The 72,089-nt window shown below is 35.4% G+C and overlaps 3 protein-coding genes and 1 pseudogene across 6 annotated transcripts; 2 read left to right on the top strand and 2 right to left on the bottom strand.

Annotated features, from left to right (window-relative positions):
- Nucleotides 1-20,063: 20,063 nt before the first annotated feature.
- On the top strand, nucleotides 20,064-21,778 carry POLD4 (polymerase delta 4). The gene is made up of 2 exons (XM_039019400.2): nucleotides 20,064-20,408; nucleotides 21,431-21,778. The coding sequence occupies exons 1-2, from the start codon at nucleotides 20,219-20,221 to the stop codon at nucleotides 21,622-21,624; spliced, it is 384 nt and encodes a 127-aa protein (XP_038875328.1). The 5' UTR covers nucleotides 20,064-20,218; the 3' UTR covers nucleotides 21,625-21,778.
- Nucleotides 21,779-25,612: 3,834 nt separating this feature from the next.
- On the top strand, nucleotides 25,613-26,339 carry LOC120068426 (olee1-like protein). The gene is made up of 2 exons (XM_039020192.2): nucleotides 25,613-25,854; nucleotides 25,929-26,339. The coding sequence occupies exons 1-2, from the start codon at nucleotides 25,698-25,700 to the stop codon at nucleotides 26,270-26,272; spliced, it is 501 nt and encodes a 166-aa protein (XP_038876120.1). The 5' UTR covers nucleotides 25,613-25,697; the 3' UTR covers nucleotides 26,273-26,339.
- A 1,778-nt stretch (nucleotides 26,340-28,117) lies between these two features.
- On the bottom strand, nucleotides 28,118-55,014 carry YAK1 (YAK1-like protein 1). Of its 4 annotated transcripts, none has more exons than XM_039051009.2 (18): nucleotides 54,112-55,014; nucleotides 45,472-45,671; nucleotides 44,104-44,257; nucleotides 39,065-39,174; nucleotides 38,911-38,980; nucleotides 38,732-38,814; nucleotides 38,549-38,627; nucleotides 38,433-38,473; nucleotides 34,927-35,049; nucleotides 33,591-33,738; nucleotides 33,212-33,326; nucleotides 33,054-33,136; nucleotides 32,866-32,940; nucleotides 32,237-32,314; nucleotides 31,326-32,122; nucleotides 29,420-29,569; nucleotides 28,466-28,767; nucleotides 28,118-28,359 (listed from the first exon to the last, which is right to left on the bottom strand). In XM_039051009.2, the coding sequence occupies exons 1-18, from the start codon at nucleotides 54,316-54,318 to the stop codon at nucleotides 28,286-28,288; spliced, it is 2,889 nt and encodes a 962-aa protein (XP_038906937.1). In that variant the 5' UTR covers nucleotides 54,319-55,014; the 3' UTR covers nucleotides 28,118-28,285. The 4 variants fall into 4 exon arrangements, with proteins under 4 accessions (XP_038906937.1, XP_038906936.1, XP_090164342.1 ...); XM_039051008.2 differs by having other exon boundaries at nucleotides 38,549-38,630; nucleotides 54,112-54,950; XM_090308216.1 differs by lacking the exon at nucleotides 45,472-45,671 and having other exon boundaries at nucleotides 54,112-54,928.
- LOC120092805 (large ribosomal subunit protein mL43-like) lies at nucleotides 41,574-42,195 on the bottom strand (annotated as a pseudogene).
- Nucleotides 55,015-72,089: the final 17,075 nt, after the last annotated feature.

Raw genomic sequence — 72,089 nt, forward strand, 5'->3', positions numbered from 1 at the left:
AAGACCATCATACTTGTCAACCATTTATGAACTGATCGAATTAACCAACCAAAGTTAGCTTCCATCATTATATATTAAACAGAAGCAAAATCCTTAGTTAGACTGCGAGATACTTGGGGGGTCGGAGGATTTACCAATCACAGGCAATTGTAGAACCAACGAACATCCCGACAACTTAACTCAGGCCACGACTAGAATGGCTTTTCACTCGCTACAAATAATTATTCTAAAAGTTCGGGTTAGTCCAAGAAGTTGTCAATTGTAGCAGATAAATTATAAGACTGCAATCTATGTGCTCGAGTGCCCGTCCAGAGAAAAAATCTCTAGAAAAGTTCGACAATGCCTGACATAGACAAATACGATGGAATTGGTTGTCCTAAAACTCATATGCTATTGTTTTTTCTCAAATGTAGGTTATATGAGGCTCACTCAGAAGCAGATGGCCAAAATCTTTCCTAGAATTCTTAGTGAGGTTACTGAGTGATAGTTCATTTATTGTCTTGAGTCATTTGTGAGTTTTCTAATGACGTTTTGGAGAAAACGAGGTCGAAATCAAAGCAAAATAGAAGGAATTCACGACTGTACAATAACGTTGCAATGTTGTGCCCTAGCGTTGCAATGTTGCGAAAGGACAAAAGAAATTTTTTTTCGTAGCATTGCAACGCTTCGAGACGAAAAATGCACGGTTCGTGAAGCTTGGGCGATTCATTTCACTTGGTTAGAGCGGTTCTTGGTTGGTTCGAGCTATTAGGTCTAGTTTAATAGCCCTTTTGTTGTAATAATTAGTTTTTTTAATTAACTAAATTAATATAAATGTTATATTAATTTAATTAATTTTTTAAAAGTCAAATCCTGGTCCATATATTGTTCTTTAAATTATGCATTTGATGTATGGTTTAATTTTATTAATATATGTCATAATGTATGTCATATAGTAAATCCCACCATATGTTATGCATTTAATCATGGATCATGAATATTATAAATGTTATAACATAATTGCATGATTTATTTTATAGCATACTCACATGTTATAATATATGTTTGCATGCATTAATGACATTATCAGGCATCATTATATTATGATTGTTACAATATATAGTTAGAATGTAAGGATGAATGTCATTATGAATTTCATTACGTTAGTATATAACTGTTATGTATGTTAAGTAATGAAATGAGAATTGCATAAAACATGTTATTACTTTAGGTAACTTTATAATGGTTATAATTTTTCCAAAGTATGATATCAAATGCAATGTATGGTTTTAATTTGTTTCATTTGTTTTATAATCGTTATAATTAAATTAAATTAGAAATTAAAATCAATAATTCATAATTGCATGCAAGCTTAGGTTAAAATCTTTTTTAAAATAGTTTAAAATATGGTTCACGTAGACCTAAGATCACAATATTTCTAATATGATTAGAAATTAGTTTAATAGGATTAAATTGGTTTTAATAAAAGATTAGCAAATGTATTTTTCTAAGTTTAATTAACCGGGAGGACAATGGTGTATATGATACTTCATTTTTTCTTTTCACGTTTATCCCTCATAGTTCACGCCGTGAGACCTATACTCGGCCTCAAGGCACCTTTGTTTGTGTCCCCCTACAGGTAGTGTTTGTACAGGTCAATACCAAGGTGAATGAAAAGAGTGCTTATAGTGAATGGGAGCGGGACGTGTGTCAACATATCCCACAGTCTCTCTCATTAGTTTGTAGTAATTTTCATGCTCAACCTCGAGGCACCTTTGCTTGTGTCCCCCTACGGATGACATTTGCACGACTCTTTACTCAAACTCTAGAAATAGATAGGGTTGCTTTAATTTTTTCCCCAATCGATTTTTCTCTATGGTTGGCTCATTGAGACGAAACTCTAGAATCTAAAATGAAGGGTCACAATTACAAGAAAATGTTATGCTAGTTAACAATCTCTGGATCGAACAATGGTGACTAATATTTGCAGAAACAAGGAGTTTTTTTGTATATTAGTTAAGATGGTCTCATTTCAGTGAAAGGGTACTTGATCACCCTACGATGGTTTTTATCCTGCCTCATTGAAATATTATTGCAAAATAGATGTTACATATGGTGCATTAAATTATTTTGCTAAACTTGATCAATTTTTCCAAAATGATTAATGCATGTAATACTAATATAAATAAATTGTATATTTCAACAATTTTCAATATGACTTTTGCAATGTTAAATATGCTCGCCGCCGACAAATTAATTGACGATAATTACATCAAATGAAAAAATACAATCAATACAGTTCTAATCATTGATGATTTGAGATTTTTCCTAGTAGAGGAATGTCTTATAGTCCCAGCTCAAAATGCCACTCAAAACGTTCGAGAGGCATACGAGCATTGGGTATGGGCAAATGAAAAGGCCCGAGCTTATATCTTGGCAAGCCTTTCTGAAGTCTTGGCCAAGAAGCATGAGCTCATGCCCACTGCCCATGAGATCATGGACTCCCTGTGGGGAATTTTCAGACAATTGTTCGCTCAACTCAGGCATGACGTTCTTAAGCTCATCTTCAATGCTTATATGTGAGAGGGGCCATCAATTCGAGAATACATTCTCAACATGATGGTCCACTTTAATATGGCTGTGATGAATGGATCTGTCAATGATGAGGCTAGTCAGGTTAGCTTCATCCTTGAAACTTTACCTGAAAGTTTCCTACAGTTCCATAGATATGCTGTTATGAACAAGATTGACTACAACTTGATCACCTTGCTCAACAAGTTGCAGACTTTCTATCTTGATGAAAGTCAAGGAAAAGAAGGGTGAGACAAGTGTTACCTCATACTCTAAAAAGTTCTTCAGAGGTTCGATCTCTGGAACTAAATTTGTGCCTTCCTCTTCTGGCACCATAAAGTGGAAGAAGAAAAAAGGTGGAAAGGGGAAAGCTAAACCCACCAGCTACTGCCCAAAAGGGAAAGAAGACCAAGACAGCAAAAGAAAGTTGTTTCCATTGCAACCAGGAGGGACATTGGAAGAGAAATTGTCCTAAGTAGTTGGCAGAAAAGAAGAAGGGCAAGAAAGGTAAATGCAATTTACTTGTGTTGGAGACTTCTTCAGTGGAGAATGATGATCCAGCCTAGATAATAGATTCAGGCGCCACTAACCACGTTTGTTCTTCATTTCAGGGAATTATGTTCCTGGTGGCAACTAGAGGCTGGGGAGATGACAATGCGTGTATGAATTGGCATGTTGTCTGTGCGATGGTATTGGGAGGACTCCAACTTACTTTACAGAAAAATTATGTTTTATTGGAATCTGTATACGTAGTTTTTGAATTAAAGAGGAACTTAATTTCTGTAAAGTGTTTACTTGAAAAAAAATTATACTTCATCGTTTAATGTAAATAAAATATTTATTTACAAAAATGGTATCAATATTTGTTCTGCTAAGCTAGAAGATAATCTTTATGTGCTAAGACGGTTAGCAACAAAATCTCTCCTTAATACTAAACTATTTAAAATTGTGATAACTCAAAATAAAAGATAAAAAATTGTCCTAAACAAAATGCTCATCTTTGGCACCTAAGATTAGGACATATAATTCTCAATAGGATTAAGAGACGGGTCAAGAATGAACTTCTAAGGGAGTTAGAGGAAAATTCTTTACCTTTATGTGAGTCATGTCTTGAAGGCAAAATGACTAAAAGATTTTTTTTATTGGAAAAGATCATAGTGCCAAAGAACCCTTAGAACTTGTGCATTTAGACCTCTGTGGTTCGATGAATGTTAAGGCAAAAGAAGGGTTTGAATATTTCATCCCTTTTACTGATGATTATTCTAAATATGGGTATATTTATTTAAAGCAACATAAGTCTGAAGCCCGTAAGAATTTCAAGGAGTACAAGGAAGAAGTTGAAAATGCATTAAATAAAACAATTAAAACATTTCAATCTGATCAAGGTGGAGAGTATATGGATCTGAAATTCTAAGACTATTTGATAGAGCATGGAATTGTATCCCAACTCTTGATACTTGGTACACCTCAACAGAATGATGTATCAGAAAGAGAAATCGAACCCTATTGGACATGGTTTGGTCTTTGATGAGTTATGCTTCTTTACCTGACTCATTTTGGGATAACTGCGCTCCATGCAAAAGTGTTACTGGAAGCCCTTTAAAACTATGAAATGGTCATAAAGTTAGTTTACACCATTTCAAGTTATGGGGTTGATCAGTGTTTGAGGGAAATCCTAAGAAATTGGAACCTCGTTCAAAATTGTGCCTATTTCTAGGTTACCCTAAAGGAACTAGAGGTGGTTACTTCTACGATCCTAAAGATAATAAAGTGTTTTTGTCGACAAATACTACCTTTATAGAAGAGTACCACATAAGGGAGCATAAGTCCCAGTAAGATAGTGGTAAATGAACTTTCTAGTGAAACTACGGAACCTTCAACAAGAGTTGTTAAAAAACTCAATATCTCAACAAGAGTTATTGAAGTTGGTTGATCTAGTAGGTCGCATCTACCTCAAACGTTGAGGGAGCCTTGATGTAGTAGGAGGTTTGCGAATCCATCTATTCGTTACATAGGTTTAACAGAAACTTTAGCTATCGTAGCTGGAGGAGATGTCGAGAATCCATTTTCTTACAATAAGGTAATGGAGAACGCTGACAAGGATGAATAGATCAAAGCTATGGATCTCGATATGGAGCCTATGTACTTCAATTAAGTTTGAGATCTTGTAGATCAACCTGATGGGGTTAAACCTATAGGATGCAAATGGATCTACAAGAGAAAATGGGGTGCTGATGGAAAGGTACAAAGCTTCAAGGCTAGACTTGTGGCAAAGGGTTATACCCAAGTTGAGGAAGTTGACTATGAGGAGACTTTCTCACATGTTACCATGTTGAAGTCTATCTGAATACTTCTGTCCATTGCCTCATATTATGACTATGAGATTTGACAAATGGATGTCAAGACTGCTTTTCTGAATGGCAATCTTAAGGAGACCATTTATATTGAGTAACCTGAGAGATTCATAACCCAAGGTCAAGAGCAAAAAAGTTTTCAGGCTTAATCAATCCATTTATGAATTGAAACAAGCTTCTCGATCTTGGAATATAAGATTTGATACTACGATCAAATCTTATGACTTTGATAAGAATGTTGAACCTTGTATTTACAAGAGAAACATCAACAGTTCAATAGCTTTTCTTGTATTGTATGTGGACGATATCTTAGTCATTGGGAATGATGTAGGTCTACTGATTGAAATTAAAAATTGGCTAGCAACCCAATTTTAAATGAAATATTTGGGAGAGGTGCAGTTTGTTTTGGACATTTAGATCTTTAGAAATCGAAAGAACAAAACATTGGCTCTGTCTCAGGCATCGTACATTGACAATATTCTTGTCAAGTTTTCGATGTAGAACTCCAAGAGATGTTTGCTCCCTTTCAGGCATAGAGTTATTTTGTCTAAGGAACAATGTCCTAAGAACCCTACTTAAACTATTGATTTCAGTTTTTGCAATGATACTTAAGAGGTTTTGAGCAACAACCACCAAAGGATGATAAGCTATTCCTTCTCTGAATTGAGACAATTTCAGCCAATTACTAATACTAGAATAACTTTTATTGCTATAGTTTTTAGCTACCGTTATTTCGGCCAAGGATTCATTAACTAACTTAATTTATCTCGTAAGTATGACTCTCTAATTTTCGAATCCCAAAGGTACACTTCGACATGCTATTAAAGTGAAAGACAATTGTTGAAGATTAACCTAAGAAATCCTATCCATTGCTGGAGTTTGCATTGTTTCGACCTCTATGATGAAGCCCTCCGATGGGATGGTCACTCTAGGATGAGCCACAGGAGGACCATAAATATCTCATGATGCAAGCTAAATAAAGAGACCGTGGGATACATTGACATGCATCCCTCTCCCACTTACTATGAATACTTTCCTCATTCACCTTGTTATTGACCTTATGTAAACACTCTCCAAAGGGAGGCCGCTCCCAAGGCAACTGAAATCGAGCATGAATCTCACGATGTAAACTCTTGGGGATGTGAGAGCTGAAAATTGATATATCATCTATACTAACTTCCTCCCACTAAAGTATTTTAATATTTTATTAGGATTTTATTATACTTAGTTAAAACCTCGACTAATGAATTTTTCTAAGTTCTTTAAAACTGCTAAATATAACATTTATATTGAATAATTTAACAATACTTGATTTCATTTATTAAACTCTTTTAATAAAATCAATCATTTATTGCATGTTTATAAAATATTTGCCCAATTGACTATCCAGGTCGGTTCCTAGGTGGAGGTGTTCCGTTTCCGTCAGCTTAAATACCTCTTTGTAGACAAAACCTTCCTTAGACAAAGGTCCCTTATGGGCAATTATTTTATAAATTTAGTCTTTTATTCAAATTCATTTTAATCTTCTTAAAACAAATTAAAAAGATTAACCTATTCCTAATTCCATTAGAAATAACATAAGCCAATTTTAAACAATTTAAAAAATTTGGATCTATATTTGCATGTAATCTAGATTATAGATTTTAATCAATTTCATTAATACTACAACTTTTTATAAATTAATGAACTATTAAATCTATAAACACATCAAGCATTCACACACATCATTCCACAATGTATTAGAATAAATTTAATTCATAGTATGATGCATGAACATGCTTGGGTTAATCATACATCACTAACATTACTCTTATATTATGATGCATGAACATGCTAATTCAATCATGTATCTATAAAATATAACTCTTTATATTTAACTATGATGCATGTACATATTTATCCTAAAGTGAGTATTTTTTAACCTATATGACATACAATATGTAATAATAATTCAAAAATAAATAATTTAAAACATACATCCAATGCATAATTAAATTAAATAGCAAAAACTTGACCTATTATGGCGCCCTAATGCAAAATTAATTGATTAAATTAATATAACCATTCTACTAATTTAATTAATTAATATAAAATTAAAATACAAACAAGGAAATTAGGTTAAGAGTCTTCAGCCAACACAAGCCCTCATGCGCGCCACAACTTCTTCGTCAACTTTTGGAATGTTGTAATGCTGTGTGCAACATTGCAATGTTGCGACTGCAGCGCTTCGTCTCTACTTTGTTGCGTTGCAATATTGTGATTGCAGTGTCGTGACGCTATGCGGCACATTGCTTCTATCCTCCTCGTTTTCGGCTTCGAACTTGTCTTGAACACTTCCATTTCTTCCCGATCTCTTCAGCAACCATTGCTCTATTAATCGACACGGACTTACAAACTCGAAGCATGAATTAAATTGTCCAAAAATACAACGAGCCCTTACAATTTAATCAAATTAAAAAGTAATTTGTTGTCAAAATTGAAAGCATCCAGTTTTACAAATTAACCATTCAAATATTCGATAATCCAGAATATGAAAGACCCACCTTTAAATGATTTTGTTTCAAAAAATACGAAGAACGAAGTACAAGGAATTGGCTCTGATACCAATTGAAGGGATTGAATCCCATAGCGGAAGCATTGTATTAGAATGCATTGCATCCCACGATTCTATTTTATATTAAACTGAATTGATAAGCACGTAAACTAGCATGCTATTGGGGAAAGGAATAGAAAGGTTCATACCTTTGTAGATTCCCCAAGTGCCACAAACAATCCTCTCCAAGGTTCCAATAAACGGATCTTCAAACGGTATTGATTACGAACAACTCCTTGAGCGATCTCGAACACTACTACGAGAGTTACTCGTTATTCTCCGGGATTTCAATAGAGAGATAGATGGTATCCAACTACTAGGAGAGGGAGAGGAGAATATGATTTTGGAAAGTAGAGAGGTAAAAAAATATGCACAATAACACTAGGGAATTGTGTATTGTCAGAGTTTCTCTACAATGCGAATTATGTATTCAGTATATTCCTAAAGTGTCATGGGGAGGTCTTTATATAGAGAAGGGCCAAACATCTTTCCCAATATATTTTCCTTTTCTATAATTAATTAAAGGAAAATTATTTCAAATGGTAAAACTGTTGAAAATATTTACAAGATATAGCAAAATTTTAGAACTATCAATGATAGGCGCTGATAGACATTGATAGACTTCTTTCAGTGTCTACCCATGTCACTCCCTCTTAAGTATGTTTTGGTGAACTAACGAGAGGACTTGGTGGACCTGTAGATCAGAAGCTCCAACAATATGAAATTAATTGGTTAAACTCATTAACCAAGTTCATCAATAACTTGGTTAATGAGTTTAACCAATTAATCAATATTCGTTAACTGTTGATACACTGCATTAAAGACTCATAGCTACATTCTTCTCACTGCAGACATATTTCTGTGTCCACGGATATAAACAAGTACCAGCAAATTAGTCCTTCACGAGTGTTTGCAACTTCAATTGGGTCAAGTTACCATTTTACCCTTAGATTACCTCTGGCTCCTTAAGTACCGGTGCTCTTTTAATGAACAACCTATTTATGGTCCAACCAATAAACAGAAATCCTTCTCAAGCCAACGAGACGATAGGACCCTTTGTTCAAGTCCTAGAGACACTGCCTAAGGGAACACCATCTTGTATTATTATGTTTTCAGCTCCACACTCGGTCTTGTCCCCAAATGATAGGCATATTGGGTCGGCAAATTGGCCACCCTCATCCATGCAAATCAAAAGACAGTCCCTCGTGAACAAGAGTTCATAATATACTTAGAATTAAGACTAAGTCGCCTAGGTCATCCTATTGAAATAGGAACCTAACTAGTCAACAGTGTTACAGCTAGCAGTTACTATTTCGTGGTCCAACCTTATGCAAACTCTTTGTATAGGATACCCCCACTCGCATGTCACCTACACGAACACGTTGGTTCATTTCATTTGTATCAAATACAAAGTGGGTCATATCCATAGTGTTACCAGGATAAGGTACCCAGCCTTATCCCTATACTATAGATCCTTTAGGCTATATCTTTAACATTGATCCCTGTATATCTTCATATACAGTTCAAGACTCATAAGAAAACCTTGGATTTTAGTTTATTGGATTAAGGATTATTAAGATAAAATAGATAACAATACAAGCAATAACATTTTTTAAATTAACATCCATAACTCTTTATTGATGACAGTCAACTAATAACATTTATTATCTACAAGTTTTAGAGTATAAAACCCAACACTTTTATATTAGTATGACTTTGATGATGTACACCTCACTAGCTTTAGGACAAGTGAGAGATTGTTGGGGTTGATGCCCTAAATCTTGTGGGTCCTGTAATTTGTAATTATAATGTACAAACGAATTTTTTATTTAATAAAATCTCGTGGGTCCAAGGTTATCTTCTGTAGCTTAAACATGTATGTAGAGACATACAAGTGGAACATGTTTAAGTGATAACCTAAATGGTATGTGGTAGATGGATAAGGCTGAATACCTTATCCTGGTGACACTACGTATATGACCCGTTATGTAGATGTTTATTATTGTTGAAAAGTTCTACAAATGATTTGATCTTGATCATTCTGTTGGGGTTTGTGCCCTAAAGTCTCGTGTCCAATAGTTTGTAAACAACTTTGTACGAACACTTGTGATGTATAATATAAATGATATTTACTTTACTACTTGACTTTGCACATTTAAATTTTTTTTATTTTACCACAAACCAATAAACTTAATATCCCTGGTTATCTGTATGTAACTTAAGCATGTATGTGGTGACATACAAGTGGATCATGTCTTAAGTGATAACCAAAATGGTCTGTAGTATATGAATATAGGAGGGAAACCTTATCCTAGTAACACTACAGATGTGGCCCGCTTTGTGTAATGGTCATAAGTGTTGTGACTTATCACAGATGGTCTGATCCGGATCATTAGTATAGGGGATATGCGAGCGGGGGCGTCATATACAAAGAGTTTATATAAGACCTGACCACGAAGTGTTAATGTCTCGTTATATAACACCATTCATAATTGAGATTTCACTTCACTAGGATGACCATAGGTAACATGACCTTAATCCTGAGTGAGTTGGGAACTCTTGCCATTGAGGGCGGTCCTTTGATTTGCATGGGTGTGAGTGGTCAGAACGCTGACTTAAACCTACCATTTTGGGGATTCGTCTAATTTAGGAGCTGGGAACTCAGCTACACAAGATGGAATTCACTTCTTCCCCAAGGTAGGGGTAAGTAGATAGATAGCTCCCTTAAGGGCTGATTTCAGGGCTTGAACGATGTGGCGTTACACATCTTCTCATGGCCCAGGAGGTGTTCACACATAGTAGGACTATGGTGTATTGTTCATTAGAGGGATCGGTGATACTTAAGAAGGAAGATGTAATTACAGGGGCAAAACGATAAATTGACCTGCTGTAATTACGAGAATCCGTGAAGGGTCATCGTACTGATGATTGGTTATATCTAATGGACATAGAAATATATCTATGGCAAGAAGAGTTCAACTGTCGGTCTTTAGTAGAATGCCTGACAATTAACGAATGGTGGATATCATGACTAAAGAGTTTAGTCAGCTATTCACGTACCGTTGGAGCTTCGAGCCATAGGTTCATAAGGTCCCCTTAGTAGCTTGGATACAAGTTGAGAGTCAGTTTTTGGGTCAATTTGAAATGTTCAAATTGACAAGAGGAAATTCGATTATATATGATATAATTGAACGAGTTAATTAAATATGATATAATTAACTTTATGTAAGAGATACATTAATTTGGAGGAAATTGGATATAAATATGATTTATATTTAGTAGGGAAAAATATTATAATTAATATATGATATTAATTATATGTTACGAATATGATAAGATCACATTCATTGGATGGTTATAAAGGAAATGGGAAGACGCCTCTTTTGTTCTAAATAACGGATGAGTGCATTATAAATAACTGACGGTGTGCAGGAGACAAGTGCATGGACATTGTGAAAAAGATAGTGTCATCATTTAGAAAATCAGTGCCTATACGATAGTGATTGCACGATCGCTTACATATACGATATTGTTAAGCGATCGCATACCTATTACACAATCGTGTGCTATTATCTAAACGATCGTTTACCTTTTTCCTAAGAGATCGTTTATCTCCCGATATTTACTAAACAATCGTATAGACAATCGCTTAGTTTTTCCTACACGATCATTTATACGATCACTGACCTTTTCCTACACAATCTTTTAGATGATTGCTTACTTTTCCTACATGATTGTATACTTCACCTAAACGATCAAGCATCTTGTCTATGCGATAGATGACCTCTTCTCCTACTTGCTTGATCGTTGTGTACGATCTCTCTTCCTCTTTCCCTCTACCAAATCCGAACAAAGCCCACAGTTTGGATTCTCACTCCAAGAATACTAAGGGTTCTGAATGGTGTTGTCTTCTCTGTTTCCTCCGTGGTGATTGTTCGAGGTAGACGGTTGAGTTTTAGACTCGCTGTGAAGGAGAAATCCTCATCTGGTATGATTTCTTGATCTCTTTAGCACGACGAATGCATATTAGTATGTTTTGAATGTATATATGGTAATTCTGTCACAATGAATTGGAAAGATCCGTTTCCGCTCGTAGGTACTCTTGAATAAGAGTTCCTTCACATTCATTTAGATACATGTGAGCGGGGATGTTCTATACAAAAGGATTTGTATAATACTAGACCGAGAAATGAATAGTCTCATTATATAATGTTGTTAATAATAAAGACTTATATTTTACTAGAATAACCATAGGTGACAGGACTTGAATCCTAAGTGAGTTGTGAACTTCTACCTATGAAGGTGGTCCTTTGATTTGCATGAGTGAGAGTGTCCAGATCGCCGACTCAATATGCCTACCATTTTGGGGATTCGTCTGATTGGAGAGCTAGGAACATAGCTACACAAGACGGAATTCACTTCTTCCCTAATGTCGGGGTAAGTAAATAAATTTCTCCATTAAAAGCTAATTCCGGGGCTTGAACAATGTGGCACCACACCATCTCTTGACCTGAGAGAGGTTTGGTCATAGTTGAACTATGACTGTTCATTAGAGGGATCGGTGGTAATTAAGGAGCTCGATGTAACTACAGGGGCAAAACGATAATTTTGGCCTAATTGTATTTACGAGTAATTAGTGAAGGGTTATCGTATTATTGACTGGTTATATCCAATGGCCACAGAAATATACCTGTAGTGCGAAGAGTGCAACTGTCAGTCTTTAGTAGAGTGACCGACAGTTAATGTATGTTGGATAATTCAATTAAAGCAGTTCAACTAATTATCCAAATACCACAGGAGCTTCAATCTATAGGTCCATAAAGTCCCTTCTGTAGCTCAACAAGGATTATTGAGAATTAATTTTGGATTAATTTGAACTGTTCAAATTATTTGAAAGATTAACTATATATGATATAATTAATTTAAATTAATTATATGTGATATAATTACTAATGCATATGATACATTATAATATAAAGTTTATTTTGAGAGTAGTTAAATATTTGAATATGATTCAAATACTAATTGTATGGATGAGATTCATAAAATTAAATTAAATATAAATTTGATTTATATTAAATGTCATGAATGATTGAGAGTTTTAAAACTATAGATTACATTATATTCGATATAATGTAAATTATAGACTATGTGTTATATTTGATACAACATATAGTTATATATATATAATAAGTTAGTTACTATACATATATTTTATTTTAAGGGCGAAAATGGTTTGGTTCGGTTTGATTTAGTGGTCAAACCAAATCGAATCAAATATTTTAATATGTGAAACTGAACTGAACCGCATCGGTTTCAAATTTGATTTTGGCATTTTTTTAAAAAAAATCTATGTTATATTTTTTTAATTCGATTCTAAATTTGGTTTTGTTCTTTAAACTAAAAATGTATCAGTTTTAAATTTGGTTTTACTCTTTATATATATATATATTAGTTAAAAATGGTTCGATTCGGTTTCAAATTTGGTTATCAAAATTGAAACCGAACCGAATCGAATTAATTCGGTTTCAACATTTCTTCAAACCGGACTGAACCGAATTTTTCAATTTCGCCGAGTTTTCGGCTTGATTCAATTAGGTTTCTAATGTTCGATTTTTGCGTTTTGAATGCAACCCCTATTTTATTTATTAATTAAATTAATTTTAATTTAATTTTAAATCAAAGATAGGGAGTTATAACTTCCCTCCCCTTAATTCTCTTAGAAACATCGTGGTAGGGAAGTGTTAGTGTTTTTACGATTACGATTTTTATCTTTTTCACAGAAGAGAAGAGAACACAGAAATGGTTTTATGAGATATTCTCTCTAGATTTTCCCTAGCAAAATTATCTTCCTCTCAATTCTTCCTCCTTCTCCCAAAAATTTAACAAAGCTCACACAACTACTTTAATTCTCAACCCCTAAGGAGAATACAGAAGGCTCACTATTAGTGGTTCCACTTTGGTATTGCTGTATTTTTGTTCAAAGAGATTTGAAGCGTTCATGACTGGAACGAGGAAGAATTTGTGAAGAATTAGTTCTTTAAAGGTAAGTGTTATTTCTAACCTTAATTCTTCATTTAGAGCATGTTGTAAAATATTCTCTATATTTTTAATTATGTGAGATTTGAGAATTGGGACCGATCCTCACTTCCGCTATAGACCTCACAGTCCTTCACATATGACAAATTTGTATGTGGTGGACTTCTTTGAATCTCCTGAAGAAAAGATTGGCACAGCTGATGGAACATCAAGTTTTTATTATTATTATTATTATTTTGAAAATATCTTGATCTAATGTTGTTTTTTTTCCCTATTAATTTTCATGTTTTTTTTATTCTCTTAGTGGATGTTACCCTTTGTATATTTCAAATGTTGTTTTTCTTATTATAATTATTTTATTTTAATGAAGAAACCGGGATCATTTTCATATGTTGGATGACTAAAAAATGAGTAAAAAAGATCTATGTATAGCAGACAGTACAACTACACATACAATACTTACATGTAGAAAATATTTTTCCAAATTAACAATGCTAGAAGCAAAAGTCAATACAATATCAAGTTCTGCAAACCTAATTGAAAGGTTTGGAAAAGCAAATATTATTTTGCCTAGAGGAACAAAATTTGCAAATGACAATGAATTGTTCTTGAAGGATCTCGTACCGAAGAGTTCTATGAGTAGGTTCGGATCGCTCCAATCTCACAATGATCGAAATACAACTATACACATTCATACATATAGTTATGCAAACAAATCTTAATTAATGGCATGCTATATACAAGATAATAATAAGGGAATGAGTTGCCATACCAGTTGAAGACAATCTTCAATCTTCGGAACTCAACGTAGCGAAAACCTTCACGCGATTTACCAAATCCCAGCCGAAGCGTCAACTGCAGTAGCACAAACAACCGCACGAACACGGATGCCGCGGGGATGACACCACCAGAAAAAAGCCCCAGGTATTCTCGGAGTGAGAATTTCAAAGCGTAGTCTTTGGTGAATTTGGTAAAGGAAGGAGGAAACATGGATCGTGTAGGCGATAAGCAAGTGGGAGGAAAAAAGGCACTATCGTATAACACAATGCTTATCGTTTAGGAGAAGCTACACGATCGTGTAGGTTTTACTGAACGATCGTTTAGGAAATGGTATACGATCGTTTAGCAAACTCGGCACACACTACGATCGTTTAGAGAAGCTATGCGATCGTGTAGGAACTAGTGTGTGATCGTTTAGGCGCGAGGTGGACGATTGTTTAGGCGGAAAGGGACCATCGTATAAACTCTCCATTCTTTTAAGCGATCGTTCACTTATCACCAACGCGCTCTACTATTTCTTTTTTACGACTATTGAATGATTGATTCAAAATGAAACAATTTCATTTTTATTTCATCGGTTACAATAACTGACGTTGCTACATTAACTTACGTCCAAACGTGATTTTTGGATTAATTATCATATAATTAACCAATTAAAATATTAATAAATATAATCATATCATATTTTTACCCTATAGTTTGATATCACATATCTACTATAGTATTTTCTCCTCTACTTGATATAAATCATATTTATATCTAGTTTCCTCCAAAATAATGTATCTCATACATTTAGCCAATTATATCATATATAATTAACTAGTCCAATTATATCATATATAATCGAACTTCCTCTTGTCAATTTGAACTTTTTAAATTAACCCAAACACTGGTTCTCGACTTTATCCAAGTTACCCAGGGGACCTAATGGACATGTGGCTCGAGGCTCCAACGGTCCGTGAATAGCTGACTAAACTCTTTAGCCACGAGATCCACCATCTGTTAACTGTCAGGCATTCCACTAAAGACCAATAGTTGAACTCTTCTTACCACAGATATATTTCTGTGTCCATCGGATATAACCAATCATGAGTACGACGACCCTTCACAGATGCTCGTAAGTACAGTTGGATCAAATTACCGTTTTGCCCCTGTAGTTATATCTCACTCCTTAAGTACCACTGATTCCTCTAATGAACAATAAAAAATAGTCCAACTATGTGTGAACACCTCTCGGGCCAAGAGAAGGTGTGTGGCGCCACATCGTTCAAGTCCTGAAATCAGCCCTTAAGGGAGCTATCTATCTACTTACCCCTGCCTCGGGGAAAGAGTGAATTCCATCTTGTGTAGCTGAGTTCCTAGCTCCCAAATCAGACGAATCCCCAAAATAGTAGGTTTGAATCGGCGACCTGGCCACTCGCACCCATACAAATCAAAAGACAGCCCTCAATGGCAGGAGTTCCCAACCCACTCAAGATTAAGGTCATGTTACCTATGGTCATCCTAGTGAAGTGAAGTCTCTGCCATGAACAGTATTATATAACGAGACGTTAACACTTCGTGGTCGGGTCTTATACAAACTCTTTGTATAGGACGCCCCTACTCGCATGTCCCCAACACAAATGATCAGGATCAAACCATCTATGACAAGTCACAATACTTGTGACCATTCTAGAAAGCAGGGCGCATCCGTAGCATTACCAGGATAAGGTTTCCCTCCTATATCCATATACTACAGACCATTTTGGTTATCACTCAAGACATGATCCACTTGTATGTCACCACATACATGCTTACATACATTCTTGAGTCACATACAGATAACCATGGATTTTATGTTTATTGATTTGTAGTAAAGCAAATGAGCAAAAATACAAGATGTGAAGTAAATATCATATATTAACAACACAAGCGTTCATATAAACTGTTTACAAACTACAGGACACGAAACTTTAAGGCATCAACCCTAACAGTTCTCTAGTTAATCAAAGAGAAATATACTTAGTTTTAAAGATATACGTTTCAATGGTTATCATATTAAGAATGATAGAAATAATAATATGGAGTATCTTTATATCATATCTACTGTCTCATATGAAAAACGTAGATTGGAAGAGTTGTTTCTTTATCTTCTAAATTATATAATACTCATATATGGATAATTGAAACATATGCAACAATGAACTTGAAGTTCATGAATCCAGACATATTTACAATTTGACATGACAAATTAGGTCATCTAGGGTCTATAATGATGAGAAGAATTATTGAGATTCTAATGGACACTTATTAAAGAGCCAAAAGATTCTTCAATCTAATGAATTATCTTGTAATGCTTACTCTCAAGGAAATTTGATAATTAGACCATCACTAGCTAAAATAGGGATTGAATCACCTACATTTTTAGAGGAATTATTGGTGATATATATGGATCTATTAACCCACCAAGTGGATCATTTAGATATTTGATGGTATTAATAGACATATCGAGCAGATGATCACACGTGTGCTTATAATTAAGTTAAGAGCACAATTTCTTAATTATACAATTAAAACCATTCAACTTGATAATGCTGGTAAATTTACATCCCAAAATTTTGATAATATTGTATGCTAATTGGGGTAAGTGTTAAACATTTTGTAACTCATGTTCACATACAAAATGGTTTAGTAGAATCATTCACAAAACATTTGCAGTTAATTGTTAGACCATTGCTTATGAGAGCTAAGCTTCCTACATTTGTATGAGGACATACTATTTTGCATGCAACGTGATTCGTATGTATTAGGACAATAGTTTATCATAAGTATTCGACATTACAATTAGCTTATGGCCATGGGCCAAATATTTTCCATCTGAGAATTTTTGGATGTGCAGTATATGTTCCAATTGCTCCATCACAATGCACTAAGATAGGTTCTCAAAGGAGGTTAGAAATATATAATAGATATGATTCCCAATCAATTAATAAATATCTTGAACCCTTGATAGGTTATGTATTTACTGCACGATTTGCTGATTGTCATTTTAATGAGACAAAATTTCCAACATTAAAGAGAGGAATTAAAAAGTTGGTAAAAGAAATTATATGAAATGCATCGTTATTGTCTCATTTAGATCCTCATACAGATTAATGTGAATTTGAAGTTCAGAAGAGAATTCATTTGCAAAATATAGCAAATCAGTTACCAAATATATTTATAGATGCAAATAAAGTCACTAAATTACATATACCAGCTGCAAATGTTCCATCGAAAATTAATATCCAAACACACTAATGAGTCTGGAATATGCCAGAAGCGTGGTAGACCAGTGGGTTCCAAAGATAAAAATCCTCAAAAAAGAAAAATAATTAATAGTAAAAAAAAGAGACTTGGTTGAGGATATAAATACCTATGAAGAAATCCTTGACATGACTAATGAGGAAGGTGGAATGCATAAAGATAATAATGAGATTTCAATAAACTACGTCATGACAGGAAAAAGATGGAACCGAACTCATGTAATCATTGACAACATTTTTGCGGATAATGTTGCTCTTGATATTATATTTTAAAATGAGGATTCTGGACTAAAATCTGTTGAAGAATGTCGACATAGAAAAAATTGGCTTCAATGGAAAGAAGCAATTGAGGCAGAATTAAATTCACTTTCAAAACGTCAAGTTTTTCAACTAGTAGTTCGAACACCAAAATGTGTCAAATTCATGGGATACAAATAGGTATTTGTGAGAAAAAGAAATGAAAATAATGTGGTCACAAGATATAAAGCAACATTAGTTGCACAAGGTTTCTTACAGAGACCTGATATTGATTATGAGGAGACGTATTCTCCGGTGGTGGATGCAATTACATTAAAATATTTAATTAGTCTGACTGTGTATAAAAATCTAGACATGTATCTTATGGATGTAGTTACAACATATTTATATGGATCTCTTGATAATGATATTTATGTGAGAATCCCAAAAGGATTTAAAGTACCTGAAACATATAAATCAAATTTTTGGGAATTGTATTTAATAAAGTTACAAAGCATGATTGAAACAATCAATACAAATGTGGTACAATCAACTGAGTGGATATTTTTTGAAAGAAGGATATCGAAACAATCTAATATGTCCATGTGTTTTTATAACGAAATCACAGTCAGGATTTGTTATTATAGTTGTATATGTTGACAATTTATATATAATTGGAGCTCCTGAAGAGCTTCCAAAGACAATAGAATATCTTAAGGAAGAATTTAAGATGAAAGATCTCGGAAAAAAAAAAGTTTGCCTTGACTTATAAATTGAGCATTTAGCAGATGAGATATTTGCTCATTAGTCAACTTATACAGGAATTTTTTTTTAAAATGTTCTATATGGACAAAACACATCCATTTAACATTCCAATGTAAGTTCGTTCACTAAGTGTGAAGAAAGATATATTTTGACCTCGAGATGATAATGAAGAACTTCTTGGTCCTAAAGTACCCTATCTTAGTGCAATTGGTGCACTTATATATCTTGCTAATAGTACAAGACTAAGTATTGCATTTTCAATAAATTTATCAGCAAGATATGGTTCTTTTCCAACAAAAAGACATTAGAACAGAATTAAGCATATACTCTGTTATCTCCAAGGAACGATTGATTTGTGTCTATTTTATTCAAATAAATCAAATTTTGATCTAGTTGATTAGACATATTCTGGATATTTATCTGATCTACATAAAGCTAGATCTCAAATAGGTTATCTATTCACATGTGGAGAAATTGTTGTATCGTGGCGATCAGTGAAACAAACTATAACGGCTACTTCCTTAAATCATGCTAAAATTATTGTAATTCACAAGACTAGTCGAGAATGTTTATAGCTAAGATTAATGACTTAACACAATATTATACGAAGACAACACAACATACATATCCCAAATCAAAGGATGGTATATTAAAGGAGATAGAATAAAACATATTTCACCAAAACTTTTTTACACTCATGATTTTGAAGGAAATTGCGACATCATTATATAACAAATTTGTTTGAAAGGTAACTTGGTAGATTTATTTACAAAAGCATTATCTACCGGAACCTTTGAAAAATTGGTGCACAATATTGGAATGCATTGACTTAGAGATCTCAAGTAATGTTCCCATGATAGGGAGTAAATATACTTTATAAATTATATGAAATATATACGCTTTTCCCTTCACTATGATTTGTTTCCATTGAGTTTTTCTTAATAAGGTTTTAACGAGATATATTTCATATATATAATGAACATCTAAGGGGGAGTATTATGAATATTATGATAGTAGATGCCATTAGATGCTTATGGTTAGTGTCGATTGACCATATGTCATGCCCCCATTTTCTGAAGTGTTGTCCATGTGTCTCAAAATTACACATTATTAGTGTTCATGTAATCCACCTCTTTGCCAAATTGCCTATAAATAGTAGCATTCGATGAAAGTTAAAAAGACACACATTTGGCAAATTCCATGAAAATTAGAGAGTGGAAAATTTAGAGAAATTTCTTATTTTATATTTTGCTAATTTATTTTATTTTATTTATATATTATGTTTAATTTATTTTAATATTCATTTATTTTATTATTTTATTATACTATATTTATCATAATATTATATTTTATTGGTATTCATGTTTCTACTATGTTCCTCAAATTTATAACAAAAAAAATCCCAATATTTATTTTTTCAAAGAGAATTTTTAATAGAAAAAAAAAAAAGAAGAGAGAGATGGGCCAGGATCTCGATCGGATCCTCGGCCCAGATGGTATTAGGGTCCATATAGCGAGAGAGGCAAATATCAAATTAGACCTCCAAGAAGAACAACGAGAACAAATTCAAAATTTGAAATTCCGAAGTCGATCGCAGAGAAGGAGCAAAATCAAGAATGGCATCAGCGCGTGGAGGGTTGAAAGATTTCTACAAGCAAAGGAAGAACAGTGGAATCTCCAAGGCTAACAGCAAGGCTTCAAAGCCCTCTTCTCGGAAAATCAAATCTCCGGCCAACTCTGCATCTTTGGGCTCCGATGCCGTCCAACCGGCTGCTCTCATTTCTCATGGATCCCTCGACCTTCAAGGTTCATATATCTTCTTTTCCAGTCTTCTTCGTTTCTTTACATTCCTGGATATTTGCTTTCTTCGTTAGGTCTCGTTGCTTTTGGTTCGTTCATTAACGTGGTATGAATGACCTGTGGACTTATGCCTCGTCATTCTGAATGATTAAGCACGTTTCAGTTGAGATAAAGTTCTATAATAGTTATGCCTCGTGATTCTAAAGGATTAAGCACGTTGCCAAGAAGTTGTTGAGTATCAGTCACAATCAAGCTGTTCAATAGTTGAATTAAGGATATCTATAGTTTGGATTTCTCTCTTTTTTACTGTTGAAGGATATTAAATTAATAGGTTTAGACTTATCCCTCATAGTTATGCACAAAGAAGGATGAACAATTTAGTCTTGCCGTCTCTGTGTCTCACACGTATTGGACACTTGAACGCTTTGATACTTATTGAACAACATTTCGATTCTTGTTGGACACATAGAGGATACTTGTTAACACAATAAGTATGCATTAGACACTACTTGTACGAAATCAATATAGGTCTAAAATATCAACATTTGTTAGGTATTTATTGAACACTGAATAGATGCATAATAATCTTGGACAAATATAAGAAATTTCAGGAGTGAAATACATCAAATTCATTTTTTAGCATATAGATGCATAAACTTATTGACTTTTCTTTTTCAAGGGAAAAAAAAAAACTTATTGACTTTTCTAGTAGTAAGTTATATATATGTTTAAAAATGTATCTTTGCCGCATTTGTCTTAGATCTTTAGAACATGATGTGTCACTGTTATTGTGTTGTATCTATGTTTCATATTCGTATCCCTACTTCTTAGCTTAGGAAGGATTATGCATGTTCGAGTGAAAATGTTGTGGGATACCGGTTAAGTTCTATAGTAGTGGAATTATGGACGCCCAATGTTAGCTTTCTTTTAGTTTTCCAAAAAAAAAAAAAAAGGAATCTACGTTTTACTATATATCTATTTTAATAATCTGCATTTTGTTTCATTTTGAACGTTGAATTTTGTTTTAGATGATTATGGTGCATTGGAGAATATGTTGAGGCAATTCGATATGAACATGGCCTATGGACCTTGCCTTGGAATGACCAGAATGGCACGGTGGGAGCGTGCCTGTAATCTTGGTCTGAACCCTCCAAAAGACATTGAGACACTCTTAAAGGCTAGAAAAGTGCAATTGGAGTGCTTGTGGGATTCTCGAGTTTAAACTACAATGCTTGCTGTGTTATTTTTGTTTAATGTATGAAGTGTATGCTGTACTTTTGGACAAAATGTTCAGCCCCTGGCTGAAACGGTGCACTTTCCCTGTGATGTGAATGGGTTAGAAATAGAATGTTTGCTGATGACAGCTTCCTTATTTACTTCTCAGTTATGTTTAAAACCTCTTATGAGTAGTTGTATAGTTAAATTTGGGTGATATTTTCCTTTCCTAGTGTTGTTATACTTGAACTTGACATGATGTGTGCATCCGTGATTAAGACGTCTTTCGATTCCTAAAAGTTTGAAGAATATTTGTATAAGTAGTAGCATTTCAAAATTTTGCCAATGTGATATTGGTGGGTTCCTTAATCTTGGCTGTCTAAGATTTAGAATAGAATAGTCAAAGATTTATGCAGGCATTATGAGATTGTTAATAAGTTGGGAGATTGCTGGAGAAGACAAAGTTGAAGAACTGAGTTGAAACTGATTGAAAATGGGATCTCATTGGAACAGTTTTTGTGAAAGTGGAGAAGGCTAAGATTGTAGAGAACAGAAGGGAGGGGTAAGATTGGTAAGATTTTCTTAGTTTATTGCTTGGAAGTAGCAGAATTTAATATAAAGGGAAAAAAAAAAGTATAGTAAAGATAGTAGGAGGGTTGGAAAAAACTGGGCAGAGAGAATCAGGAGATGTCTTCAAATATCTCCTCTGCCCTTCTACATATTTACATTTATAAGGTTTTTTATCCAATCATATGCTAAAGCAATTTGTTCTTGGAAATAACTGTGTAGTGCACGGGTATGTATTTTTAGAGAAAGAGCCCTTGCAAGTGGGGAAACTCATGAAGATTGGAAGTTTTGGGATTAGTTAAAGGAGGGGAGGATTTAGTATTAGGTAGAGATGTCTACTTAATCTGTGGGGTCGGGGCTTCGTAAGATCTGCTTCAAACGGGGTGGGAAATCTTGATTAGATAGGGAATGGGGAAGGAGTGGGGAGGATTTTTTCCCTATTGATTAAACGAGGATGGGGATTACATTCTCCGACCCTGATCCTGTTCCCGCCTTGATTTTCTATCCTACCTTGATGAAATTTTATACTAAACTAACACATATATGAAATATATATAATAACACATATATCTATAATACATATAATACCACATTATATATCTATCTATATATTACAAAAATCATAACCTCAACCATTACTTATTTTCTACTTTTCATCCCAAATTTTTCATACGTTAACACATTTTTAAGATATGTATATTTTTATTATTTAAAATTTTATTACTTTTATGATCCTGAATGTTATAATGCTTAAGTTGAAGGCTAGACTTGTAATATTTAAAATTTAGAAATGTTGAGATCACATTTTTAAGTATATTTTTAGACAAAATATTATTGTTTTTATTAGAAAAATTTATAAATTTTTCTTTGAAAAGAAGACATTGAAAATGACCAATTTGACTAATAAATTTTCATTAAAGTTGAGTAAATATTATTTTAAAGTTGTTATTTTTTTTTTTTAAAAAAAGATAATTTTTTTCTGCGGGGAACCCGATCTCTACGAATTACTTATCAGAAAATCCCCTAGTAAATAAGGAGTTTGTTAATATAATTTAATAGACGTAATTTAGTGTTAAACAATGAGAGATGGAAGCTTTTAGTTTTGATGAGCTTGAGTCCCTAGTATAGTAAATAGGGAGTTTGTTAATATAGGTAGAGTTCTAAATTTTGGTTGTATGTGGATGGGTTTGACATTAATATAAATGGTGAATATTTAATTATAATATAAATGGTAAATAGGGAGCTTGAGTCCCTAACATTTAATCATATCTCAAAAAGTTTTATGAGACGCCAAAGTCAACTTAGCTGAAGTAAGATTTTATTATTTTGTTTTTTTAAAAGGAAAAACACCCCTCAACTCCAAACGTGTCACAGGAATCCACACTCGAATAACATCACCAAAATTTCTCAATTTTTATTTTAAAAAATAGCTCTGATGTTGTTTTTCTCTTAAAAAAAAAAAGAATTATCAATTCCATAGCGTATTTATATGTTCTATAATTCATTAAATGTATGTTTTTTTTTTTTTTTTTAACAATACTTGAAGTGAGAACTTAATATACGGTTACAATTGCAATACTTTTTTAAAGCAACATTTGTGTAGTTTAATATTAAAATTGATGAAATTAAAAATTTAGATCAAAATTTATACAAATAAATTTATGGTCTTCCTTGAAAAAAAAAAACATAAACAAAATCTGAATATGATGACAATAGTATACATAGACTTCAACTAGAGATGTCCACGGGACAAGACGAGGACAGGAAAGCTCTCCTCGTCCCCGTCCCCATCCCCCTATTCCATTCTTCATTCCTGTAAAATTTCTACGCAAGAATTTCCCGTGGGAAAAAATTTTCTACCATCATTTTTTTCTAATAATTTTTTTTATTTCAGTTAAATATATATTTTTACCAATTCCTTAAACATATCTAATACAACTTTTATTTAAATAAAATATTATCAATTTTGGTAATAAAAACAATAATACACATTCAATTTAAAAAGATATAATTAAAATGCTAAATTCTCATAATTTTTATAAATTAAAATTCAACAATTAGAACATCTTGTCTTAAATATTAAGATATCTAAGGAATTAAAGTAATAAAGTCTTAAATTTAAATAACTAAAACCTCCATAATTATCCTAACAAAGTTTACAATATTAATATATATATATATATATATATATATATATTATAAATTTATAATTTATATACAAAAGTTGGGGCGAAGCGGGGACACGAGTCAAGGTCAGGGTCGGGGAATATATTCCCTGTCTTCGGTCCCGAATTGCAAACGGGAAAAAAAATCCCTACTCCCTCTCCATTCCCCATGTATTCGGGGATTCTCTGCCCCATTTGGATGTATCTATAAATTATAATAGTTTGTGTTTGAGATGCATACTATTTTAGTATGAATTATAATAGTCTGTGTTTTGGATGCTACATTAGAAAATAGTAAATATTGTAACGGAGCACTTTAACAAAAAAGGATTTGAAATAGTAATAATGTAGGTAATTGACTATTACCATTGGAGTCTCAAACATATTTGGGCCACCAATTTGTTGGTGGCCCAAACATTCCCTTAGGTGCGTCCATCCATTTTTATGCATCATATCAAATTGTTTCATCACAATTTGTCACATGAAAATTTTTTCATACTTTCTTAAAAAAAAAAGTTCAAAAACACTTTTGGTTTCTAAACTGTGAAAGTAATAATTTAGTCCGTGAACTTTGGTTTGTAAGCATTTAATCTCCAACTTTAATATGTAATAATTTAATCTTTATACTTTCAAAATTGTAACAATCTAGTCCAAATTTTATCAAAAATAGATGTTAATTTTATATTATGGAAAATTCTTATAAATAAAAAAATCCCAAAAATATTTACACTTCATAGCAAATTTCAAAAGTGCTTGTACTTTAAAAAGACCCATTTATTATTTTATGATGTAGATTTGTAATTTTATAAAAATATCGAGTCTCTAGTTAGTTTATCGGCTAATTTATAAAAAAAAAGTCCATTACAATGACTAAATTATTACATAATAAAGTCTAGGGGACTATATTGCTGTAAAATTAAAAGTTTAAGAAAAAAATGATTGACCTAAAAAGTGATTTTGAACCTAACATTTTAATATATTAAATGCTATTATATTTTTTGATGATGAGAGAACCAAGTATTTATGATTTTTTTTTTTTTAATGTTATTCATACAAGGTCATTTTTTTCTTTTTAATAATTTCCTAAAAAGAATGCTAACCTAAAAAGAATGCTAACCATAATATAATTTTAGGAACCGTCTAAAAAAAGAAGTTAGGGGAAAAAAAAAAAAAGTCTAAAAAAAGTGAAGTATTGTTGAGAATTAGTTTGAGGTCCTAAAAATAAGAATGACCCAACAAAAAATGGAGGTATAAAAAGAGGAGTCCATCGTTCCCCATAACCATCACGCTTCCTCACAACTAAGAAAGAAGAAAGAAAGAAATAAAGAAACAAGAAACAAGAAAAAGAATGGGGAAATCCATAATTTTGCTTGTTTCAGGGCTTTCTCTCATGTGTCTCCTAACCCTAGCATCCTCCGAGAAGGATCGATTCTTGGTGGAGGGAAAAGTATATTGCGATACATGCCGCGTTCAATTCTTCACTAAAGTCAGCAAATTCCTCGAGGGTAAGAATAACAATAACTAAATGGAAATGGAAATTGAAATGGAAATTGAAATTGAAATTGAAATTGACATACAGGTGCTACGGTGAGGCTGGAATGCAAAGAAATCGAAGGAGGAAGCGTGACGTTCAGCAAGGAGGCGGTGACGGATAAGAGCGGAAGCTACAGCATCGAGGCGGACGGAGATCACGAAGAGGAATTGTGCGAAGTATCGTTGGTGAAGAGCGATGATCCAGATTGCGACGAGATATCTGTAGAGAAATACGAGCACATGGCCAGAGTGAGTATCACCAACAACAGTGGAATCACAAATCCCGTTCGCCTTGCTAATCCGCTCGCTTTTATGAAGAAGGAGAAGCTTCCTGAGTGTAAGGAAGTTCTTAGAGAGCTTGGATTTGACGATGAGGGAATCCTTGTTTGAGTTTTTAAGCTCCTTCCTCTCATTCATTTTACTCTCTATTAATATTAATATTATTTAATTACTACTACTTCTTAATTCATTTTTTTGCATCAATTTCATATATCATCATAAACACATCCAACTATATATGAGATCATGAATGTCCCCTTAAGGACAGTATTTATATCTAAATAAGTAATTTCAACATAATCAATATTCTATAGTATTTACTCAAAAAAAATGCAACAAAAAATCGAGGAAAAATGATTAAAAAAAAAAAAAAAAAGAGAGAGAGAACTGTCGTGAGTGTCAATTTTGATTGTTTTATTATGCCTTTGCTTCAAATCTCTGATTCTCGAACAACAAGGGACTATTTGGTTTCGGATATATATTTGACCTCTTATATGAAGTTAATATTAAACAATAGGAACTAAATTCTAAATTTCAAAATTACTAACTTTGTCCAAAACATAGAGTAGTAACTTGAAATTTAATCTAATTTAATTTATAATTCATTATATAATACAAATTTTATTTTTTTTTAAAAAAAATAAATTAGATATATAATTAACATACTATATTTCTAATAATTATAAACTATAAGACCTCAATTTTAATTGATTCCAAATCACAGGGACTAGAATTTCTATTTTTCCTATAATATTAACATTACAATAATTATATAAATTTTTTTTTTAACATAAAACATGTTAATAAATCAATAATAATTTATTATCTTAAGTGGATAACTACAATTAGTTCATGATATAAACTAGAATCCAATTTCTAAATTCTAGTTTTCATTTTCACAAATTTCTGTTTTTAGATTCTTCTAAAATTTTAGATCGTAGTTTATTATTATGGCATGTGGTGTATTAACATAATTAAAGTTCAAAGTCGAAAGTGCATTAAGCTATTTTTTGACAGTCAAATAGCAGCAAGTATTATAAAGAATCGTGTCCGTGCATAACCGTAAAAAATACGAAAAACTCTCTGGTCAGTTCCAGCATCTGTAATTTGTTCTTCCCAACCATCTACAAACCATTTTGAAATCACCAGAAACATGCAAATATGGTATACATTTAGTTACATTGTAAATTGTATGCAGCACATATATAAAATTGTTATTATGATTACAATTTAACAAGTTAGCTTGAAGGAAAAATATAACAAATTAGACCTTTTCTAGGTTATTGTTGTTGTGTGGAAAGACTTGGATTTTGAAATCATGTTATGTCCTTAATAAAACGAATAATCGTGCAATAAGGAAGATGTGAACACAATTCAAATCGTTGTATTGTTGTTCATAGAATAGTTACATTTAAAAACGCCATGGTTGCAAAGAACAAAATAATTCCTATTTCAGAAGAATCAAGCAAATTTGTAGGTAAAGAAAAATGGTAGAGATTGCTGCAGAATAGGGCAGACTTTCTGAATCTAAAGAAGAAACACCAATAAACTAAAAAATCCATCTGATGATGAAAACCAAAAATAAGGAAGAACAGAACATCAAAACACCTTGATCAATTGAAAAAAAAAAAAAAAAAAAAGTTTACAAAATCATAGTGCCTACTATCTAATATGGGGTGGAGATATCAGGTGAACTTTTAATCTTGTATAATGGTAAACTCCCAGTAATCATCTCAGCAGCAGCAATGGAATCAGAAATCCTTCCTCGAAACATGCAAACCGAATATTAGTTGGAACAAATGAGAAAGAATGAACGAGACTGGCATATGAGGAAGTGTAAACGAGGATTGCAGAGTAATTGACTGAATGACAAAAAAAAAAAAAAAAAAAAAAAAAAAAAAAAAAGAAAAGAAAAAAAGAAAAGAAAAGAAAAAGCAGTGTTACAAAAGAGGGAGGTGAAGAAGCATGGCCACAAATCATGCTACCAAGCAAACAATTAATGAACATAGTCTGAATGAAGAATTTTCTGGCAAGAGCCCACTAAGCAGGTGGAACTATTTCAAATACCAATACAATTTTCCTGCCAACTCTCTTGAGATGAAATGGTAAGCTGTTCATCAAATACTAGATCCTCCCATAGTCTTTTCTTCCACGAGATGCTGGAGGAATGCTTGTAACAGGCTGATTCGCTCTAAACCCTATGGAAGAATAAATATTATAAGCATTTCGAAATTTCGAAACAAGGATTTGATTAGAAAGTATATGTAAAAGGTTAAGGTTATATTCTCTTGAAAGCATATTTACCCCATGACATGCCACTGCTGAAAGATCCACTTCCGGGAGAACGAGGGCCTCCAGAATTATAGCTGGGAAGGGGTGGTTGGATCTTCACAGGGTTCCACTCGTAACCTCGAACGTTTGTGCTTCTCCCTTGATTGAACCGCTGAACAGGTTGCTGTCCCAATCGGCTTGGGGAATTGTGTGAACTATGAGGCATGAGATGGGAATGCTTTGATGAGGAACGAGCATATCCAGTGTGCAAATCTTGAGCTGAGGGCGGGCTACCCACCTCTACATGCGGAAATGCTTGGACAGGTCCAGTTTTTCTGAAATTGTAATGAAATGGAAAAGGTATAAAGGAATGAAAAATATGAAATCTCAAAGGTCGTTCTGTGTCGGAATCAAAATAGGAAAAGAAAATCATGCCACCTGGGAGAATTTACAACATATATTGAGTGGGGGAGTGATTTGATTATTCAATGGATCTACAAATCACAAAAGAAAGAATCTCCATTTTATCCTAAATATACAAACAAATAATCAAGGCGCATAATGTTTGATTCAAGAGGGGAACTAAATATACACGAGTATAACCAACTGGAATAGCTTGCAACAGGGAATGTAATACACAAGTATTAGTCACAAGATGATGCAAAACTTGAGAAAGAAGTCTCTAATTATTGAAAGAATCGACTGATTTAAGCTTAGGTACAAGTATTTAAGGCATAACAACCATGACTAACCCTTTACAGTTATACTTCACCAACTAATAGTAAACTAATAACGAACTAAAAACCTCTAATAGAAGGTGGAACCCTCAAAACAACGGCTGAAGCAGTACTAACTTAAAACGGCTGGATTTTACAAAATAGGGGAATGTCTAATAAAACCCCCACACTACATAATGTTTGATTCGAACAAAGTACCAAGTCAAAAATTAAGAATGTGTCAACAAGTAAACAAGCTCGTTATATCTACCTTTGTGAGGTTAAATTCAAACTAGCGCTCGGCATACTAAATCTTCCAATCCCAGTAGATGGATTTGATGAACCCACATGCATGTTGCTAAAATCAGTTGAAATGCTGCTGATATTTGATTCACCATCATCTTGGAGGAGTAGTTCATCACTGAAGGAACAGAAATCATACCACATTGAAATTTGACGGAAAAAACAAAAGATCTGCATCTTACAAGTACATTTTAGTGAGAAGAGGTATGGGAACTATACGAGGATACCATCAGTCTATAACTCAATTGAATAAACTTTATACAAATATAAAGAGATCATCAATCCACAACATAATAAATAATCCAAAAGAAATATGTATTAAGGTTGTAATAGAATAAACAATGAATAGCTTAAAAGCACAATCATTGATGGATTACAGATACATTTGCGATACATTTCATTATTTTCATTTTTTAGAATATATATCTATGTACTGATATATTTAGCCCTTCAAAATAGATTAAACATGTAAATTTAACATTTAAAAAACATGTGCTTCAATAAGAACTTGTAAAGTCAATCAAATTGAATGGTTTCTTTTTAAGGGTTGTAATTGCATCATTCACTTCGTGGAATTTTATTTGCGTAGGGCTGAACCATTGCAGTGTACGAGTGGACTCTCATAAATCAGCTTTTTTCTTATTATTTTCTAGTATGTGGGGGTGGAGATTTGAACTTCAACCTCAAAGAAAGAAAGAAGTAGATGGCATAGACCCAGACCCATCTTTATGTTGGTTTTTCCTAGATACTTATTTGTAAATGGTTTGCAAGTCTAGGTTAAAAATTAGTCAGCTTCGTGGTAACTTTCATCTTTCTGACTTGCAGAACCCTTTGCAGCAGTTGGTTTGCTGGTTGTCTAGTAGTTATCTTTGGCTGCTTGGAAGTATTTCTCTTCTGTTGGTTCTTAAGGTTGTTGGGAGTTCTCTTTGGCAGTTGCGGTTCTTTATTGGAGGCTGCTGTTGTGGCCGGTTTTTTTCTAGTTTATATTTGGCTATTGTTTTTTCTTCTCTCCCTTTGGGAGGTTGTGTCCGAGAACTTTTTGTATTTTTTGTTTCTTGTTTTTTTTTTTAAAAAATGTTTGCAAACCCAACGTCTAAAGGAGTTTTTTCAACTTCTCACCATTTTTCTCTTTTCGGAGGGATGTATAACATATCCAAACTGTCCAAAATTCAAAAAAGTTTAAAAGCCAGGACATTTTTTCTGCACATGGGACACGTGTCCAGCATATGACTTACACACTTCGTTTGTATAGAATGTCCACATTTCCTGGCTGATAGCTGATATAATAAATTCAATAAAACAAATACACATGAAATAATTAAAATGAAATCCATAATAAAAACAAGAATCAAGTTTTATGGTTAGCTGGTAACAGTGGATTTTTAAAACAACACACTCCAGAACCAACTAGCTTTTTAATTACCTTTGTCTGGACAATATGGCATTTAAAATAAAGAGCAAAAAACTTGATTTGATCATGGAGTCACAGATTCTTTTAATGGTATTATAACACGTGAGGATAAATGCCCGGTTAAAATTGGTGATTCAGATACAGTATTTGGTAAGTAGTTTACATCATACACACTAGTTCAGAAGAATGGCACCACACTATAAAAGTAATAAGCCTATTTTCCTTTTCCTTCTACATTTTGAAAATATTTTCTGCTAAACCAAACAAGTTGATGAAAAGAATCAATATTCAATTAGCTAGGACTCGAAATCTATCTATCAAGCTCCCTGCTTGGTGTTTTTTTTTTTTTTTTCTTTTTTTAAAAAATATGAAACCGAAAACACTTCATTAAAAAAAAAAAACAAAAGAAAAGCATTACAACCTGAAGGGAAAAAGGGAACCATAATTGCAAAAGTTGACTAACCTATAATTGGGATCCCAGTCTCCAGGATCAGGCAATTCAGACTTATTACGAGCCACATCTGTTGGTTGTGAAAATTGCATATTTGAACCAGGCAGATGAGATCCTGGCATACTCTGAATGGTAGGGTATCCCGCAGAGCTTCCACTACCTACTTGCTGCTGCTTCCAGCCTGTAGCACTGCTACTTGGTGGCAGATGAGATGGTGAGCAACCGTGTAAAGAGTTCCCATCTGCTTGACTGTAGCTTGTGCCTTCAGTAGATTGCCCTTGCCAGTGAGAAGATGAAGAACCATCATGAGTACCAGAGTAATCCCAAAATTTCCTTCTATTAAATTGACCAACTGTAGCCATTTTTCCCAGGGGCGACCCCTGACAACTACCCCTTGCAGGAGAAGTTGGCCCATAATGTCCAGGAGAGCCCACTGGAACTTGACCGTAACTGCTCGGTGGGGTAAACTGTGACGGACTCGTGCCTAGGGGCAGTGGCGCAAAGTTCCCAGTTGATGGGCTCACACCAATCCCATTACCATGGGATAATTGGAAAATCCTCTGCCGAGTATCTGGGCTACTTGCAAGCACTGATATTCTTCCCTGTGGATGCATATTCATTCCAGAGGGACCAACAGGTGAATAATATGCAAGCATACCATTGTCCCCGTAACTTCCATAGCTGTTTCCAAACCCAATACTTTCATTGTAGCTACCATGACTTCCAACGCTGCCATAACTGTTGGCATGGGCATATGGTACCATTTGAAAATGAGGGCTGCTCTGAAGAACTCTGTTCCTACCTACAATCTGAATGAAAGTATATATTTACTTCAGATCAGAAAAACTTCTAGTAAATCTTGCAAAAATGATGACCAATAATTTGAACGACCTCCAATTAGAGGGAAAAAAAAAGGGACTCACATTGGGAGAGAGACCAGCTGCAAACCAATGCCCTCCACCCGGATGATGGTCATCCACCTTTATGTTTTGTGAAACAGGCTATGGAAAGGGAAAAAAATTGTATGATTGTTATATCCAAAATCGCTAATAAATTGGGAATGCAAAATAGAAAGTAAACCCACAAGATAAAATAAGCTAATGAAGGGGGAAATCCTAGAATGTTGTATATGTACAACAGTGAACAAAAAATCTTAGTAGATGAATTACACGAGACAACCTACTTGGCATGCATATTGAGGTGACAGAAGAAAAAAAGTGTGCCAGTAATTCTATGGATCACAAGATGAGGTGCTTATGGAAACATTTTTATTGACTGAATGGAAACACCAAGATACTGCATTCCACCAAACAGTTGTCATAAGTCATGCAGATACTCTCACAGTGAAAGTAACTGTTCCAATTAGTTGTCATTAATCAGGTTACGATTCTCCTTTGTGCTCTAACAATGAAAAAAGTTTTACGCAGCCAATGAACTTCATAATTAAGATCACATATTTACAAGTCAATAACATCAAAATGGTTTGAGACTTTGCAGTTTTAAAATGAATTTAAAAGTTCCATAACCGTACTAATGTTTGACATCAACTTACCAAACGCCTGGTCTCTGGTGGAGGCGTGTATGGGCATGTGAAAGGCTCTCCTGTCACAAAAGGGTGTTTGGAGGCCTGCATGCACACATGGATTCAATATCCAAGTTTCTATTGCTTCTTAGTTATAAAATATGCTATTCAGGTAAATAAAAAAATTAAGTAAACTCTTATGAGGGAAACATCAATACCTGGAAAGGTGACCACCTTTTCGCAGGATCAAACTCCACAAGGCCCTTTAGGAAATCAATTAAGGCCAATCGTATTTGACTCTCTGTTAATAAATTACATTGTCCCGGTTAGAAGTTCCTAAGACAGAGGTTTGGACCCAAGGCACAAAAAGGCTTACCTTTCCTAATATCTTCCTCAGCCAAGTTTTTTCTATAAGGGTAGTTATTCACAATTGCCTCAAGGTCCATTCGATTGAAATACTCTTTTCCAATTGAAGGCTTTTTCATCTCTCTCTGAAAATAAACAAGCAACACTTGCACAGTTGGATACAAGTATTGGAGTGGAAATCAACTTAAACAAGTAGGGAATCAGCATCCAAGAACAATTAACCAATTTAGATAAGGAATCAGAGCATCTACATTACTAGGCATCATCGAGAAAAGATTGGTCAGACAGAAAAATAAGAAATGTCTAGCAAGAGCATCTCTGGTACTCGATATATTTTCTTGGCAATAGTTGAATTTATTGGAATGACAGAGAAATAAATGTACACTTACAGCTTCATATTCATCTGCTTTTAATGCTTGAAACAAGCTTCGGCCACTTGCATAAATTTCACCGTTTTCATTATGGAAACCTCCAATAAACTTAAAGAATTTGCTAGTATGTTTTGCCTCCTTCAGAACATAATCCGGAGGCTGTCCCCTGTTAATTATAAAACATGCATGACAGGAAAGTCAGAATCGTTGCATATATAAAAAAAATGTTTTTACAAATAAATATAAAACTAATTTACGGTTTAATCAAATAAAAAACCTCGTAAGGTGAAAAACCGATATTATAATTGAATAAATTAATTCAAAAAAAATCAGAACAAATAATGCGACCTTTTTCTGAAATTTGAGGGACGAATAAAAGAAGCCGAACTGGCATAAATTATAAAGAAAAATGAGGAATCAAGTCAAACCCCTTGATAATGTTAACTGAATGCCACTGAACCAATTAGCAACAGTTTAATCGATTCGGTCTACCGGCTTGCTAAAAAATCCCAGGCATGAGCCGTGTGGGTCTCAAAGGCAGCCTGGGCATTGTTCACTTCACATTATTGGGCCCTAAGAGGCCTAGGCCCTAGAGTGAGTTAACTTACTAGGGAATGCACGTGTACGTAAATATCTCAAAACAAATTGTATGCATTTCACATGGATTGAGCAAGCAAATTGGAGTCTCTCAATGGGACATTCTAGCCAATGGGACTGCCTATACTATTTGAGAATATATTCAATTTTTAATGTAAATATATATCCGGTCAGCTCGGTTATATCCAGTCGAGTCATTTCTAAACCAGAACTGACCAATTATAATGTGGAAGCCTTAATTGTCAACCCCATCGGACTGCAACCGAACCGATGGCAGTTTCAATTGGTTTAAACAAAATTTTCAGTTTCCCTTGAACCCCTAATTCTCACGTGTAGATTTCTTTAAATGCAAGATTAACCAAATATCCTGAGCAGTGAATGCTCCTGTTAGAATTCTAAATTGATGATTTTGGTGGCTGATAGACTTGCCTCACTTGACAAGGATATAAACTTTGGCTTCTGAATGATAAAAAGATTCTTTCCCTCCTACGTCCATATTTCAATTTTCAAAACATTTACCAACAGAAAACGGTAATTTTTATGAAGTTTGTAAGTGAATTTGAAAAGGCAAATACCCCCAAGAAAATCAAGGTTTTCCATGGTCACTGATTTTTAGCATTAGTATTGTTTTTCTGTTATATATTTCTCCATTTCTCCCAGATTAAGATGGATTTTTTCAAGCCCTTTCAGGTTTTGTTCAGTTTATTCTATGGATAAATTTTTTTCTTCTGTAAAAGAATATTTGGACAAGACTTACCCAAGAATGTCAATCATCCGCCTCAATAAATCAAATTCTGAAGCCCCTGGAAATAATGGCAGTCCAAGAAACAACTCAGCAACTATGCAACCAAAGGACCACATATCAATAGCTGTAGTGTATCTGAACAAATGGTTAAGGGTAACATCTGAAATCGTAAGAAACTAGGAAGAAATAGATATACACATTATATTACTTTAAAGGTTAAATTACAAATTACTTTAAAGGTTATCTTTGATTTCATTTAAGATTCACAAAACTACTAAATACAAAATCGAAAGATTAAGGTTCCATTGGACATAAAATTTTAGTTTATATATATATTTTGGCACCGTTGCTAGGGATAAAAAAAATTTAAATTTATATCTCACAGATCAATCATTTTTTAAATTTTCTGCATTTGTTAGAGATCTATTCAACACAAAATTGAAAGTTGATAAACCCAATAGACTACGCTTTTGAAAGTTCAAGGACTAAAGAGACACAAGCTTCTGAGTTCTGGGACTAAACTAGTAACTTAATCTAATTGGCATAAAAAACACTCAGGGAGGGTTACAATTATTTGGGTGTTAAGAAACCCACAAAAATCAATAAAGTGCCTACATAACATTGCTCCATGATAAGAAGAAAAGAGACAAACATGGGAAATGGAAACAACATGACATGGATATGGCTACACATTAAGTAGGGCACATGCACATTGGGGAATTGGGACACTTTTTTTTAAGCGCATACAGAAATTTATTGCTTCAAAGACTTCAAAATGGATAAAAAATGTAACTTGTACATAAAGAAACAAAATGTAGTTCACTAAGAATAATAAAGTCTAAATAAAAAAGTGTTTGGTTGTTCAACTCTCCGTGATTGGTCAATAATTCCAAAGTAGCTCCGATTTATCCTCAAGAATCAAAGTAGAAGTTGATTTATTGTTTCCAGTTGAAGAAGCGGCCACCTTATCCAATATAAATATCAAACAAGAAGATACTACACAAAGTTGTTCACAGCTGTGGAGTTCATAAATCATTAACATAGTAATAACTTTATTTAAAACTTTAAAAAAAAAATTATTAGAAAAGTCATTAAGAAGAAAGAACCGAGGAGGCTGTGGGATTGAAGATAAGTGTATCGGAGGATAATGGTATTGGGGAAATTCCCAGTAAGAAGACAAGTTCCTCTCAAAATACGAACCTACTAAACACCCAAGGCCACTACTTGATTTTCTTCCTGCTTCTCTTTCTGCTCACATTCACTTCCTCCCTCCCTGCACGATTTCAACCTAAGCTCCACTGCACAATTTCAACCGAACAGTCGATTGAAGATCAAGGCAGGGTTCTTGTGACAAAGGTCTTAAAAAAGGAAAATTAGCACAATTGAAGGTAACCAGCCAACAAGTACTAGGTAGTATAGTAGAAAGAGTCAAAGACCTATTAGAGCTGTGAAAGTCTCCATTTTATTAAATTAAGAAAGACAGGCTTTGTAGTGACAAGGATGCCTCTTTTTATTCAGCCAACATGTTCTTCATCTTCTTTGTGGTTCTTCCTTGGCTCCAAACATCAGCATTCTATGAGTTAATGTGGTTAGGGCCATCCTTTCATAACTTTGGTTGGCACATAACGAAAAGAACTTTATGAACAAACAACTTTTCGAATTGCTCCATTTTAAATCCATTTGTCTAAAGGCTTCATCCTAGTGTTCTCTTTCAAAGACTTGGGTGTCCCTCTACTTAAGAGCAAACCTCTAAATGGCTTCGTCCCTCATTGCTTCCTCAACCTAATATAAATACAGTTTTAATGAAAACATTTTGAGGGTGGATGAGGAAACAAAAAGGTCATCCAGAGAGTTGACAAATAAAGCAACCAGCTCTTTTTCTACAACAAATTTCAAATGGAGAAGAGCTATTTCTTTCCAGATTTTGATTGTGCCGCTTCCTTACCTCCCATCCTGATCAACAGAGTAGAACTAGCTCTAGTAGCCACCTTTCTATTAAAAAAATAATAATAAAAAACAAATAAGAGACAACTTTTCATTGATGCATGAACTGTTCAAGGAAACAACCTTCTAGAGGGAGAATAAAAGAACAGAAAACAATCAAAACAGTCACCCAACAGGAAAGAAAGGTCGAAACAGAAACCACCGGGAAAGACTGCCTTAAGGATCCCTACAAAACAAAAAGAATAACTAACAAAAAATAGCCTAACCTGAGAACTAAAAACAAAGAACCAAAGAAAATTGTCCACAAAACTAAAAGATCCAACAATGAGCTACTCCCAAACAGTCGAAGCCAAACCAGACAAAAAGAAACAATCCAGCCACTCCAAAAAGCTTCAAGCAATCCAAAGGGAAGAAGGGAAAGAAAGGCAGGTGCAATAGCGGCAGAACTGATGATACAACCATCAACCATAAAACCAAAGACGAACCAGGGTAACAAAGCAACTTGATTAAATGGAGAAACAAAACGTCTTGAAGAACGACCAAACCCTTAGAAGAATGCTATCAATAACTCTGCAGGATGACAATCAAACCAGAAAAAAAACATTCCCAAAATGCCAACTTAATAACAAATCCACCTGAAAATCTGAAAGTAGCAGAAAACAGTCCATCAATTCATAGAAAAATCCTTGATAATCCTCTTCTTAGGACTCAGTATCAACAAACAGCAGCTCCCAAAAATAATCCACAAAATTCTGAAGAGAATTGTTTCCCACAGAGGCTAAAGCTTAACCCAGGTGTAATCTACAAGCTTCAACAATGGAGGAAAGATGGGATGAGATTTCAAGAGGAGGTAAGGGAGAAAAACATATATCCTTTCTCATTTCATCCCTCTGAAACAAACTTTCAAGGGCATCCCCATAATGCTCATCAGAAGGTAAAAGCTCATTCTCAGGGGCTTCAATAAAAGTATCTAACTCTTCACTACTCACACTAGCAAGTGGGACATCATCTGAAACACTAGCCAACCATACGTGGAAATTAATTTCAGGCCAATTTGCACTCACCTCGGCTATTTCCATGGGACAAATGCTTTAGCTCTACTACATTGGCCCTTTTTCTATAAGAAAGGGGGAGAAATATATATGGGTGAACCCAATAGCAGATGTTTTCTGAAACTATTTTTGTTCAGAAATGAATTTACAACCTACACCAAATACTTTCTAGGTTTTGAAACATTTCCAAATAAAATTTAATTCTCCTTCGTTGTAATGCTTTCAAACTCGTAATAGTTTTTCAGTCACATTTGGACCCTTGGAATAGGTACACATCAAAATTACCCCATTCACAGAAACTAAACCAAATATGTTTCTTCATTTTGATTTTGTTTTTGCTCACGTCTACTTACTTTTTGTCATGATATTTTGAGCATTAGTCTTTTTGTTATGAAAATCTTGTCTCCTTCAAAAAAAGTTGTAGATAAGATATAGTTTTTTCATATATTAAATGTTTTCAATTTTTTAGTTTGGACACTCGTGAAATTGTATGTGACACAAGAACTCCATTCAAAAGGATACTGATACCCAAGCAGGACTTCTGGAGATCTGTAGTAGCGGCTCTGCACAAGGGGAAGAAGTATAAGAAAAAGAGATAATCTTCAGAATGCTAGGATGAAATGGAGATTAGGAATTACCTGAATGTAAGAATAAACAGTGCGGTCTTCCATGCAAGCTGATCCGAAGTCTATTATCTTAATTTCTGCCGGCTTCGCACTGCTGTTTCCACCAGTGAAAAATAAACAAACACCCGCAGCCTTGTGCAAACATTCAAAGAAAAAAATTTAAGGGGAAAACAAAACTTTATCTCCACAACTTACCTCGTGCATAAAAGAATATTTTCTGGCTTTAAATCACAATGAATAATGCCAGCATCTTTTAACAGAGCGAGCCCACATAAGATCTTCTCCAATATAAACCAGACAAAAGGTAAGATAGATGCAATGGAGTGCATATGATGGTTCATTTGAAAATTCTAACCCTAAAAGAATTGGTGTACCTGTTTGGACAGCATTTGAACAATGCTCAATGACAATCCCCTAAAATGATTGATCTTGATAAGCTCATACCTAAAGCATAGACAGAATTTGTAATCCAAATATATATTTTAAATCACAATTTCCAGATAGTAAGAACAATCGTTAGTGACTTACAAATTTGTATCAAGCAGCTCAAAGCAAATGCACAGATGACGTTGATATACAAAGTAATCATAAATACGGACAATATGATGTTTGTCCTCAGGATCATACTTCTGATTTAACTGCAAGGAAACCCAATACAGCAAAATTATTCATAAATTTCAAAAATAAAATGGAAGAACAAAGAAAAAAGCATGTGATACAGTGAAAATAAAGACATGGAATCTGCGATAGACAGAATTGAACACAAATTTGAATGGAAAGAAGAAATCAGTGTAGTTAAGTTACTTAAAAAAATTTGGAGGGCCTTTTATCGGGTATTTGGGAAGAAAGGAACCAAGGAATCTTGGATGGAAAATCTATCTCACTCACATCCTCGTGGTGATTTCTATAGCTACAAGAAATTCTTCGAGTGAAAATATGAGAAATGGAGTTTAATCCCATTTATAGCATATGGCAGACCAATCAGTTCCCATAACTACAATTTAACTTTAATGCTTCAAGATTGAAAGATTTTGCTTCATTAGTTCTCTGAGTGGGGGCTTTCTCATCCCCCACCCCTAAGCCTTTTTTTTAATGAATAACCACATGTTTTCTCATCATCCCCTTGTTTTCTTTATATACTTTCCACCGTTTTCAAATAAAAATAAGAAAATCATCTTCGTTTCAGACCGTAAATTACAAAATTAGAAAAATACAATGTTAAGATCTATTAAAAATAGAATCCCACCCAGTGTCCATAAATGCAAACCACAAGGATCCTCGCTACCCCATCAGAATTAGCTATGTTGCGCACCCTCTGTCTTGTCTGGAACCAGAAGAATCTAGAGGAAGCCATGTCAAGAAATAAGGTAGAGGTAGTCATATCTACAACATTCCAGAACCCCATAGTCTGGTCTACCTGACCAAATCCCTTTTCTTTTCTTTTTTCTTTCTTTCTATTTTTTTTTTTTTTTTTTTTTTTAACTTTTTGACAATATGGGAGAGGGAGGACCAAACCTCTGACATCAAGATTGATAATACATTTTTTATATCAGTTGGGCTACGCTAATTTTTTACCAAATCCTAATATTGTTTCATCTTTCATATTGCTTTTATTTTCTTCAGCTAAGGATCTACAAGGTATGGTTCCGTTTATGTCCCTCCTACAGGATTCCATTTATGTCACTCTTCATTGTATCTCAATGGTATTCTTTTTTTTTTCTCAGTTTCTCTTATCCCCAGAAGGTTAATGTATTTCTTAGCACTAGTCTCTTTTCATTTTTCTCAATGAAAAATTTATCAATGGACTAATATTTGAGAAACTATATTTGTCGGTCTTTGTTGTGGTCTGAAGGATTAAGATTCCAAAGAAAATCAAGTTCTTTACTTGGTAAGTTTTGCATGGCCGAGTGAATACCTTAAATAGGCTTGCTAAAAAGATGACCTCGTTAATGGGTCCTTCCTACTATATTCTTTGTCAAAAGGCGAAGGAAGATCTAGATCATTTCTTTTGGGATTGTAAGTATGCAAGGGCTATGTAGAGTTGCTTCCTGCAGGACTTTGAGGTTGGATTGCTGGCCAGAGAGATATTGGTGCGATGATCAGGGAGTTCTTCCTCCATCCGCCTTCCAAAGAGAGGCTATTTTTTGTGGTTTGTTGGGGTTTGTGCTTTGTTATGGGATATTTGAGGGGAAAGGAACAATAGAGCGTTTAGAGGTAAGGATAGGGACCCCTGTGAGGTTTCATATGTCGCTTTGGGTTTCGGTTTCGAAGCTTTTTTGTAATTATTCTCTAGGTAACATCTTCCTTAGTTGGAATCTCTTTCTTTAGAAGGGTTGTTTTGGTGTGCTTGTTTTTTTGTATTCCCTCGTATCTTTCATTTTTTCTCAATGAAAGTTGTTGATTCTATCTCAAAAAAAAAAAAAATTGAGGAACTAAACATTTATTTTTCTCAAGGATTGTAGTGGCAACTTATTGGAGTTGTTAGCTATTTTACCTATTCCAAAAAATGGGACCCCTAAATTTTAGGGCCATTAACCAGATCCTACAAAAACATGGTGGCCTTATTTTACTAGATAATTCCCTCTTTTTCTCGCCCCCTCCCCACCCCCTTCCCCAGTCTCTCACTCATTCACTCACTTTGATTGGACCTTCTTCCTCTTCTTATTTGAGATTTTTCCTTCATACTATTTTCCTCTTCTTCAATTAATTGATTTACATTAGTGAAGAACTTTGTAGTGCTGCACTACAAAGCTCTTCACCGACGCAAATCAAATAAATAAGATCTTCAACATCCAGGATGAAGAGATTGATTTCTGGTAGTTGGACATAAACCCAGTTCCAATATTCAAATTCCATGGTAAAATCAAGCATGCAATCCACAAGGTAGACTGATTTTGATTTCCTTGTGGTGTTGTTTTCCCCTAACACATCGAATCAGAATCCTGTTCTGTTTCATATATTCCTCAAGATGAGCTCATGTTTCATGGAAAAACCTTTCTCCAGAGAGTGTTCAGAGCACTGGAACAATAACAAGCTCAAAAGTTACATAGTACTCATTACAAGCAACAAACTCAAGCTATTCTGTAAAGAAGTTTGGTTTCAACGTCTTATTATTGATGGAAAAAACAACCTCTCAACGAAATCAAGCTCTTTAGGAATAATTATCCATCCAAGCCTCAAAATCTTACATCAGTGTCCCAAGTACCTTGCACATTAGGATTTTTGGTTACATGTCTTGTCCTCAGTTTTACGACCTTTCGTCCTAGTGCATTCCTTAGTCTCATGGCACATAAATGTATTTCTTCCGGATCCATGTTCTTCACATATACCACCCGATTATTATTGCTTTTGTAGAAGCCCGTCAAGTGTGGGTGCTGGCCACGAATGAGCTCAGTAACTACTGCTTGCTGAGGATTTTTCTCCTTAAAAGCTGGCAATTGTGAGTCCATAAATGCCCTGATAACCCTGCTGCTTCTCCCCAATCACAATAGCTGACAACCAACTTCTTAAGCTGCCAAACACCTCACAAAGCCATCTATATTCTTGGGATCTCAAAAATGAGCGGCGGCGGCATGATCTCAATGACGGAGAGAGTAAGGGGCTGGAGGAGTGGCGCAAGAGACGGCGTCGGGCGAGGGATGGTTATAGGAGGAAGGCTGGAGGTGGTGGCTGAACGTGAAAGAGGGTTTTTTCTTTGTGGTGTTCAATAGCAATTTTTGGAGTCATCACCAATTCTTTATAGATAGGTACAATAGTTTTCTTCTCCCTTGTACAGGCCCACTTACCAGGATGATCAATATGGTCAAATGCTTAGAAACATTCGATTATTACTATAATCATAATTAGTGGATGCAACAACCTTACTCATTCAGGATGGAGACTCATTTGACTACTAGATCCACTGAAAACATTATTTCAATTCCTGTACTCTTCCACGGAGAACTCAACCTTGTCAGATAGAACAACAATGTTGATTACGGCAGATAATATAAACAGAAAGAATTCTATCCCCGATCACAGTTTGTTTGTGTATATGCGTGAGAGATGGAAGGAAAACATCTCTGGAGAAGTTCTACGATAACAACCAAAGACCCAAAGAATAAAGTTGGAAAGAAAAAAATCACGATTTTGTCTTGGTTGATCAATTCTATAACAATCAAGATTGGTGAAAAGTTCTTACATCAAATAGGAAAGGATATATTGGATGTACCCAAAAAAATATATTGAGATCTCGAAAATAGTTCTAACTAATTTGAAACAAAAGGAACTCCTTGTGACCTCCGGCAAGGTGTGTTATCGGCAACCCCCCACCAATTTTTGGGCAGGAAATTTCTTTTCTTTTCTTAGGAGAGAGAGATAGAGAGAGAGGGGAAGGAGGGGAAAAAAATCCTTAGACCCCAAAGTGCTCTTCTCTAAAGGCACATGAAACACCATCTCCAGTTTCGAAGAGGATTTCATTAAAATAATTAAAGTTCCATGGGATACAACTCTTCCACAAACTTTTGGGAGGATACTTGATCAGGGAAAGCCCCCTTCCCCTATCCTCTCCTATCACCTATGCTTTGGCTAATTGCAAATCTATCTCGACAAAAGAGACAGATTTCTTCCAGCAGTTCATAAAACTATGGCCTGTTTAGAAACCTGTCAGACGATGACCTTCAAGAAAATTTTCTTTTAACTGTCTTTTGGCTCCTACCTCTTGCAATGAAAAAGACCATTGGCATTGGAAAGAGGGCAATCAGCCGTTCACTCTAGCAAATCCTACTTTGATAGCCTAATTGGTAGAAGTAGCATGGATAATTTCTCTCTCTAACTCTCGAAAAGTCATTCCTTTGGGAACTTTCTCAGTGTATAAACACTCAAGACAATGTGCAGAGAAGAATCCTCACATCCCCAAGTTGGCAAATACTGTTATAGAAACATTCAGTTTCAAGCCATTTCTTACTGCTCATGCACATTTGTCTCCCAAATGTGGTCCCATTTATTGCTCTCTATTGAATGCAGATTTATTTTTTAAAAAAGGATATGAAACTTTTCAATAAGGGAATGACCTTCTAATGCTCAAAATACAAAGAAAGTAACAAACAAACAAAATAGGATGTCTCGGAACTAATGTAAAATTAAAACAAGGACAAAAATGCTAACAGTAACAAAGTATCAGAAAGAGAAAATGAAAGTTTCCCAGCTTCAAAAAAATATCTTGAATTGAAGAACCACCAAACAGCTCGATAAAGAATGAAGAAGCTTCCAGACGAGCTGAATCAAATCCATCATATTTAGAAAGATAAGAATTCTGAAAAACTCTTTAATTTCTTTCCAACCATAATTTAGACAGAAGAGCATTAACAGAGTTAATCCAAAGAAGATTTATCATTGTTTAAAGCTTACATGGGAAAGATTTTTTTTATCTGAATTATGGTTGGAAAGAAATCTTATTGTTCTTCCAAAATTTAGGTTTTAGATCACGAAAGAAAATAGCCTCACTGGTCCTCTGACTCATCTAAATAGCAACAAAAAGAAACGGAAATAACCATTATCAAAATAGAGATAAATGGAAACAAAGTTACCAATGACAAAATAGATACTTCCACCAGCGCTTGCTGATAATATGCAGGTTGGTTTTTTATGATCTTCACAGCTACAAAGCTGTTAGTTTCCGCAACCCAACATTTAGCAACCTGCCCAAAAGTCCCATGACCAAGTAGATCTTTGACAACATATCTGAAATAACCAATTAAACTAATCAAAAAACATAATCTATTCAATTGTATGTAGTATATGGATGAAAAACAATATATATATCTATATGGGTAAAAGGCATATGCCTAAGGGAAATTGAGTTCTTGACCCTAGTCACAAGGGTGAAATGCAAGCTTGGGTGAGACGAGAGAAAATACTCTCTCAAGCTGCTACGAAAATATAATAGTGTAGTATAAAGTTCAATAAAAGAAAATGAAATGGAAATTGAAATTCTAGCTTTCTGTGTTCTATGCAAAAGCAAAAACAAGCTGAAGCCAAAACTTTATGAAATGTCAATTTCATGAGAAGTTTGGTCAGTGGCATCAATCAACCATAAAGTCCCTCCTTACAAAAGAGCGAAAAATCTTTTCCCATGCTTTTCTATGATTTTGCAAACTCTACCATTTCTCTCTATTGAAACTGCACACCTTTTACATTCAATCTTAACAGATAAAGACTTCAACATCATTTCCACTTCTCTTGAGCTTTGGAGCTTGATCGAAAGCATGGGGGAAGGCAGGGTGGGATGACCAGAAGAGAAGGGAGGCTGGGGGCACCATTTTTGAAGAGAGAGAACTCTATCACAATTGTTCTAGGAAACAGCACAATTTCCTTCATGTCTTGCAGTCCCTATTGCACGCCAAAGAGACTCTGAAAACCTCCCAAAAAGGGACCTAATCAACTAAACAAACTAGTAGCTTTGAAGAATATGGTCAAGGTCTTCTAACGCACCTCTGCAAAAGGACCCTCCCCCCACAACCTACATGGACATCCTTCAAAACCATAAGGACTTCTTGTCTTCCAATATTTATAATTGTTGGTATTGTTGTTTATATACCCTTTTTAGGTAATTTTAATAGAGAAGAAGAAACAAAATATAACTCCTTGATTATACAACCTATATACCCTAAATAACTTCTTGATGATAGTATCTTTGAACTCAATTTAAAGTTAAACATGATGATAGTTCTAAGAGTTCTAGTCGACGTATATGTTGTATCATGCTTTGAAGACCCCAAAAAAATCATGTTCAGATTTGTGCAACTAAAAGGACAGTAGAGGTATCAAATGTTGACTTCAACTAATGAAAGTTCAACACAGTCCCTGCAGATGCATAGTAGAAACATGTACTGAACAGGGTTCAATGAATGAGTGCAAAATAAGAATTGAAAATTTCATTCAGAAAACACACAAACCTCCGTTGTGTATCAAAATTGAGTAAAACAGAGTTCACTGCCAAGATAAGATCTGAGTTCACATTATCATAGCCATCATTGAGGACTCCAATTGATGGGCTCGTCAAAAATCTCTTCAGATTTAACTCTTCTGAATATTTAAACTCAGGATTGCATTTTCTGTATGTTTCAACTATGTCCTTGGTTAATCTAGCAACCAGCTGAACAATCAAAAGTTTTATGTCAGAACAATGGATTGTTATTACTCATTGAATCAGTATCAATCTTAAAATGACAAAATATAAATTATGCAGTCCTAGGATGGACGTCGTAGCAACGTAAACCACATCAAATCAAGGTCCAATATTGATGTAGTTCAAGTTTGCGATAAATTTTATTAAGAAAGTCATTTACCAAATGATCCATGGGGGCAATTTTTTTATATATGAGTAATCTAACTTTCACCGACAAAAAATGAATGAAGGGAAGGAAATTAAACTTAAAAAAATAAAAAATAAAAAAACCTCACAAAGAAGGAGCCGAACTACAAAATGTCCCTCCAATGCAATAACAATGAACGAGAGGTTAATTTTAGAAAATGTATCATCACCGAAGCGGCAAAGCCCAGAGAGAAGCATATAGAACCTAAGGACCACACATCACTAGAAAATCCCTCTTAACCCTAAATTCTATAATTCCTCTCACCCCCAAAGATCCCATACAATAGCACAAAGCCCTAGTCAGTCACAATTCCAGGTGGGTAAAAGACTAGAAGACCCAGACAGAACTTCTATACTTCTTTTCATTCCTTGGAAGTCCCTTTTTTCTTGGAAGAATTTTGTGAGGTTGTTTTTGGCTTTGACAGAAGTGAATCACCAGACTGGATAGCCTTACAATCATGTTCTATGACGACAACAAGGAGAATGTGAAGGAAGACTAACGGAAACCTTTATGTGAGTTCCACATTCAATTATAGACACTGCCATGATTATGAATGCGACTTATGTTTGTCTGATTTCCAAGATAAAAAGCTTTCAAAATTAAAGACTTCAGCCCTTAGGCCTATAAGTTTAGTAACTAGTTCGTATAAGATCATTGTGAAGATTTTAGCTGAGGTTATTTGGTGTAAACCAAAGACTGATTTTTGTTGGAAATGAAAACTCTCCCTCCAAGGGGGAGGTGATATCTATTTATAGGAAAAAGTTTATTACAAGCAGTTATCAGAACAACTAACAATCTGTCCAATTAATTATTAACCAGCTGTCTAACTAAACTTTAAAACAGAATGTAAACAACTAACAATTATCAGCTTTATAAAACTAGTTGTACATCATATTCCACTCCCCTAGGACTGGACTCGTCCTCGAGGACTTCTATTCTGCCAAGCAGAAGTCATCCAGAGCAAAGTATGGCTTCAGGTCTGCAATATTGAAGAGAGGGTTTATGTGTAAGTCATTTGGTAGTTCTATTCTGTAAGCATTTGATCCATATTTCTCTAGTACTTTGAATGGCCCCATTTGTCTGTCTTTCAACTTGTTGTAGGTTCCCGTAGGAAACCTTTTCTTTCAAGGATGGGTCATTACTAGATCTCCTATTTGGAATTCAACTACTCTTCGTGACTTGTCTCTTGCTTCTTTATATGATGAAGTACTTTTTTGCAAGTGATCAAGTACTTCTTTATGTAATTTCTCTATTCTTTCGGCCATATTTTCAGCTTCAATGCTGACATCCATACAAGTAAGTAGATTTGCAAGATCACATGCTAATCGAGGGGTTGAAGTATATACTATCTCGAATGGGCATTTTCCCGTTGATCTATTCTTCATATTGTTGAAAGTGAATTCAGCTTGTGCAAGGGACATATCCCACTGTTTTGGTCTTGAACCACTCAAGCATCAGATTGAATTTCCCAAAGTTCTATTAGCGACCTCTGTTTGGCCGTCAGTTTGAGGATGAGATGTGGTACTAAATTTTAGAGTAGTGTCGAACTTCTTCAATAAGATACGCCAAAAATGTCTAAGGAATTTCACATCTTTGTCGGAAACAATTGATTTGGGAACTCCATGAAGTCGGACTACCTCTTGGAAGAAGATGTTGGCTATATATACTGCATCATTCGTCTTCTTACAAGCAAGGAAGTGAGCCATTTTACTAAAACGGTCTACTATGACCATGACGGCATCAAATCCTTTTTGTGTTTTAGGTAATCCGAGCACAAAGTCAATGGATAAGTCTTCCCAAATAGTTGTAGGTATAGGCAAAGGATAGGCCAACATTTGAGCTAGTGCCTTTGGCTCTTTGGCAAATAGGACATCTTCTCACAAAATTATTCGTATCCTTTTGCATTTGTGGCCAATAGTATCGAGTTGATACTATTTCAAATGTTTTATTTTGGCCAAAGTGTCCAGCCAAGCCTCCAGCATGAGCTTCCTTTAGAAAGGCTTCTCGAAGAGAAGTATGAGGGATACAGAGTTGCTCTCCTTTAAATAGGAATCCATCCACAATGTGAAAGTCTTCGGTGGATAAAAAGTTAGTCATTTGTACCAAATTTCTGAAAAAACCTCATCTTCTTCATATAATTCTGTGAGGTGGGAAAAGGCCGTCACTTTTGTGGCTAAAACAGTAAGTAATAGGCCTTTTTGACTTAGGGCATCAGCAACTTTGTTCTCTTTGCCCGCTTGATGTTTGATGACGAAGTCAAACCTTTGTATGAATGATATCCACCGTGCATGCATTCTACTTATGTTCTTTTGAGTTTGCAAATATTTATGTGAGAAGTGATCGGTTAAAAGGAGAAATTCTTTGGAGAGTAAATAATGCTCCCACTCTTTAAGTGCTAACAAGAGCATATAATTCCTGCTCATATGTGCTCCAATTCTGCCTTGATTAACTGAGTTTCTCATTAAAATACTCAATAGGATGTCCTTGTTGTGATAGAATTCCCCCAATTCCCAATCCACATGTGTCAACAGCCACTTCGAAAGGAATTGAGAAGTTTGGAAATTTAAGAACAGGGCTGGAACTCAGCTTCTGTTTAATATCTTCAAAGCTGGTTTGCTGTTTTTCTCCACAAACAAAGCTGCCTTTTTTCAAACAATCACTTATAGGGGCTGCGTGAGGGCTGAAATTCTGGATGAATTTCCTATAAAAGGATGCCAAGCCGAGGAAAGCTTATACTTCTCTGACAGAGGAGGGAACAGGCCACTGAACAATAGCTTCAATCTTCCTTGGATCCATTTTTATTTGGCTTTGGCCGATTAGAAAACCAAGGAAAGAGATTTCTTTTACAAGGAAAAGGCACTTTTTATGATTGATGAATAATTCCCCTTCTATAAAGCTTGGAACAAGCTTCGAAGGTGTTGTAAGTGATCATCTATACTTTTGTTGTACACTAAAATGTCATCAAAATAGACCATAATAAATTTGTTTAAGAAGGTTGTAGTACCTGGTTCATGAGTCTCATAGACGTACTCGGCGCATTTGATAGTCCATACAGCATGACAATCCATTCAAACAACCCTTCATTGGTTTTGAAGGTCGTTTTCCACTCATCTCTCGACCTAATTCGAATCTAATGGTAACTACTCCTCAAGTCTACCTTGGAAAAGATCAATACTCCTCTAAGTTGATCAAGCAAATCACTAATTCGCAGTATGGAAAAGTGGTATTTCACAGTGATCCGGTTGATGACTCTACTATTGACACACATCCTCCAACTACCATCCTTCTTAGGAGTTAAAAGAGCTAATACTGCACATGGGCTTAAGCTTGGCCGGATGTGACCCTTTTTAAGTAATTCTTCTATTTGTTGACAATATATCATATTCTTTAAGGCTCATTTGGTAATGAGGTAAATGTGGAAGAGTAGCTCCCAAAAGTAGATCAACTTGGAGCTGAATGTTTCGCATGAAAGGCAGTCCCTCGGGTTCTTTCATTAGCTGAGGGAATTCAGCAAATAGTTTTTGCACTTCCCTTGGAACTTCTTCGGTTTGTGCTTTTATGGACCTTTAAACGACAACAAGTCCTAGGATATCAATCTCCCTTTCTTTCAAGAATGTTTTGCCACTTAAAGTGGTAAACAAATGCTTGTTGTCCCCTTTCTTTTCTTTCACTCCATCTTCGAGTTTCTTGTTCAAAGGGAGTAATACCACCTTTTTATCCATCCACTGGAATTCGTATGTGTTTTCTCTCCTTTTGTGCAAGACTCGGGTGTCATATTGCCACAACCTCCTTAGGAGTATATGACAAACATCCATCTCCATTACATCGCAAACTATTTGATCTTTACATCCACTCCTAATTGAAAGTGGAGCGGTGCAAATTTCAGCTACTTGGGCTTCACCTCCTTTCTTTACCCACCCAATCTTGTAAGGACTAGGATGAGCCTCCACCTTGAGGTTTAGAGTAGCCACTAGCTTTTTCGAAACAAATTTCGGTACTCCCACTATCAATAATCACGTTGCACACCTTCCCGTTGATAGTGCATCTAGTTTTGAAAAGACAATGTCTTTGTTCATTGCTGTCTCCCTTTGGGGTGATTAAGACCCTTTGTAGAACACAGAAAACCCTATATCCTTCGTCCATTTCAATAAATTCTGCTTCACCTTCACTGTTTTCACTACCCTCAAACACATTTTCTTCATCTTCTAAGTAGGCAACAGTCTTGCACTGGGGACATGAATTGGAAAGGTGGCCAGCTTGGCCACAATGAAAGCACTTGCCCAAGGAAGGTCGGTTATAAGGATTCTGCTTCTTCCCCCTATTTACAGCTTTGTCTTTTGTTCCTCAGCCCCTTCTTGGGCCTCTTTATCCTTCCCTTTAGCTAAGGAAGGTGGGTGTGACTGGTTTACTGCATTATTCACAGCAGTGGGCTTCTTACTCATAGATGCTTTCCAAGGTCCCCTTCTTGATAAGTTCTTGGACCGAATTTCATTCATTTCCTCCATAGTTTCAACAAAAGAAATGGCTTCGGATAAAAGATGAAAAGGTTGTAATTTTACATTATCTTTGATGTCCATGCGAAGGCCACCAACAAACCTTGCAATGAGGTGTTGCTCGTTCTCCATAAAATTAGTCCTAGCCTAGCTCCCAGCTGATGGAACTCCTCAATGTATTCAGCAACTGACCGAGGGCCTTGTCTGCAATTTTAGTATTGGCTGTAAAGAGCTTGTTCATAGTTATGGGGGAGAAAGCGTTCTTTCATCAACCGCTTCATCTTCTCCCACGACCAAATGGGTCTCTTGCCCAATTATTACTGATTAACCTCCATTTGATCCCACCAAGCTGATGCGTCGGCCTTCAATTTCAGTGCCACAAGTTGGACCTTCTTGTTTCTGGGTGTATTCGTGTATGCAAAGAAGTGTTCTGTGTTCTTCAACCAATCCAAGAAAGTCTCTATGTCCCGCCTAGTTGGTAAATCAATTTTCTTCTTTTAGTCGTGAGGTCACCTCTAACATCATTATCTATCTCCTCTTCCCCTTCTTGGAAGAAGAAACTCCTCTTTTTGGTCATCTTCACTTGAAGAGTCTGAATCTTGATATTCTTGGTACCTTTCTTGAACAAAATATTGCCTTCTTGGGTTTTCTAGCTGCTGTCTTTGGACTCTTAAAGGTCTTTCTTGAAGATTTTCCATGAATCTTGGTCCTCTCATGCCATGCCTTCCCCTTCTTGCACCATGCCAATTGAAGGCTTGACCACCTTCATCATCTCGAGGTGGTGCTTCGACGAAATCTACCCTCCTCGAAAGTGCCACTATCAATTCTTGAATAGTGGTCAATGTTTCTTGAATTCCCTCCAATGAATCTTCGACGGACAGCAAACGTGACGTCGTGATTCTTGGAGAGAGGACGACCGTATCCTCCGCCTCTTGTACTTGCTATGGGTTATCTCCTTCTCTCGGGTGGAGGACTCTTCTTCCCACAATTTGCCCGGAATCTTGGAGCCGCTCTGATACCAATTTGGTATAAACCAAAGACTGATTTTTATTGGAAATGAAAACTCTCTCTCCAAGGGGGGAGGTGATATCTATTTATAGGAAAAGTTTATTACAAGCAGCTACCAAAACAACTAACAATTTGCCAACTAATTATTAACAAGCTGTCGAACTAAACTTTAAAATGGAAATTGTAAACAACTAACAATTATCAGCTTTATAAAACTAGTTGTACAACATTATTGGTGGATGTCTTTCATTCCAAAGGAAACTAAGTTGATTCTAAGGTCTTATGTTCAAAGACCCTCTCATAAGCATGTGAGAGTAAAAAGAAAACATATTGGAGAAGCTTAGGGGATGATTGGGGCAAGGGGTAGAATGGTGAACTTTAAGGAGTTGTGAAGTCTAGAGAGTTGTGAACTCCTAGAGCCCACAAAGTAAGGAGTTAATAAGGTATAAAATTGATGTTTTAAGTGGTGGGATCCACAAACTCCTTGAGTTCACAACTCTTACTATCCAACTCCTTGGACCAAACACCCTTTTAAGAGCTACTGGAAGTGCTTTGAAAAGTAGTTTTCTGTTTTTGAAATAAAGTTTTAGTGAAAACACGTTTGGAAGACTGTTTTTTAAAATAAAGTTCAAGTAAAATTGGTCTGATGTTACAACAATCACTCTCACTCAAAATTGGTCTGATGTTACAATGATCACTCTCACTCTGCTTTAGTCAATTCCACCTTGTGCTTTAGTTTAGAGAATTCAGTCTCATTGTAATCCAAATATCCTTCTTTTTGTTCATCCTCTTGGTCTCTTCGTTCTTGAAAACAACCTTCTCGAATCTTTTAAATGGTTGGACAAAAGGCTTCTTCACCTTTTTCAAAGAAGTCATGACACTCAAGATCCCTTCTTGGTCTCTCTATTCTCGACAATAACCCTCTTATGATCTTTTAACTGGTTGAACAAAATACTTCTCCTTTCTTAAGAAGTCATGAAACTCATGATCCCTTCTTCTCATTTCCTAACATCCTTTAAAATTTCATCTAGAAATTTTCTTTGAAAGTCCCGTAGCATTCATTGTCAAAACACAACTGTCCTCACTTTTAGGACCAAGTGAACCTCTGAAATTCTCGTCATTCCATTTTCTAATAATGTAATGATCTCTACACTCCAAACATGCTATTTCACGCTTTTTTTTCAACCAACTCGTACTCTCATCTTCATTTTGAACCACATCTTGCTGTTACTTCCTCCATGGCTTATGACTTCGAGGTCAACAGATAATGAAGCTTAACTAAAAGCCAATCCAGCAATTGCACTAAGGGGCCCTCTAAAAATTAAAATCTAAGCCCACAAAAAAGGGACCCTTTCCAAGAAGGAGCTCCAACTAGGAGATAAGCTACCTAAAGAAAATTACAAAAAGTTATCAAAATCGCAGCACAAAAAAAAGCATGAAACCTCACCAAGAACCAAATCTCACTAGGGTCCCTTTCCACACCCCTAAAACTCTATTGTTTCTCTCACCCCATAAATTCCATAACAACGCACACACCCCAACAAGCCATAAAAACAGTCCTTCTCCCAAAAAGGCGAATGGAGGAATTCTCTAATCATATCCCTGATATCCTTCTGCGAGCACATGAGAAGCCAAACTCTTAAAAGAAATGTAACCAAACAAACCTTGCGAACTCACAACTCCAAAGAAGGTGATCTAGGTCTTCCTCCACTAACAAACCAAAAGACTAAACTAATCAATAGATAAATTTTCTGCACAAGAGCTACTATACTCCATCATATGCCCTCCCCTCCACTATCACATAAGAGAAGAGACAAAAAGAATCGATAGACAAAGCAAGAGAATAAAAGAGAGCTCTATTTAAAATGATAGATTTTTTTCCACTTCAAAACAAAAGTCAAAGGAGATTACAAGAATGTGCGCCCGTATGATCCATACAATTCACTAGAACAGCTTAGTGGTCCACCTTTCAACTAAAATGAATGAATCCACAAGCTGTAACTCAGAATATTGACATTACTGGAGCTTCATTAAATATTTTCTACAGTACTATTAAAAAAAGGTCCAAACTAAAATCTATCTAGAACTCTAGAAAGTAAAGAGATAAATAAGAACTTTCTGTTCATCAAATTTATCTTCAAAGAATCTTTAATTCTTTGACACTTGATTTTCTTTTACACAATTTCTGTCTTTTGAAATGTGATAATCATCAGCAACTAAGACCCTTGGTATTTCTACAATTGTCAAAAGAGGTACATCATAAATATGGGGCTACTAGAAAATACGATCTTACTTGAACAGAAACTGTTCTATAGGTTGTACATCTGTCCTTGAGTTCTAAATATGCGGTAGTGCTCGGAAAAACAATTTACACATGACTAAAGTTTCTCCGAATGGCATATTCTTCTACAGACTACAACTACAAATGAGTGAATCAGTGAATCAACTAGGCTACAGAAAGAGATCAACCTACTACCCGCAGCCAGTAGTTCTATAGGTTTCTAAGGGAACGTATAATACTTCCTTTGCTGAGTGAGATGGACAAGTATTCCAAATCTAAAAGTTTCATTGAGAACAATAACGATAGATGTTTCTAACAGTGAGTAAAACATGCATAGAAAATTAAGGAACATGCTAAATGCAGCTAATTTAATAACAATCAGCATCATTGTGGCCAAAATGGAAAAGAACAGAAAGAAAGAAAAAGATAAGAACTTACGGGTATTCTGGCGGCAAAACGCGAATCTTGGGGTTTTGCAGCAGCATTCTCCCTGTGCAAATAAGGACTAAAACCGAGTTGTCTAGGATGCCACAGCGATCCTACAGCCGCCGATGTCGAAGCAGCCAGTGAGTCGCATTCGGCGCTCGAGTGTGCAGGTAGACGACGGTCAGCTTCATCACTGGTTCTAACTTCTTCTTTAGCCATAACCAAGGCCTGAAATCAAGCTCCAACCAAAGAATTGATATCGCCCAAATCCTCCATTGGAGCTAATCTTCACACATAAAAAGCAAAACCAAATACTAAACAAGAAAACAGAAATTCACTGTGGGCTTCAGTACTGGGTGGGTCGATTCTTGAATCCCCCCAATTGCATCTATCTATGGTTTCAGAGCCACTCCCAATTCAAGAAATCCGCCAACTGAATCCACTCCCATTCTGATTTTCTCTCTAATTCAATCTCAACAAGACGACAAAACCCTCCCAAGAATCCATGGGCAAACAAAAATCGATCAATCTGACATGGGCGTATCAGATTGACGATTATCTGAACATTGAATGAATCCTCCAAAACTTCGATCAAACAACAAGTCTTAAAATTTTACCCCCAAAACAAAATCTCAATAAAATCCTACCAAATGATATAACTTAACAATATAACAAAATCACAAAACCACGGAAGAAAATCCCACAACACCGATCGAGAGAGAAAAACGGGAAAAAAGGGAAAAAAAAAAAAAAAAAAAGTGTTTATGATATGCAAATAGCAAACTAGAGAGAGAAAGAGGGGAAAATGAATTTATGTCTATGGGACAATAATGAGTTTATGTTCATCCAATAGGGAAGTTTATATGTACCGTAGTGAATAAGAGTCCGCCACTATTATTCTTATTATTTTAACACGAGCGAAGAAAAACTAGTTTTTTTCTTTTATTTTTTTTCCTTTCTTTGGATTTTGCGTTTATGTGATTTTTCTTCGATTAGAATATTCGAACCACAAACTTCATACTCACTAACAACTTAGTATAGTAATTGAGTTTTGCGTATTTTTACCTTACATTTATTTGATTTAAAAAATAATATAGTACACCTTAGGTCTTAGTTCGTATTTATTTTCGAAATACTCTCTCTATTTATTGTATATCATGTCAACAGTGGCAGAGCCAATAATTATATATAGGGTCACTATATGTACAAGTCTGATAAAAAAAAAATTATAAATGAATATAAAACAAAAAGTATCTATAACTTCATAAATTAACTAATTTAATACATTACAATTGTCATCTACAAGTTTTCATATTTTGAAAACGATCCATGATAACTTAAGTATCTAACTTATCAAATAAGTATTTTTCAATATAAGTTATAAAACAATCATTCATTCATTGACTTTTCATTCGATTACATAATCAAGTCTTCTCAATATGTGTAAGCAGAAAATGTTTTTTTATAAAAATAATTTTTACAATTTTTTTTTGGAATACATGAAGATAGATCATACAAGTAGTACTTATTTTATTTTCTAAGAAATAATGAGTAAAGAAAATAAATAATTTGTCATTTTTGTCACCTATTTGTGAACATGCATGAGGGAATTTACATTACGTGTAAACACTTCTCTTGCTTTTTATTTATGCAAACGTCAAACCTCCACGATTGCACTCCACATGCTCAAGCTCATCCCAAAGTTTCAATAAAGATTTTTTTATTTTGAAAAAGAAAAAAAAAAACCAAAGAATGCCCTCAACTTTTATTCTACTTCTAGCCCTTCAATTATATGACCAAAACCTTTTGAAAAAGAATCTTAATTTTGACCTACTTTGGATTCCTCAACTTAAACTTTAGACAAAATTATTAGATTTGAGTAAAATATTAGAAATACAGGCGTTCCATCATATTGAAAAAGCTCAAAAAAGTAATGGACTTCGAGTACTAAGTTTTGGTGTATTAATTATAGCTAAATTCTCTTATGTATTCTCTGGTTTGAACATAGAGAAATGGTGTGAGTAGTACAAAAATTTTGAGAGAATATTTTAGTAATGGAGTTTTTCATATCAATTTTTGTGTTTTCCCATATGATTTTATTTTAATTTCTCAATTATTTTTATGCTTATTCATGTAGTAGTATTGTGAAATTTTTTCCAAGTTAGTCTAGGATAAATCCAGAAGTTTATGTTAATTAGGACCCTTTAAGTTTTGTATAAATATACTCTAAACGCATTGGTATACAGTAAGTCTGTCTAAAACTTTATGTTGAAGCACAAATTTGTATAATAATAATTTTTTATTACATCAAGATATATTGATATTAATTTGTATATCTTGATATTAGTCGTTTTAGGAGGTTATTGTTTTAAATGACAAAATCGCTAGAAATAGTTTTAAAAATAACAAAATATCACTATCTATCCATCATAAATACTAACATTTTTCTATTTTTAAAAATAAGTTGGCTCATTTTTCTACCTTTAAAAATAACTTTTTTTTTTCTTTAATACATTTTGATCTTAGTTTGTTCAATAAAATTATGTTTCATCTTTTTCATAATTATCTTGAAGTTATAAATTTTTTTTTTAAAAAAAAATTGAGAATGATAGATATTGGAACAAACAGTCATTAGTGTATGTATATGTTGCCGTGCAACATAGCTCAACTCGTAGTATATTTGTGCAAAATAATGAGCTGATGTATACGATTCAACGATAAGTCTTATCGCTTGTCGCAGAGATTAGCACACGATTTTTACTAACCTAAACTTAAATTTTAGTGGATTCAGAAGAAATAAATCAAGTAAAAAATTTCTAATTATAAACACAATGGCAATGAAATAAATGAGAAATAAAGGGACGGTTGTTAAATTGAAGAGCATAACGGAAATACAGATATAGAGAAAATATAATATAATAATATTTTTATATAATAATAATATATAAATAAAAACTCAAATTATAAAATAAAATAACTCAAATTATAAAATTGGATAATATGTAAATTGAAGTGGAATTCTCACCGATGTATATATGATTTTAAGATCCACCAAATGCCACTATTTATAAGTAAAGTGGCAAATATGATGTGGGCTTACATGGACACCAAGCATGAATAATTACAAGACACATGGACAACATGAATAGTGACACATGATCTTTGGGACACTAAGCAATGGACATCTATTTTCTATTATAATATTCATAATACTCCCCGTTAGATGCTCATATATATATATATATGAGATATGTCTTGTTAAAATCTTACTAAGAAAAACTCAATGGGAAAAACCCTAGTGAAGGAAAAAGAGTACATATTTCATATAATACACACTCCTAAAAGTATACAATATATTTACTCCCCTCATGAAAACAATTAAGATCTCTGAGTCACCGCATTCAAATGTTGTGCACCAATTTTTCAAAAGTTGCGATTGATAATGCGTAAATAAGTCTGTCAGGTTATCCTTTGAACAAATTTGTTGTACAGTGATGTCGTCATTTTCTTCAAGATCATGAGTGTAGAAAAGTTTCGGTGAAATATGTTTTATTCTATCTCCTTTAATATATCCTCCTTTGATTTGGGCTATGCAAGTTGTGTTGTCTTCGTATAATATTGTTGAAAGGTTTTTATTAGAAGACAAGTCATAAGTTTCACGAATGTGTTGAGTCATTGACCTTAGCCATACACATTTTTTTACTAGCCTCGTGAATTGCAAGAATTTCAGCATGATTTAAGGAAGTGACCATTATAGTTTATTTCACCGATCGCCATGATATAGTAGTTCCTCCACATGTAGACAGATAACCCATATCGATTGTTCCTCGAAGATAACGGAGTATATGCTTAATTTCGTTTCAATGTCTTTTTGTAGGAGAAGAACTCTATCTAGCTAATAAATTTACTGAAAATGAAATATCTAGTCTTGTATTATTAGTAAGATACATAAGTGCACCAATTGCACTAAGATATGTTACTTCAGGACTAAGAAGTTCTTCATTATTTTCTCGAGGTCGAAATATATCTTTCTTTATGTCTAATGAATGGACTTCTTTTGGAATATTTACTGGATATGCTTTGTCCATATAAAATCTTTTCAAAATTTTTCTTGTATAAGTTGATTAATGAATAAATACTCCATCTGCTAAACTCTCAATTTGCAAACCAAGGAAAAATTTTGTTTTTCCAAGATTTTTCATCTCAAGTTCTTTCTTAAGATATTCTATTGCCTTTAAAAGCTCATCAAGAGTTCCAATTATATTCTAGTCATCAATATATACAGTTATAATAGCAAATTCTGATTGTGATTTCTTTATAAAAACACATGGATATTTTAGATTATTTTGATATCTTTCTTTAAATAAATATCTACTCAAGCAATTGTACCACATCCATCCTGATTGTTTCAATTCATATAGTGATCTCTGTAACTTTATTGAAAATCATTCCCAGGAATTTGATGTATATGTTTTAGGTACCTTAAATCCATCTGGATTCTCATATAAACATCATTATCAAGAGATCCATATAAATATGTTGTGATTACATCCATAAGATGCATATTCGAACTTTTATACACTGTCAAACCAATTAAATATCTTAATGTAATTGCATCCACCATCGAAGAATACGTCTCTTCAAAATCAATACCAAATCTTTGTGAAAAACCTTGTGCAACCAGTATTTCTTTATATCATGTGACCTCATTATTTTCATTTATTTTCCTCACAAATACTCATTTTTATCCCACAGGTTTAACAACTTCTAGTGTTCGGACTACTGGTCCAAAAATCGGACGTTTTGAAAGTGAGTTTAATTCTGTCTCGATTGCTTTTTTCCACTGAAGCCAATCTTTTCTATGTTGACATTCTTCAACAGATTTTGGTTCAATATCCTTATCAATGTTATACGCAAATATGTTGTCAATAATTACATTAGTTCGGTTCCATCTTTTTCCTGTCATGACATAGTTTATTGAAATTACATTATTATCTTTAGATATTTCACCTTCCTCGCTAGTCATGTCGAGGATTTCTTTATGGGTATTTACATTCTCATCCAAGTGTTTTTCACTATTAATTATTTTTCGTTTTCGAGGATTTTTATCTTTGGAACCCACTGGTCTACCACGCTTTTGGCATGTTCCAGACTCATTAGTGACAATTTGTTGTGTTGGGATATCAATTTTTTATGGAACATTTGCAGTTGGTGTATGTGACTTAGTTACTTTCCTTGCATCTATAAATGCATCTAGTAATTTATTTTCTATATTTTGCAAATGAATTATTTTTTAAACTTCAAGTTCACATTGATCTATATGGGGATCTAAATGAGATAATAACGTTGCATTCCATGTAATTTCTTTTTCCAACTTCTTAATTCCTCCCCTAAATGTTGGAAATTTTGTCTCATTAAAATGACAATCAGCAAATTATGCAGTAAATATATCACTCGTTAGGGGCTCAAGATATTTAATAATTGACGGGGGATCGTATCCAACATATATTCTTAACCTCCTTTGAGGACCCATCTTAGTGCGTTATGGTGGAGTAATTGGAACATATATTGTACATCAAAAAATTCTCAGATGAGAAATATTTAGTTCATGACTATAAGCTAATTGTAATGGTGAGTATTTATGATAAGCTACTGACCTAATGCGTACAAGTGACATTGCATGCAAAATAGCATGTCCTTATACAGATGAAGGAAGCCTAGCTCTCATAAGTAATGGTCTTGCTATTAATTGTAAACGTTTTATAAATGATTATGCTAAACCATTTTGTGTATGAACATGGGCTACAGGATGTTCAACACTTATCCCAATTGATATATGATAATTATCAAAAGCTTGGGATATAAATTCACCAACATTATCAAGATAAATGGTCTTAATTGTATAATCAATAAATTGTGCTCTTAACTTAATTATTTGAGCAAGTAATCTTGCAAATACAAGATTTTGATTTGATAATAAGCACACGTGTGGCTATCTGCTAGATGCATCTATTAATATAATAAAATATCAAAATGGTCCACTTGGTGGGTTAATAGGTCCACTTATATCACTATGAATTCATTCTAAAAATGCAGGTGATTCAGTCCCCACTTGATCTAGTTATCAATTTTCCTTGAGAGCAAATTGTTGGGATTGATGCCCTAAAGTCTCGTGTCCTGTAATTTGTAAACAATTTGTACGAACACTTGTGTTGTATAATATATGATATTTTACTTCACATCTTGATTTTGCTCAGTTGTTTGTTTTACTTACTTTACCACAAACCAATAAACATAAAATCCCTGGTTATCTGTATGTAACTTAAGCATATATGTGGTGACATACAAGTGGATCACGTCTTAAGTGTTAACCAAAATGGTTTGTAGTATATGGATATAGGAGGGAAACCCTATTCTGATAACGCTATGGATGTGACCCGCTTTGTGAAATGGTCACAAGTGTTGTGACTTATCATATATGGTCTAATCTTGATCATTCATACAAGGGACATGCGAGCGGGGGCATCCTACACAAAGGTTTGTATAAGACCTGACCACGGAGTGTTAACGTCTCATCATATAACACCATTCATGACAGAGACTTCACTTCACTAGGATGACTATACGTAACATGACCTCAATCCTGAGTGAGTTAGGAACTCCTGCCATTGAGGGTGGTCCTTTGATTTGTATGGGTGCGAGTGGCTAGGTCGCCGACTCAAACCTACCATTTTGGGGATTCATCTGATTTGGGAGCTGGGAACTTAGCTACACAAGATGGAATTCACTCCTTCCCTGAGGCAGGGGTAAGTAGATAGATAGCTCCCTTAAGGGTTGATTCCAGGGCTTGAACGATATGGTGCCACACACATTCTCTTGACTCGAGAGGTGTTCACACATAGTTGGACTATGTTATATTGTTTATTAGAGGAATCAGTGGTACTTAAGAAATGAGATGTAACTACAAGGGCAAAACGGTAAATTGGCCCAATTATACTTATGAGCATTTATGAAGGGTCATCGTACTCATGATTGGTTATATCTGATGGACACAGAAATATATTTGTGGTAAGAAGAGTTAAGTTGTTGGTCTTTAGTGGAATGTCTGACAGTTAATGGATGGTGGATCTCGTGGCTAAAGAGTTTAGTCAGTTATTCACGTACTGTTGGAGCTTCGAGCCATAAGTTCATAAAGTCCTCTAGGTAGCTTGGATAAAGTCGCGAATAAGTTTTTGGGTCAGTTTGAAATGTTCAAATTGACAAGAGGGAGTTTGATTGTATATGATATAATTGAACTGGTTAATTATATATGATATAATTGACTAAATGTATGAGATACATTATTTTGGAGAAAATTAGATATAAATATGATTTATATCAAGTGAAGGAGAAATTATTATAGTAGATATATGATATCAAACTATAGGTTAAGAATATAATATGATTATATTCATTTATTAATTAATTGGTTAATTATGTGATAATTGGTCGAAAACTTCTCCTCAATCGTGCGTTAATGGGAAAATAACTGAAGAATAAAATGAAAATTGGTTTCATTTTGCAATGGAGTTCGAAAAAATAGCAAAAGGTGTGAAAACGTCACGATCGCTTAAGCTGAGAGCCTATACGATAGAGCCTTATCGCTTAAACAATTGCACACCCCATGACTAAACGATCGCTCAGCTTTTCTAAACGATCGCTTAGCATGTCGAGTTTTCTAAATGATCGCTTACTAATTATTAGACGATCGTTTAGTAAAATCTACACGATCATGTAGTTTTCTCTAAACCATAAGCATCCATTATACGATAGTCTTCTCCCACTTACTTATCGTTCTACACGATCATCCCGTTCCTCCTTCCTCTACCAAATTCAACAAAGACCACTCTTTGGATTCTCACTCCAAGAATACCAAGGGCTCTAAGTGGTGGTGTCGTCCTCACTCCTGCTTGTTTGTTTGTTGCCGTTCATGTAGACAATCGTGCTGCTGGTAGCCATCTGGTTGGTGGGTGATAAAGATCGTAGAGGGTTGCTTCCACTGGCTTAAGTTCGTTGTGAAGGCAGTCTTCAACTGGTATGTGAACTCAATCTCTTATATTTTATTTATCAAAGCATGTCGTTAATTAGTGTAAAATTTGCATACCTGTTTGTTAGAATATGTGTGTGGTAATTTGGTCACAATGAAATAGGAAACATCCGAACACACTTATGGATACTCTTCTTTAAGAGTTCCTTCAATTGGTATCAGAGCCAGGTTCTAATATTCCAATTTCATTATTGCAACGAATTGCATATACATTCTTGGTGGGTGCATGTCTGCTTTGTTTAATTGTTAGATTGTTGTGGATGTGCGGATTAATGGAACTTACTGGGATGTTAGCCTCAGTTTGATTTAATTCTTTTGCATTTTTGGTTAATTGTAAATTTCCCTGCATTTTGGGCATTATTAATCGTTATCGAGTCTGTAATTCAAAGTCAGTTTGAGTCTTGAGTCATTCGTGAAAAAGATCGGAGCAAGGGTTGTTGTTCTTCAAGGAAGAAGACGATCAAGGGTTGACCGGGTTGTGTAGACGATGGAGTAAGCGATCGCTAAGTATTGGATGCTCAAGTTTCATTTAACGCGTGCGCGCACTAGACGATCATTTAGCTCAGCAAGCTTCATCGCTTAGCAACTGACTAAATGATCGCTTAACAACACACGGTAAATCATTTACCTTTCGCCGCTTTAAGCAATCGCCTAGATGATCAGGCTTCGCAGCCTCATTGTCGTCTAAGCGATCGCTTAGCTATTGCGCCTATTGTCTAGTGTGTGTTTACCTTCGACGTTTACTAAACGATGGAGTTCTCCTAGCGGTTCAAGACCCGGTTCGCCTGTGAACCAATTTGCTCGATGGAAAATGTAATAGATAGAGTTATTTCATTCTAGTTTTTTGTAAAGGTTCGTCCTAGTTCATTAATCCTTGGTTTATTACATGCGATGTATGGTTTTTATATGTCATATGATATGCACATATAGTAAATCCCACATTAGGTTATGCATAGGTCATGCATCATCTCTTTATTGTAAATGTTATAGTTTAAAGAAGCATGATTTAATTAGGTAAGAGTATGCTCATGCATCATATAATATAAAAGCTATATTTATGCATGTATAAAAAGCATTGACATGTATCATCTTTATATTATAATTGTTATAGTATAAGGGTGAATGGAAACCATGTTTTCTTGGTTATTACACGTATATAAAAGTTATGTATAGTAATGACTGGACATTGCATGAAGCGTGACACATAGGTTTCTTTATAAGCGTTATAAACAACTAGTTGTGCGCAATGTATTTTAGTTGTTTCTTTTTAAAGGTTAAAGAGAAATTCGAACTAAAAGCAATAAGGAAGACATGCATGCTCACTTAAGTTTAACTCATGTTTTAAAGTTTAACTCATGTTTTAAAATGTTTAAAACTTGGATGACATAGACCTAAGATCACGGTACTAATATGATTAGTAACCCTAAGGCTTTAATCTTTTAAACAGTCTAATAGGAGTAAATTGACTAATAAAAGGTTAAAGTGTAGCAAATCTATCTATAAGGGACCTTTTGTCAAAGGCGAGTTCTGTCTAGACTGGGGTATTTAAGTTGACAGAAACATAACACCCTTACTTGGGAACGTACCTAGAAATGTGAATTAGATAGATTTAATGCATGCATGCAAGTTAAAGACGGTCCATTAAAGTGTTTAAATGAGACTACTTGAACTTGTTCATATATCATGGACAAAAGTTGTTTATGAGCGAACTTTAAAAAGATGACTTATACTAAAATCAGTAGCTGGATTGTCTAGGTTAATAAACCCCTAGATAGAACATTCAGCGGGAGGTACTTGGGGCATATGATGTTTCAATTAAACCTTTCATGTTTCTGCTATATAGTCCACACCGTGAGATCTACCCTCGGCCTCGAGGCACCTTTGGCATGTCCCCTTAACGGATGGTGTTTGGGTAGGTCAATATCAAGGTGGATGAAGAGAGTGTTCATAGTAAGTGGGAGTGGGAAGTGTGACAACATATCCCTCGGTCTCCCTCGTTGAATTGAATAAAGTTATTGCGCATCTCTTCGAGGCATCTTGGGAGTGTTCCCTTATAGGATGGCAGTTTTGCGCATTTCTTTATTTGATCTCCTATAAGAGGATAAGGTTATTTAGTCTCATGTTCTAATCTACTTTTCCCTACGATGGGCTCATTAGGGCGGGACTTTAGCATCGAAAGCGAGGGGTCACACTTACGCGGAATTGTTAAATGTTAATAGTTCTTGAACAAATAAATGGTGGCTATTAGGTTCAGTTCCAAGAGTTGGTTCTGCCTAATGATTGAGATTGTCTCATCCTAGTAAAGGAGCATCTGATCACCCCACCGGTGACGATTGTCCTGCCTCACTGGGGCATCATTGCAAAATAGAAGTCTTTCACTTAGGGCACTTGAAACTGTTTTGCAAAATTAATTGGTTCAATTGTGGTTTAGCAAAATCTAATAATGTTTTGTTCGTATTTTCAGCAACAAGTTTTCAAAATGGCTACAACCACGTTAACTTTGCTTAGCGTTGACAAATCAAGTGGCGATAACTTTTCAACATAAAAACACATAATCACGACGATACTTATCATCGAGACTTTCATGTTTGCCCTTATAGAGGTCTGTCCTCCTATTCCAGCTTCCAATGTCGCTCAAAATGTTCGGAAGGCATATGAGCGATTGACACGGGCGAATGAGAAGGCCTGAGCCTATATCTTGGCAAGCCTTTCTGAAGTTTTGGCCAAGAAACATGAGCCTATGGTCTCAGCGCGTGAGATCATGGAGTCCCTGCGAGGGATGTTTGGACAACCGTCTGAACAGCTTATGCACGAGGCTCTTAAGTATATATTCAACTTTAAAATGGAAGAAGGCACATCTATTCGTGAACATGTACTTTGATGGTCCACTTCAATGTGGCGGAGTTGAATGGGTCTACTACCGATGAGGGCAACCAGGTTAGCATAATCCTGCCTTCTTTGTTGGAGAGCTTCCTGCACTTTGTTAGTAATGTGATTCTTAACAAAGTGAAATATAACCTTACAACTCTCCTCAATGAGTTGCAGACCTACCAATCTTTACTGAAAAGTAAGGAGAGAAAGAATGGTGAGGCCAAAAAAGCGTGAGCCGTTATTAAAACATTATAAAGTTGATGGCTTAAGGAGCGGACAAAGGGAAAGCTAAGCTAGGTTCAACCTTAAGAACAAAGTCTGCATCTTCTACTTCTAACTCTGCAAAGGGGAAGAAGAAGAAGGGTGGTAAGGGAAAAGGGAAGGCGCCTGCTAACCCACTGTTTATCGCCCCAAAAAAGCGTCCATCGCCGATTGAAAAGGGAAAGTGTTTCCATTGTAACCAGGATGGACACTGGAAGAGGAACTGTCCTTGATGGCTGAAGGAAAAGAAGGACGCCAAGGCTAAGGCATATAAAGGTAAATATGATTTACTTGTACTTGAAACTTGTTTAGTAGAGAATGATGATTCTGCCTGGATAATTGATTCGGGCGCCACTAATCACGTTTGTTCTTCTTTTCAGGGGATTAGATCTTGGTGACAGGTGGAGGTTGGTGAGATAACGATGCGAGTAGGCACCGGGCACATCGTCTCAGCTGTGGTAGTAGGAGGGCTCCAGTTAGCTTTATAGAATAGGTTTCTAGTTTTGAATGATGTATATATGATGGCGGGAGATTGGAAGTCAATTTTACTCAACAACCAACTTCCCTTGGACGCGGTATGCGATGCATGTTCCTAAGATATGCATTGATAATCATACGTTGATGGTCATGCATCGGAATGAATATGCATTAATAAATGTATGTGATGACCATGCGTCCTACCACAAGTTTTCTTGTATTCATGCCAAGTATAACATGGACGCAAGTTTCTCGGGTAATCCAAGTTCGAACACAATGACTTGTAACTATATGTTTGCGGTGATTGTGCATGCGACGGTTGAATAAAAGAATGGAGGAGATACTGCTACGTTAATCCTACTCCTACTCTTATCTAACAGACAACGCAACTCTTATCTAACAAACAAGCAATGAGAATTATGCATGAAAGGTAGCGATGCGGCAAACCTTGACATGAAATAAATGATGGGAAAGTAGATAAAGTGCGGAGATGTTTTCATTGTAAAACTTAAGAGTGATCGCAAAGGCAACTCTAGTCAACGCAAACTAATGCGATCATGCAACACTCATACAATAGTAAACCATCTCTCGGTGTGAATGCTATGGCTTCTAATGCTAGAATGCATGCAATGTATGTGCAGAGGTGTCTATAGGGCCTACACATAAGTCTCTAAAACAAGGCGACTACATATCATCATTCCTATTCCTAGGGTGCATGTGATGCAATGTTGACAAACAAAGCTTATCTCTAAGTCCCTATCTCTTGCTTATGCTGATCTAATCTCGCTCTCTCGAGTCTAGATTTTAACCTAGCTCTCTCGAGTCATTAGGTTCTTTCTTTAGACAATATCTCGAGTAGCTCTAAAGAGGTGTTGGGCACAACATAAGACAAGACAAACACATGAACTTGGTTGACTCAAGATTGTTACTATCCCTAGTGAATAGTGCATACCTTGCTTAATGTGTCCAACCACTTACCCTCCCTGGCAATTGATTGTTGCTGACTTCACTCATAGACATGCAATGCGTTAGCCTATAGACAGGCGTTGCAGCAGCTTCACACTAAGCAAATAAGGTTACTCAGACACTCGCATAACGCCACCTCTCGGTGGGTTGCTACATGCTTCATATTCCTAATCCACATGACTAAGCATGCAATACCCAAGTAATCTCACTAAATACTGCAATGAAAGTAAGGATGCAAGGCAAAGAAGATGGAGATGGAGTCGAAGGAACAAAGAAATGTATTGAAAACAATTGTATTAATCCCTTAATTCCAAATGTCATACAAAACAATATAGAAAAATAAAGGAAAGGAAATGACTGGCTGGAAGAAAAACTTTGTTTGTAGTAGATGCGCATCAAGGCTGTCGGTGGTGCCATAGATGGGCGGAGGAGTTGACTCTCTCGAGATCTAGCTCTGGTCGTCACTCAGAATGGATGAAGGAGGTGAAGAACTCTCAGCGTCTTCTCACGCAGTTTGTCTGGATCACAAGGATCCACCCCAGGTGAACCTCAGGCGAAAACCTTGAATCAAATGAATTTCAACTCATCGGTTTCTATTTATAGAGCTTGGGTCACCGACAACATTAATTGGACTGCTTTGAGTCTGACGTTCGGTGCGTTAGTCCTTTTCTGTCCTCTGCCACTAACGGCGTGGTAGGTGAAATGTCAATATCAGCTTTGGATTTTCTCGAGGTAGATGCGTTGATGCGTTCATTCCACCTACCTTGCGTTGATCCAATTAGATGCATTGTCGCGCAGCCGCAATCATTCAATGACCGCATTCGCTTAATACCATAACTCTACACGATGAATGTAATCGCTTGACGAGCGCAACTCCTATGCGATGGACACATACGGTTGATTACTGCAACATCCATGCGTTGATCGATGCGTTTGCCTTTGCGATGGAGTGTTTCTCTACATGCGGTCGTCTATACGGTGGTCCGGTTTTCGCATTTGCGTTCATTTCCTACATTGGCTACAAAAATAGAATATTGAACGCATAATTAACGCAAAATAACAGATTAGCTGAGATTTGACATGCTGATCGACACAAGCTCATATTTTTGTGAATTCCTATCATGATCGACGCATTTTGTGCCTAACAACCTTCATAATTCTAAGTAAAAGGCCTAAGATGACATGCATTTCTGCATGTCATCAATATATTGTTCTCGAACCTAAGAATAATCTCATTTCTGTAAAGTGCTTGTTACAATGTAAATACACTGTTTCTTTCAATGTGGATAAAGTGTTTATTCATAAAGATGGTGTTACTATTTGTATAGAAAATCTGGAAAGTAATTTGTATATGCTAAAGTCGTTAGCCATTAATTCCCTCCAATACACAGAATTATTTAAAACTGCCGTAACTCAAACAAAACATCGACGTATTTCTCCAAAAGAAAATGTCTAACTTTGGCACCTTGGCACCTTTGTTTAGGGCACATCAATCTCAATAGGATTGAGAGATTTGTGAAGAATGGACTTCTAAGTGTAGAAGAAAATTCTTTACCGATGTGCGAATCTTGCCTTGAGGGTAAGATGACTAAACGACCTTTTACTAAAACAGGTTATCGAGCCAAAAAGCCTCTCGAGTTAGTACATTCTGACCTTTGTGGTCCTATGAATGTGCGAGCCTGAGGTGGCTATGAGTATTTTACCAGTTTTACTTATGATTACTTTAGGTATGGGTATGTTTATCTTATGTAACGGAAGTCTGAATCCTTTGAAAAGTTCAAAGAGTTCAAGGCTGAAGTTGAAAATGCATTGGATAGACGGATTAAAACACTTCGATCGGATCGAGGTGGAGAGTTTTTGGACTCGGGATTCCAGGACTATTTGGTAGAACATAAATCATTTCCCAACTCTCAGCACCGAGTACACCTCAATAGAATGGTGTAGCAGAAAGGAGAAATAAAACCTTGTTGGACATGGTTCGTTCGATGATGACTTATGCTTCCTTACCGAACTCGTTTTAGGGTTTCATAGTAGAGCTTGCAATATACATACTCAACTGTGTTCCCTCCAAGAGTATTGCGAGAACACCTTTGAAGTTATGGAACGGGCGTAAAGCTAGTTGACGTCACTTCCGCATTTGGGTTTCCCTGCATATGTGCTTGAGGCAAATCCCAAGAACTTGGAACCACAGTCGAGGTTATGCCTCTTTGTAGGCTACCCCAAAGGTACACGAGGGGGTTATTTTTATGATCCATTGAAAAATAGGGTGTTTGTTTCCACAAATGATACTTTCTTGGAGGAGGATCATATAAAGAAGCACAGTCCACAAAGTAAAGTCGTGTCGTGTGAGCTTTCCAATGAAACTACTGAAACTTCAACAAGAGTTGTTGAAGAGTTTGCTACATCAGCAAGAGTTGTTCATGGGAGTTCATCTAGTAGGTCAGTTCCACCTCAAGAGTTGGGGGAACTTCGACGCAGTGGGAGGGTTGGAACCCGCTCGTTCGCTATCTGGGTTTCACGAAAATACTTGCTATGGTAGTAAATGGTGACGTTGAGGATCCGTTGTTTTATCAAAAGGTAATGAAGGATGTTGACCTGGATGAATAGGTGAAAGCCATGGATCTCGGAATGGAGTCGATGTACTTCAACTCAGTATGGGATCTTATAAATTAGCCTAATGGGGTAAGACCTATAGGTTGTAAATGCAAACGGGGTGCTGATGGGAAGGTATAGACTTTTAAGGCCCAACTTGTAGCAAAGGGTTACACCCAGGTAGAGGGAGTCGACTATGAGGAGACTTTCTCGCCTGTTGCCAGGTTAAAGTTGATCCGCATCCTCCTGTCCATTGCAGCTTATTATAATTATGAGATCTGGGAAATGGACGTCAAGACGACCTTTCTGAATGGCAATCTTGAGGAGACCATTTACATGGTGCAACCTGGGGGATTCATAGCCCAAGGTCAAGAGCAAAAGGTTTGCAAGTTGAATCGTTCCATTTACGGGCTGAAATAGGCGTCTTGATCTTAGAACATACGGTTTGATACTGCGATCAAGTCGTATGGCTTTGACCAGAACGTTGATGAATCTTATGTCTACAAGAAGATAATCAACGCTTTAGTAGTCTTCTTAGTGTTGTACGTAGACGATATACTACTCATTGGGAATGATGTAGGTCTATGACTACAGTTCAAAACTGGCTAACGACCCAATTCCAAATGAAAGATTTGGGAGAGGCTCAGTGTGTTATGGCTATACAGATCTTTCGAGATCGTAAGAACAAAGTGTTAGCACTATCTCAGGCATCGTATATTGACAAGATGTTGCTAAAGTATTCAATGCAGGACTCCAAGAGGGGCCTACTACCATCCAGGCATGGAGTCACTTTGTCTAAGGACATGTGTCCTAAGACGCCTCAAGAGGTTGAGGAGATGAGACAGGTCTCATATGCTTCTACCGTTGGTAGTTTGATGTACGCGATGCTCTGTACTCGTCCAGACATCTGCTACGCTGTGGGCATAGTTAGTAGGTATCAGTCTAACCCAGGCCAGGGTCATTGGATCGTAGTGAAGAACATCCTCAAGTATCTTTGGAGACCGAAGAACTACATGCTCGTGTATGGATCTAGCGATTTGATCCTTACTGGATACGCGGATTCTGACTTTTAGATTGATAGGGACTCTCACAAGTCCACTTTAAGGTCAGTCTTTACTCTTAACAGAGGAGCTGTAGTATGATGAAGCACTAACCAGGGGTTCATCGCCTACTCCACTATGGAGGTGGAGTACGTAGCGGCTTGCGAAGCTGCTAAGGAGGTTGTCTGGCTCAGGAAGTTCTTGACAGAACTAGAAGTGATTCCAGATATGTTTAGGCCTATTACCCTCTATTTTGATAATAGTGGGGCAGTGGCGAACTCCAAGGAGCCGAGGAGCAGGCGCGACAAACATATAGAGGGGAAGTATCACATGATCTGCGACATAGTGCATCGAGGGGACGTAATCATCATGAAGATCGCTTCAGAGCATGATGTTGTTGACCTGTTTACGAAGACTCTCACGGCTATAGTGTTTGAGGGTCATCTTCAGAGCATGGGTCTACAGGATCGCTCGTGGTTGGACTAGGGCAAGTGGGACATTTTCTTGTACTGGGCTTTTATGCCCTAGTTTATTGTTTTGTACTAGTTTTATGTACACCTCACTTCGCTTTAGGACAAGTGGGAGATTGTTGGGGTTGATGCCCTAAAGTCTCGTGTCCTGTAGTTTGTAAACAATTTGTACAAACGCTTTTGTTGTATAATATATGATATTTTACTTCACATCTTGATTTTGTCAGTTGTTTGTTTTACTTGCTTTCCCACAAACCAATAAACACAAAATCTCAGGTTATCTGTATGTAACTTAAGCATGTATGTGGTGACATACAACTGGATCATGTCTTAAATGTTAACCAAAATGGTCTGTAGTATATGGATATAGGAGGGAAACCTTATCCTGGTAACGCTACGGATGCGGCCTGCTTTGTGGAATGGTGACAAGTTTTGTAACTTGTCACAGATGGTCTGATCTTGATCATTTGTGTAGAGGGCATGCAAGGAGGGGTGTCCTATACAAAGGTTTGTATAAGACCTAACTACGGAGTATTAACGTCTCGTCATATAACACCGTTCATGACAGAAACTTTGATAACGGGCAAAAATGCACGTTATTACAGTGCTAAGTTACAAAACAATGTAGGATTGCGATGATAAAAATATACAAGATTGCGTCAAAAAAGCATTAAGTTCACAATATTGCGGTCGCATGAGTCCATCGCATTAAAATAGCTAACTTGTGTATTTTTGTGCAGAATATGCGTTGACGCAAGACAAGAAATGTGATCCAAAGAAATCAACGGTCGAACGCATCAAAAGATTGCATTAATGCAAGGCTATGCGATCATTTGCGCTTGTGATTATCTGCTCAAGAAGGTTACCGCATAGAGTCGACGCAACTTGGTGGGCACATCCGGGTGAAAAGCGTAATAAATCACGATGGGACAGTAAGCTGATGACGGTCGATTCCGAATTAAATTAACAAGTCGTTAACAATCTACTATAGCAAGTACACTCAACTTTTCGGTGACAAATATTCGACGCATCAGACAGAAAATTAATGTCATCCCATCAGTGCAATCATAAGAGAGAAGAAGCCTTTCACCCCGAAGCTTTATAAATACCAGAGGCCACCTTCAGTGAAGAAGTTTGATAGTTAGAGAATTTTTCCCTTAAATAGAAGTACCTTGTTTATAGTTTTCTTTTACTTAGAAGGCAGAAGCAAGGAAGTGAGATTGTACC

The sequence above is a fragment of the Benincasa hispida genome, chromosome 12 (genome assembly GCF_027475165.1).
Source record: "Benincasa hispida cultivar pf3 chromosome 12, pf3_genome.v1.1, whole genome shotgun sequence".
Taxonomy (NCBI): Eukaryota; Viridiplantae; Streptophyta; class Magnoliopsida; order Cucurbitales; family Cucurbitaceae; genus Benincasa; species Benincasa hispida.

Excerpts from the sequence above, each read along its gene's own strand:
- LOC120068426 (XM_039020192.2), top strand. The coding sequence starts at position 25,698 with ATGGGGAAATCCATAATTTTGCTTGTTTCAGGGCTTTCTCTCATGTGT. Across the intron at positions 25,855-25,928 it reads AGTCAGCAAATTCCTCGAGG|GTGCTACGGTGAGGCTGGAA; the intron begins GTAAGAATAACA and ends ATTGACATACAG.
- POLD4 (XM_039019400.2), top strand. The coding sequence starts at position 20,219 with ATGGCATCAGCGCGTGGAGGGTTGAAAGATTTCTACAAGCAAAGGAAG. Across the intron at positions 20,409-21,430 it reads TGGATCCCTCGACCTTCAAG|ATGATTATGGTGCATTGGAG; the intron begins GTTCATATATCT and ends ATTTTGTTTTAG.
- YAK1 (XM_039051008.2), bottom strand. The coding sequence starts at position 54,318 with ATGGCTAAAGAAGAAGTTAGAACCAGTGATGAAGCTGACCGTCGTCTA. Across the intron at positions 35,050-38,432 it reads GAAGTCCTGCTTGGGTATCA|ATACACTACAGCTATTGATA; the intron begins GTATCCTTTTGA and ends CCATTTGTTCAG. Across the intron at positions 33,739-34,926 it reads CGGATGATTGACATTCTTGG|GGGACAGCCTCCGGATTATG; the intron begins GTAAGTCTTGTC and ends TATAATTAACAG.